Here is a 72,089-nt window from a genome sequence, read left to right as displayed (position 1 = left end):
AAAGTTGGCCTATCTCGCGTTGCAGCTTGGATGCAAGACCATCTGCTGAAGCTCAACGGAGATAAGACCGAGGTTATCATACTAGGCAAGCATAAAGATCTGTGGGGCTCTAGACACTGGCCCTGTGATATGGGTCCTCTGCCTACCCCTGTGCCTTTTGCTCGTAACCTCGGTTTCCTGATTGACGATAAACTTTCGATGAGACAGCAGGTAACCAAGGTCGCTGCAGTCTGTTTTACTGCTAGGCTAGTGGTAATGTTACTAGGTGATGGCGCTATAGAGGAGTGTACACTTTGCCTAGTTGTAGGTACTCTGGTTATGACTTTTCAGTGGTGCTAAAAGGAGAAGAGAACCACTATCCTCTTCTGGTTAGGCAGATGCCACAAGCTGCTTGATTCTCCTTAGCACACACTTTTTATAAGCTAATGCACGTATATACATGTGTTTCCACCATACATTTGACACACAAAACTGATTTTCAGTCCTTTTATTCAGGGTGGTTGAAGTTTATTTCAGGAGACGTCACAGCCTGGTGTGAAGATACGCTTCCTTTTGCGACAGACGTACATCTGGGTCACCACTGCCACCTAAAAATGAGGGCCAACACCGTCCATCGCATGTCATTCACAGAGTGTTTGTGTTGTAAGAAATGGGCAACCAAAGGTGCCGTTAGGTTCTTGTTGTTTATTCGGGACCTGTGTTGTATGATTCTGTTGTATGTGGTGCATCAGAGAATCATCCTAATTTATCCTAAAATTCGACACATCAAACACTGGCCTCAATGAAATGTCTGAACTTTCGAACTTGGGATTATAATCCTCCCCTGTAATATTTCTCACCAGGCTGTTCTGGTGAGGCTTGGTTTGAGCTGTGATGCTGTTGCTGTTGACCCTGGTGCAACTCTGCCTTGCATTAAACTCTAGCCTTTTCTGTGCTGTTGCAAATGTTCTGTTATATTTTTCTTGCTTTTATCACTGTCATTCTCACTCTGCAACCAATGATGGCACCAGAAGGGTGTACTGCTTTGAGCTATCCCAATCATGGCGATTGGTGACACAGTTTGCAGAAGTAGGGGTCCGGCTCTCCCTTTAGGATACTTCTTAAAGGCACATTTTTTCTAATGGTAGTGGGGACTATTATAACATGACCTTTCTAGGACTGGGACATTATGCCATGCAGTGTTCCATGTGTCCAGGCTTTGTGAGCAATTGGGGTTTGATGTTATAAACTGTTCTAGTTCTGTATAAGACGCTTTGCGAGCAATTGGGGTTTGATGTTATAAACTGTTCTAGTTCTGTATAGACGTTTATGTACTATGACACTGTGGGCAACTGTTAACCTTCAATGTACTCACTCTGACTTAGCAGTAACATCACGATGTATGTCTTGCGAGAAATCAGGATTATATGTTCAAAATGTTTAAGCTCCTCCAACACGTTTATGTACTGTGATGTTTTTATACACTGCTGATCATCGAGGCATTCACTTTGATTAAGAAGCAACACCATTATTTTTGCTTCGCGAGTCATTGGGATTGTATCCTTTACATGTTCATGCACTGTAAATATGTTTCTGCATTACGAGGTGATGGTCAAAGTGTCATTCATCGATGCACTATGTCAGTAGTGACATCACGATATGGAAAGGGTTGCTCCTCTCTCTCCCTTGCCGGCGTTATCCAGTACCCTTGAACTGCGAATACCAAGATCCTAGGGAACTAGTCTAAGTCCGTTTTCTATCGCCACGCCCCCGGGCGGTCACTCTTTTCCCTACGAGGGTGTTGTCCACTTGGTGATTCATTTCCCACACACGAACAACTACAGACTCCGCTTATTGAAGGCTTGAGGTTAGTAGCCCCCAGGTAGTCCTGATTCCCTGACGCCACATGGTAAATGCGTCTTAAACATAACCCCGCGGTCTCCGATTCTTTACAGCTGGTTGCGGCAGATTTATTCTCGCCTCGCCGCGTTGAACTTTCCGCGGCTCGGCTGTCTCTACGAGAGCATACTTTCGGTGCAGGTAGGAGAAGCTCTTCCTGTGTGCTTTCCCACACGGACTTGACACACTGCCACTACCGTGCTAAAGCCTGACATACCCTTTATATGTGTTTTGCCTCCCAGCCTTCTTCCATCATAGAAAATGAATATGTGAGTCGCCTTGAATTACACACCTCGCCTAGGGCGTGTCGGATCCTGGCATTTTTGACATCGCATCCAGGTACTTGGCTCACCTTTACCTTTTCCGCTACTGTGCCCTTCTAAGTCCCTTACACCTTAGTATTGACTGCCTTCACCCTTGCCTTTGCAGAAGATTCTCCGGTGGCTTTATCTACTTCTCCCCACGCAGTCGCTGTGTCGGCAGAGAAGGTAAATCATTCTACTTACGGGTAGTAAGCCAGAGAGTACTCTTTTAAAAGCACTATATATACAGTTTCTGACACCACCCCCAATTTTCCTTTTAGGTATACTTTTACCCAGTCCACGTCCTGAGGAGAACCTTGACTCTCTAAGGTTCGAAACGCGTTGACTCCCAGGCTGTGTCAAGAACAAAGGGTGCAGCTAGGGACTAATTCAGACCACTCACGTGGGCCCTTGCTCTCAATTCCAAAAATTTCTACCCACAGGTGTTGTGAGGCAGGCAGGCAAATACATTCCAGATCCGCCTGTCTACTGGTTTTTGAGCGAAGGACTGGCTTTCTTCACTTATAAATTGTTAAAGTTGTATACATCGCAACTATTGTGCTATGTAATTTGGTTTGAAGCATAGTAGTTGGTGTCACCAAAAATCTTTAGTGTTTTCCTTCATTGTATTTTTCCTTAATTGCAGTATTCTTGTATATATTGTATATATTTGTTCATGTTTTTGCACTAACTGTTTTGATGGAAGGCCTCTTCGATGTCATGTGTTTTGATGAAGTAATGCAAATTCATTTCTAGATTTCAATAAATTCGTTTGGAAATATACAACCTCTTGGCTACACAGTACGGTTTGGCTGTGTTGATCTTAAAATTGTTCTCAATAATCCTGATCAGCCATATTGTTTACTAGGCATTCACATGGTTAGAGCATGGGTGTTCCCATGCATCCACCATGTATGTAAGCCTAGGCTTGAGCCAAAAGAGTGTGCCTACCCAACAAAGTCGGAAAGAGGATAAATAATTTTATTTCTCTGCGTTCCTTCTGCTTTCCATGTTGCACAAAGAAAAATAAATCTGTATCTTTGGATTGTTTTTGTGCAGGAAGGTATTCCTTTCTGCACAAAACCAATCCTTCTCGGAACGCACTCTGGTGCAACGGTTCCTGCATTGACTCTAGGAGGCACACAGGGTGTCAGACTAAGGGGAAAGCAAAAATCATGGGCATCCGCAGAAATTTTTCCAGGGGGGGGCAAACCTGGCAAATGAAGGGGCGTGGTTAATGTTAATAGGGGCGGGGCTAAAATGGCAGACAATCAGGATCGGGTAATGGTCAGGCCGAGCTGAGAAAAAAGTGGTGAATTCTGTATTTGAAACTGGACAACAATTAGAGCACACATGAACCCTAAAATTACCCCCCTAGCCCCTTAAAACTCATACATTCCCTAATCCCTAAAATTATCCCCCCGAACACCCCAAAACCATTAACCCATACCCGCCCTGACCGCTAAAATTGTCTCCCTGGCACCCCCATACCCATTCCCGCCCTGAACCCTAAAATGACCCCATTGCACCCCAAAACCCATACCCACCCTGAACCCTAAAATTACCCCCTGGTACCCCAAAACCCATACCCACCATGAACCCTAAAATTATCTCCCAGGCACCCCAAAACCCATACCCACCCTGAACCCTAAAAATACCCCTGCCCCCCAAAACTCATACCCGCCCTGAACACTAAAATTACCCCCTGGCCCCTTAAAACCTATACCCACCCTGAACCCCAAAATTACCCCACTGGTATCCCAAAACCCATTACCAACACTGAACCCTAACATTTCCCATTCGGGCACCAACACTCATACCCGCCTGGAACCCTAAAATTACCCCTCTGATACCCCAAAACCCATACCCACCCGGAACCCTAAAATTACCCCCTAGTACCCCAAAACCCATAACCACCGTGAACTCTAAAATTATTCCCCTGGCACCCCAAAACTCATACCCACCCTAAACAATAAAATTACCCATGTCCCCTCAAAATTCATACGCACCCTGGACCCTAAAATTACTCCCAGGCCCCTTAAAACCCATACCTGCTCTGGACCCTAAAATTACCCCCTGGTACCCCAAAACCCATACTGAACCCTAAAAATACCCCTTGGCACACCAACACCCATACCCGCCTGGAACCCTAAAATGACTCCCTGGCACCCCAAAACCCATACCCACTCAGAACCCTAAAACTACCCCCTGGCACCCCAATCCCTAACCCACCCTGAACCCTAGAATTTCTCCCTTGCACCCTAAAACCCACACCCAACCTGAACCCTAAAGTTACCCCCTGGCACCCCAAAAGCTGAACACTACAAGCTTACACTACATTTGCATATTCGGAGGGGACTGTCCTCCTTGACGTTTCCATGCATGTAAGTCTAGAACACCGTTCACTTAGAGTAATCTAGATACGCAGCCAGTAGGTAATGGTGATGCTGTAGAGTGCATTAAAGTCACTGGCACTTACTTAAGAACTGCTGCCTGCTCTTCTGATACTATTCAGTGGAGTCGGGCTGATCAGCAGCACTATTGTCCTGGTATCCAGCCCCTCCCGAAGGTCTCCCTGTGTAGATAGATGTGGGTCAAATGTCTCCTGGTTTCTCCTTGCCAGGGCCTCCTCTACTTCTTCGCCGGTGCCCTTGGATGCCAAAGGAGGCAGATCCATGGTCCTGTTCACCATTCATCTGGCGAGCAGCGTTGTGGATGTGTATTCCATACAAGTGCACAGAGAGCAGGTGGAAAGGGATGGCAGTGCAGGTGATGCTTTTCCTTTGTAAAGTAATTCCTGCTTGCGTCATAGCCCAGGTTTTGCTGTCTGTGCACTTGTATGGAATACACATTTAGACAAGTGCACAGACAGCACACCGTGGGCTATGATGCCAGCGGAAATTCCTATACAAAAGAAAAGCGTCACCTGCACTGGCCATCCCTTTCCCCCTGCTGTGCACACCTCCCCACTCCCAGGACCGGCTCTAGGCTCATGGTGGCCCTGGGCAAGGAGAATAGGTAGGGGGCCCGGAAGAGGGGGTCCGGGCGGGGCGGAGCGCGCAGGCCAGTAAAGAGGGGAGGGGGTCAGGGTGTTTAGAAGTGGAACAGAGCCGGAGGCCGCCAAATCCCTGCCAGGGGCCACCCCGCAAATATGTATCCATCCTCAAAGGATTAATATATTAAGGATATATATTGGCGTGGTGACCCCTGGGGTTTGGTGGCCCTGTGCAGGTGCACAGCTTGCACATGCCTAGAGCCGGCCCTGCCACTCCCACCCCATGCTCACATTCACAACACATCAAGTGCTTAGGTGAAATCCCTGCCTTCAGGCAAGGATATCACCTCGGTGGTACCAGTCTAAAAGAAAACAAAGGAGGGGGGGGGGGGTCGCTGAAACCGTTCAGAGGCGGGCTGGTTCTGGGCCTCAAAGAAGGGGTCATAAAAATCACATTCTCGGATGCTTAGCATTCAACCATAGCTCGTTCTTAGCACCTGGTGGTGGCTCTGATCAAAGTAGGCTCTTTACAAGCATAATATGCTACACAGAAAAAATACAGAAACACAACATCCGGGAAGTCATTAACACTCTAAGGGAATGAAATATTAAGTAAAACGTCAAACACAAACAGGAACTTAATCGCGGACATGGATTGCCTTTTTACATACATTATTTAGAAATCGATCATTGTTTATGTCAGAATAAAGGACATGAGGTTAGAGCCCGATAAGGACTTGTTGCAACGTCCTCTGTGACCCTGGGGGACCAGGCCCATTTAAAGCCCTGGCTGAGGGATTGCTTCAATGTGAGATGAAGATCGTCAACAAAAGTGTGTCCCACACGCAAAGATTTCTTGAGAAATCCCGGTTGTGGAATGGGGGAGGAGGCTCATGGTTCCTGCGCGGCTTGCAGCGTGTCTTTTCCTACTAGTGGAAGTGCATGCTTCAGTCATGCTTCTGGGCTTCAGTCCTGTCCAGATCTGCACATCTGAGCGTTTCACATTGTAAGTACCATGGATGCGTTGGTGAATGCTTTGCAGACACATTCGGGGAACTCTGTACTTTTGGTGACTTCATGTGTGAACGCAGCGCCCCGAAGTGAACTCACCAGTTAATGTAGGGTGACCAACCGGCATGGCTGCAAATTCAGGACGGTAAGTGTAAAAATTCAGGACAAAGGGTCAAAATTCAGGATGAAAATTCAGGACAGAAGGTCAAAATTCCGGACAAATCGGAACAAAAAGTACGTTTTACAAACACTTCAGAAGAAGTTGTGCGATAGTATAAAAATAAGCAAATAGACAACCACTTAAGTACAAGTCAAAATAAGTTTATATTAGGTTGAGACATTTGTGTACTTCACGGTTTTTCAGTATGCGCACAGCTTTGAACAATTGTGCAGGTCTTTTTGAGGTATTGCATATCCATCCATCATCCATCCACCCTTTCACCAAATCCATCCTTTCACTCAATCATCCAACCATTTACCCTTTCCCCAAACCATCCTTTCACTCATCCATCCACTCTTCCAGCCACTTACCCTTTCACCCATCCAGACACACTTTGACTTATCCATCCATCAATCCATCCATCAACCATCCACCCAATCCATCCTTTCACTCATCCATCCACCCTTTTACCTAATCCATCCTCTCATTCATCCACTCACTCTTCCACTCATGAATTCCATTCACTCATCCATCCAACCATTTACCTTTTTACCCAAGCCACCCTTTCACTCATCCATCCACTCTTCCACCCGTCCATCCATTCAGTCATCTATACATCCATTCATTCACCCTTTCACCTAATTCATCAATCATTTCTCTCATCCATCCACCCATTCTCGCCCATCATCCACCCTTTCACTCACCAATCCATCCTTTTACTGATCTATCTTTCATAATTGGTGGTGTGAAGGGTGGGAACCCCCAGGACAGCGCACACACTACTGTTCTTTCACATCCCCTACTGCTCACCTTTACTGGCACAATCAAATCTTTTCTACTGCTACCTGCGGTCAGTCTGGTATTTTTCTAAATGGCCCTTGTATTTTTATTGGAGCCGTTTGTGTTTATTATTGTATACAGACAGACCTGCACAAACATTTCTCTATCTCTCTTTCATTACAGATAATTAAAACAGATTGGTTTACATTTCTTTAACAGTTTCATAGCCAGATAAAGGTCCTCCTTTCCTTTGCTTTAGAAGTTCCAGGGTGGGAAGTGCTCAAACTGGCCATTGTCATTCTGTATGTGATAATCAACCACAGACAGAATGACAATGGGCGGGAGGGGCAGCGAGGAGGAGTGTGAGGCGCCCCATCAGGGAGTTGAGGCCTCTGACAGGGAACACCTCTGCTCCCTGCAGGGCCCATAATTACGGAGAAAGCTCTAGCTCGTTTCCTTTGAGCACAGAGTACGATAGGTATGTAGACTTATCACCACTTTTCTTCCAAAGCAAGAGACAAATGTTTTAAACATACAACTCTAAACAAAAGTACGTGCGTCCAACGCACATATACCTGTTAGAGAAAAATACACTTTTACGCGTCTTTCAGTTTGAGATAAACTACATTTTTTGAGGAAGGAACTGAAATCTCTGACTGACGGCGACAAAAAGTGTTTTTTAGGTACGAAGTAAGAGAGTGTACACAAACAGAAGGAAAACGAGAGGAAAAAAAGGCCATAGTCTTGCAAAAGTCCCTGAGGAAACCTCCAAATTTCACTTTTTTTACGATGCTGTCTGGACATAAAATAAGACTTTTGGTAAGTGGACAGGAGGTATTGTGGTGAGCTGTGCCCTCCCAGGGAGCGATCCTTTATCCAGCGTAGGCCATTAGCCTGGCTGCATCCATGGGCGTCCGCAGGGGGGCAAGGAGGGGAGCTCCAGGGGCCCCTCCTTGCCCCCCCCCTGCGGACGCCCATGGCAGAAATGCTCCATATCGTTGTAAATATGGAACATTAAAGGCTTTCTCTCTTTCATGCAATGCAGCAAGGTCCCTTGCTGTACTGTGTTGCGGGAAATATGAGTTAATATGCCTCGAATAGTATTTTAAATAAATTAATGCAGACGTAATTCACATTACTGGGTAAGTGATACAGTGAGTAATTGGGGCCCCAAGCTTCCCCGCCCTAACTCAATTTCATGTAAATTAGGAACCTGTTTGAGCAAAAGATAAAATCCCATGCCATTGACAAACTGATCTTCACCACCAGAAAACACAAGTCCCAAACTAAACTTCAGCAGTGTCAATCAAGCAAAAATCTAGATGACAGAGTTTAACTCGCTCCTCTCTTTGTTTCAATTACTGATAAAATGCACACCGACAAACACTTTCTCATGAATACATTAATGAGCTGCATGAGCTACCACAGAACACCAACAATGTATTTCATTTTACTTTGCTTTGTTTATACTGTGCTAGCATGATCAGTTGGTTTCTTCATAGCGCTTTTGCAGAATGAGAGGGAGGGAAACTCATAGGAGAAAGATCTTAAGAAGTCTTACACAGTGGTTAGCCAAGCAGTTGTGTAACAAGGGTGTAATGGGCCCTGGAGCTAGCTAGGAAAATGGCCCCTTTGAGTGCTGTCGGGGTAGGAAAACAAAGCAGATATCAGGCCTCAATAGGCCCCAGTGGCCTGCGGCATCACTGGTTGACAGTGCCACGCCCGTGAAAGCAGCACAATTGCCGAAAGTGATGTGTCTTCAGCCATCTACCGAACGTGTCTGTAGTCTTTTTTGCGAAGTAAACAATCTGGGCAGAGTGGGCCCTTCTCCTTGAACATTTCCTATTATGGTGCAGCCTGTTATAGAAGGCCGACTACTAAGGTTTAACTGGCACTTTGACACGTCACTGTGGAGGGCCGTACAAACAACGCCGAGGGGTTTGAAGGCGGCCCATTGGTTATCCAGAAGCAAGTGGGGGCGTTGGTGCCTGTTTGTAGTGATCTGATTTTCTTAGACTAAGGGTGAGGAGGGCAGAAAGATTTCTACTTTTTTAATCTTATTAATGTTTGTGCACCAACATGACTTCACATGGTACAAAAGAAATTCCTATAGCCGTAGTTGAGCGGACAAAGACAGTGCACGGACCCACATAAGAGTGGTGTAGTGCAAAATGATGGGGCCAATACAATGAGGCACTCCCGAGTTCCTATATCTCAGATATTCATTGGCCTTGGGCTGAATGGGGGACCCGCCTCAAGTACCTGGGGCCTCCTGAGGGGTTGTCACTGTGCAACACAGGAGCGGCATGAGGGGGATCTGCATACACCCCTGCCACACAACATTATCCAATGTGCTTCAACAACTAAATAAAATGCGAATCCCACACCGTAGTCCACCTTGGTACAAGCAAATTCTGTAAACAACGTCTCCACCACACATGGGACAGTGGTAAAGAGTGAAACAACACACACAGAAAAACACCTGCCAAAGAAAGAGAGAAACACAAGGGCACATACACAACAACAAAAACCATGACAGTGGACACACAGCACAGAAACAGGAATCAGCCAGCAGTGGGACAATTTCCAAGGAAATTTGGCATCAATACCTGTACAACACATCCTATGGACAATCCATGAATGATGCACAAGACACAACTGTCTCACCCTCAGGTCATGATACTCATTGCTGACCTGTAAGAGTGGTCCTGCCCCATCACACCCCCCCCACCAAAGTCATGAATTATACACCATTGGTAAGACAAACTTGCACGTTAATGGAGTTAGCAGAAATGCAGCACCACAAGCACAAATCCAACCCAGCGCACAATGAGTACACCCTAATACAGAAGGCCAGAACTCAATAGGGGGGGTGGGGCATCATAATAAAATGCATCATGTCAGTGGATGATATCTGCATCTCATAATTCAAGCACTGCAAAATGGATGCCACTGCAGTGCACACCGAAAAGAACAGCATAGAACATAGACACTGATGGTGGGCAGGAACAACATGAAAGAATGAGGGGTACTTATGGACATAGGTCAACTACAATGTCACAGATGGAGAAGCTGATGCATAGAAAGAGGCAATGTGCAGTGCATATTTGTCATAAGATGGGAAGAGATAGAACGCAACGTGAGTGGACAGAGTCTCTATGCTCCATTGATGCACAAAGGGCTACGGACACAAATATGGGTGATGGCTCCAGTGTGGGAAATGCAACACCAGAATCTATCATTGTTGGAGGCTATCTACAGTGCTATGTATCTTCCCCATGATGGATGAGTGGTTCTAGTGACACATGTTTGTGATTTGTTAGACACATGTTCTGGATGGCGGTGATGAAGCCCCAGTCGATTTCAGTCTTTGAACTATGCTCCTGTCGTCCTTCGAATCTCCCAGTAGGGCTGCTAAGGGCTGTTCAGATGAGAACATCTATTAATGCATATATACACCTGAAGCTTCTAGGCGTCCTAGCCAGTTATCTCCATGGAAGTTAATAGTAGTATGACCAATGCTTGGTTCTTTGCAACATATCCTGGTATGCCTTCCATCACTATGTTGGTTGTAGTGGGTGCGAGTAGATCTGCTCACATATTCGTAGTTTTGATTGTATCACTGAGATGCATGGGAGTTGTAGTGGGCATTTAAAAGAAGACAATATCGAAGTTACTTCTAAGTGGGTATCATAGTCTCTGCATTCCCATAAACACCTGCACTCCCCTAATTTCTGAATATCAGAGTATCCCATAGTCAAGTGCCATAATCCTTAGGTCAGCAGACCCAGGGCATGTATGTTGCGGTGGTTGCTGGACTGCCCATTGCCTGAGTAGACCTGGCAGTGTTTGAGGCAGGGGTTGTCCATGGCATCAAAGATTGGAGTTGTGTTTTTGATTGACATTTTATGGACCAGGAACAGGGGCATAGCTCTTGGGGGTGATGGTTGAGTTACCCCCAAAATTAATGCATTCTTTGCTTTGTAGTTGGGTCTGGCGGCGAAGAGTCAGGAGTGTTATGTCTGTATCAGTTTTTCTCACCCTGAGCCAAGAACAAAAGACAAATCTTTCATGTGAACGGAAGAAACAGATAGACAGAGATACCCAGCAGGTGGCTGAATTTCAAAATGTGAAAGCAAATAACCTGAAATCAATTTAATGTTTCCTGTTTGTCCATATTCTGTGATCATAGGCAAAAAAATGTATTTCACAGAGTCTCCCTTTTAGGTCGAGCATTCAAGACCACTTGTATATACTTTAGTATATACTTATATATTAGTATATACTTATATGTGTATGTACTTTGTGGGCTCTGGGCTCTGCCCTAGGACTTGTCTGCATCCGCTTAGGGACTTTTTTTTCTGTTCAACTGCCTCTATTTAACTGTCTTAATAAAAAAGGACATGTAGAAGTCAGTAAAATACCAGAATCACTTTAGCATTCTCTAGATTCCAGTCAATAGAAATTGTCTTCCACGAGCACCCGTAGACAATAATATTTTTTTTTTAAATCTTGTATTTTCAGTGATATGATCAGCGAAGACCCTGATTTTATATTAAAAACAGAGCATTGGACTATACCATTTCCCGCTGAAAGGCAATATTTCACTCCATGTGTTTCCATACCTGGCATGTCATGCAGTTTGGTGCTTATTTGTACCATGTTAAAGAACATTAGATGTTTCAGCATCCAGGTTAATGTGCTGCATAGCTAAATACATATAAGGTCCCAAAGGCGAGACCGATTGCATAGCAAATTCTTGTTCTTTATCATCACATATGAGCGCACTTTTAAAACTTGAGTTCAGGAACCACGCTGTACAAGCACCTCTTATTTTTGATTTAGTAGACTGGTTTACTAGATGATGCACTACCTGTAATAGGAATCTAGGCTATGTTTAGGGTTTACATGACTACCTTAGTTCACTAATGGCATTGTCGGTAAGCCATGAATGTTTCAAAAAACGATTACTTTTAATAAATGTCTGTCTATGCAGTGATATAACCTGATATACCAAGGTGAAACACTTCCACGTTTTAAATAGGAGCACTTTCTTAAATTTGGAGGAGATTGTATCACATTTTTACATTATGTTTGTTGCACAATATACATAGCAAACACTTTCATGGCCCAAATCGTGCACAGACACTTAGAGCCAGACAGGACCCATGGCTCGAAGCTCGCTCAGCTCGCCCATTGATTTGCCTATGTTCTCTACTCTATTCGCATGGACGCATCAATTACTTGATAAAATGATTTGTAAAAGGTGAGGGACTAGAAACATGGAGCTCTACCCACATGCATAGATTGGCAACTTTACCATCAATACTTCTTTTAGCAGAGCTGAAGAAGAGTGAGTACAGAGAAAATACATTGAATTTTTTTTTTCCCAGGGCAGGGACTCCACGACATTGTGATATATGTGACTGTAGTCATTAGTTTCCAGGTAAAACTCCCAGGTCAATGTGGGACAAGCCAGGTTGTAGCTTCAGCAGAGGTGTTTGAAGTGTAACACCTCTAAAATGCATTCTTGGTTTGGTAGTTGGGTCTTGGAGACCTAAGTCAGGTTTGTTATGTATGTGTTGGTTTTTCTTGCTGTTTTCATTTCACTATGAGGCCTAACTTGATAATTTTTTGGATTATTGTTCATATCAGAATATATATATAGCGACCAATTTATCATAAAAGAAGTAAATCAGCACCCTTAGAAGTTTTCCTTGAATGGGGCAAATATACTAGTCTTTGGAATTCATAAACATTACTTCCAAAGCTTTGTGGGTTTGCTTGATGATCTGCACATCTATTGATAAAAGTTTGTCTAGATTATTCAATTCAACAGTGTTTCTTTGGGGTGCTCCTATGATGTTACATTACCCACCCAACAGGGTATGTCTTTACTAGGACTCAACGGCCTAGACCAATAGTGAACCAAAATACACCCGAGCACACCGATCATTATATCTATAATCCAACAGAGGAGGCAAAAGGATAAAGTGGAGTTTCTTCCACAAGGTACGTTTCAATTATGCCACTGGACAAATGTCCTTTCAATTGAAAATTAAGCTCAGTCTTGAATCAGGTCCTTCCATTAACTTTATTTTCACCTCTCAAAACATGGAGAACAACAGCAGCCGACGCACGTTTCGCCCCCTGGGCTTTTTCAAGGCTCTTATTTGAAAATATCGTTTCCAAGTGTTCGTGACCCAGCTTTGGAAAAGTTAACCTCCGTACTAAATATTTCCGAACAATTGAAGGTTGAAATGTCACCCTAAAAGAGCAGTAAAGTAAACCGCTTTCAAAATAATGAATCCTTTCCATGCACTGCCTTGCATAAATGAGGGCCACTTCGTTCCTTTGTAGCCACAAACATTGGCGGCAGTAGACTGAGAAAACTGCATGTTTCCATGCATACTACTAGCAACCAAGATTCCAAATGGTGATGAAATTAATGCTTGTAAATAGTCTAACCAATGGCAATCACTCAGGGAAGTATTATTAGCCATTATTTTTTCCCCAATGTGCCACTCTAGACAGAGCCCATGTAATGCAAAACAGTACTGACCCTGTTCCTCAATCCATTCCAAACCTTGGTTGTCTCACCCCTCCCCCATGCAGTCCACTGTTGTCACAGTTGGTAAATTTGTGATTCACACCATCTGGATCTCACTGACTAAGCTACACACCTGACCAAGAAGCAAACATGCTGAAGGTTACTGGCTTTCAGGAATGCACATGGCTCCTGCAGATTCCTGCAGTCTTCATGGAGACACACAGTTGTTGTCTGAGTTAGGCCTTGGCAGAGTAGGCAGAGTTCCACTATGCTGAACTCTGTGTAGTGATCAAAAAACACGTCCGTGATATGCGGAGCTGTGCAAGAGTACGTTACTTCATGCTGATCGTATAGATTTTCAGATATTGGTGTTTGTCCCATGCCATAAAATCAGCACAGACTGAGAAACAAATAAGGTTTTGGATCCTACGTCTACCCAGCCCGGATCTCAACAACAGGGTAAACAGAACAAAGTGGCTGGATAGGAAAAATTCATATCGTGAGTAATAGCGACGCAGTCAATGTGTACTACGTAGCCACAGTCATAAGTACCAAAGCAAATTTATTTTCTTTTTATGGTTTTTCAAAATTTCAAAGACACAAGGGCAAACCAAGGACTGTCACGACAGTGATTTCATGAGTACAATATCTACACATATACAAAAGTACAAATATACAATATTTACAATATGAATGAAGCAAAACGAATGAAAGCAAATAAGCAGAAATGACACACAAAAAACAATGAATAAATACAATGTTCACAAATTAATTGCATTCATAAACAGTGAAAAATTCGTGCAAGAAGCAAGGGGACAACCAGTCCGTGGGAATGTGAAACCAAGGGACAGGCGGGGACAGATGGAATGGGACGCCTGCCTGCCTGACAACACTGCGGTACAATATTTATGTTGGGTTGCACAGCTAGGATCTCAAGTGATGGACAATTTCTTTTCCTAGACGCACCCTTGTGAATAACCGCAGGGTGAAGGTGTCGACGCGTTTCGAACCCGGGAAATTAGGGTTCTCTTCAGGACGGGGACTGGGAACAGTGAGTCTGCACGTGGCAAGGAGTATGCCTTGGTGTCGGTAATTTGCAAAGAAATGGAGTTATCTGTGGTTCACCAGGTGTGATTCGTGTTGATGTGTTGCCCACCGCGCGGTGCAAAACTCGGGGGGGGGGAAACAGCTCACATTATCGCTGTGTTTGAAGGCTTCGTAAAAAGGTGTCTGGTCTCATGCGCCAATTTAGAGCCAGCGGGCGGTGTCTCCGAGGCCCGGGACTTGTTCAGCAGGATTGAATCTCTTCTCCGTCGAGTCAACATACAGTCAATTGACGGAGACACAGCGATAATGTGAGCTGTTTCCCCCCCCCTGAGTTTTGCACCGCGCGGTGGGAAACACATCAACACGAATCACACCTGGTGAACCACAGATAACTCCATTTCTTTGCGAATTACCGACACCAAGGCATACTCCTTGCCACGTGCAGACTCACTGTTCCCAGTCCCCGTCCTGAAGAGAACCCTAAATTCCCGGGTTCGAAACGCGTCGACACCTTCACCCTGCGGTTATTCACAAGGGTGCATCTAGGAAAAGAAATTGTCCATCACTTGAGATCCTAGCTGTGCAACCCAACATAAATATTGTATCGCAGTGTTGTCAGGCAGGCAGGTGTCCCATTCCATCTGTCCCCGCCTGTCCCTTGGTTTCACATTCCCACGGACTGGTTGTCCCCTTGCTTCTTGCACGAATTTTTCACTGTTTATGAATGCAATTAATTTGTGAACATTGTATTTATTCATTGTTTTTTGTGTGTCATTTCTGCTTATTTGCTTTCATTCGTTTTGCTTCATTCATATTGTAAATATTGTATATTTGTACTTTTGTATATGTGTAGATATTGTACTCATGAAATCACTGTCGTGACAGTCCTTGGTTTGCCCTTGTGTCTTTGAAATTTTGAAAAACCATAAAAAGAAAATAAATTTGCTTTGGTACTTATGACTGTGGCTACGTAGTACACATTGACTGCGTCGCTATTACTCACGATATGAATTTTTCCTATCCAGCCACTTTGTTCTGTTTACCCCATAAAATCAGCACAAACAGCACCATGCACAGCCCAAGAGGGTGCTGCTTGTTTCTTCCACTCGAGTCGATGTTCTACTTGAGTTGCAGCTTACTCAATGCGAACGGAAGGGTTCTCAGTGCGAGCGGTAGTGACCATCTGTGACCGCCCACATTGAGAAATCTCGCCGGTAGGTGATCTGAAGTAAGGTTTTCCTCCGTCATGCTCGCCAACTTAACATTGGCGAGCGAGGAAAAAACTCTGCTCTGCTGAGTGTTTCAGAACTCCACATGTTACGTGGAGCTCGGAGTGGGAAAAACTCTGCAAGCGGGGCTTAATTTCACGCCCGGGCCTAATTTGAGTGTCCCAATGATGCTCCCAATTGTACAACATGTGTGTGCCGTGTATGCTCTTGATCAATCTGTGATAGGGTGTTTTGACTATGGTTTCAATAAATAGCATCTGTCATCAGTAAGAGGGAAGAAGAGAGCCTTTATTGGTTGGGGTGTATGGAGTATGAAGGGGAACTCCTTTGGCCTCTGACTTAGCGCACGCTTCAGACCCTGCTTGCTCCCTTTAGCGGATCCTACCTGAAGGCTTTCTTTCCTGCTGTGGACGCCGCCTGTGGCCTCACATCTTTCCACCTCCCGCCGCTGCACACCCACGCCATCTGGTGCAGCCGCCGTGAGGAGAGCAGACTACAAATCCGAATATTCCATGCGGCCGGAAGTCGCACACGGGGATATCGCGCCAGGAGGCGCATAAAAACTAGTGTCACCCCCCGCGTCGCGGGAGCGCGCGGGCAGCGCCGGGCTAAGGCAGGGCAAAAGGCGGGCCATCTATGGGCATCCGGGGCTGGCTGCGGCTGGGCTGGGCCACCCCCCTAATATCTCACAGCCCGCACTTAACTGAGATCCATGATTTAAGACTCTGAGCTCTGTTAGTAAGGATATTTAGCTCCACATAGTTTTGTATTTGGCCTTTGTATTGAGTTTACCATTTTTGAGATGTCTAATACCCTGAACTCAGGTTGACAATCTCTAACAGGAGGTTCCGTCTAAGGGACCCTGGATGCTTTTATCACAAGAGCCACCTCAGTATTAGAAAAAGAAATTATGTTAACTGAGCGGCGCATATCCTTAGAATGTCAAAGAAAACGCTCTTCTTTAGGGATTATTCAAGTAGCATAGTCCCCAACGCATGCTACGATATGCTCTGAATTACCTAGTACTATAGGAATACCTTTACAATTACAAGATCTTCCAGCAACCCCCCAGACCCACGGGACTCTTCTAGTCTGGACCTGATACCCCCCTCCGTGTCGGACGATTCGCTACTTTTAATCTCTGGTAATCAAGTCCCAGATAAGCCGACTTGTACTGGGAATTTAGGGCAGGCCAATCCCAGGAAAAGAAAGAGGGGTGGGCGAAAGCATAAAGGAAGCCGAGCAAAAGTCTGCCGGACAGAAGGGACTCCTATTACACCGAAAAGCCCAGAATCAAGCGAATCCACTCAAGGCCATTTAAACACACACATTGTGCAACTGCTAATGAATAACATCAAGCAAATAATCAAATCGCTGCTCTTACCTTTAATTGAGAGGGTTAAACGTATGACTGAGACATTGGGATCAATTTCAGATGTTGGAATTGCCAGCTCAAATCTTTTAAAAGAGATGGCAAATAAAAGTCAAACCCTAAATAAATTAGAGCCGAAGATAGTGCCCAAAGCTCCTAACAATGTGACTATTAGTAAGCCGCTCCCTAACACCCGGGACAACATTTTAACGGGTAAACAAACACCAAAAATTCCCCCTGACCTTACTAATAATAGGGAAATATCAGATAAAAGACAAGCAAACATGAAAGGTCATGAAACTTTGGGTAATACACAGAGGTCCTACCACAAAGATAAGCAGATTATAGGGCCTGTCCAACATATAGACCTTCCACCTGAGGCTGAACCTCTTGTCATCGTTTTAACAGGGGTACCTGAGTTAGCAGCTGGAACATTTGAAAGCTATCAGACCCTTAAGAACAAGGTCATGTTTTGGCTAAGAGTCAAAAGGTCATTACCACCTAACCTAGATGGCGAAATCCTATTCGTCAGAAGGTTGGGCTGGGTCAGTAGAAGACCGAAGGATGTACCTGGGGACGTAATCGTCATAAACTTTAGGGATCGAAGGACCACTAATTACATTCGAGATTGGTTCACGGGGGATCATGAGGGAGGCATATCCATCAAAGATGTAAGTTACTTTGATCCAAAAGCGCTGGTGACTAACCCCCCGAGTAAAGGCAAACAAAGTTTATGTACTGATATACCTCCCATGTTCAACCTTGCCACCTCAAATCGCTACTCCTTACTAATGGGGATGGAGGGGGTAGACTGACGGTCACTTGGTAACAACAAGACACTTGGGGACGAAGACACCCCAGTATCAGGCTCAGCCAGTTTACTGGACATGAATAGTGCGCGTCAGTCCATCGTTCCTTGCACACAGGGTCTTGTTTGTCTCTCAGTGGTAGATAGTGTTACATCACCAGGTGACATAATCCCAATCTCTTTGCCTAGACAAGGGGATTATATGAGAAGCAGACCCACATTAAGGTCAGCAGCTGAGGGGGGTTCCCTAGACTCTGAACTTCCAGGAGTGACCCTTACAGTGGAAGTTGGGGCTTCCACTGCACTTGTAACGCAGCCAGTATCTACAGGGAATAAGGAGTGGAAGGAATTAAGATCCGACGCACTGGAGAACAAGATAGCGATCCTGTCATGGAACATTGCCGGGTTACGATCCAAAAGAGGGGATAGAAACTGGGAGACTTTTCTCTCAGTTCATCACATTATTACCCTGCAGGAAACATGGAAAGGCAGAGAAGGCTACCACTTGGATGGTTACCAATCATTTAGCAAATTTGCAACACCATCTATTATGGGAAGATCCAGGGGGGGGCTTTTGCTGTTATTTAGTCTGAAATTACTGTATAAAGCAGAACTCATAGCGACAAGTTCCCAAAACATTTTAGCAGTAAGATTAGAGGGGGATAATCTGCCTACAATTCTGGTGATTAATTTATAACTCTTTCACCCGGAGTGATGAATTGGACCATTTGAGAGCTCTATCTGGGTTTCTGGACGATTATGAGGAACAGAATGATACGTTTTATCATCTTTAAGTTCTTGGCGACTACAACATACATGTTTGTCACATGCACTGTTTCCAGAATATGGATTTTGATAACGACCCTGTTGGGAATATTCACTTTGAGCATACTAAGAGTGGGCTGTTTTTGGAGAGTCTTATCAGCACAATAACAGTTTGCACCAGACCAAGAGGAATCTCAGCACCCTGTCCCCACGTTTAACGGGCAAGGCAAAAAGTCTATTATAGACTATATTTTAGTGTTATGTCTCATGAGAAACATAACAGGCTCTTTGTCTGTCACACAGAGAGGATTTAGTGATCATAACCCACTCACGTTAGACATTAATATCAGGGCCCTCAAAAGTGAGACTGTTTCTGCCCCTATTTCAAATCTAAGTACAGACTCTAAATGCCAAAGCCGAAGATTAAGGTGGGAGATGATCACTTCTACTGATTTCCTGGAATGTCTGTACAGGAGTAAATCTGAGGACCTGACTATTTGTTTTAGTGCTAGTGCAGACCCAAGGGATATCCTCTGTGCTTTTAACCGTATCACAGAACAGGTAGCAACCAATCTGACTGGGAAAAGTAAAGTTAGGCCTAAGAAATTGGAAAATTGGTTTAACCAAGCCTGTACTGATACCCACAGGGTGCTCCTTGAAGTATTAAAAGAATCAGGTAAGGATCCCCAGAGGATTGCTGAGGCAAGAAGTGCCTACAGGAAAGCTATTAAACGAAGGAAAATTGAGCTAAAAGATATGGCTTGGGAGGAACTTTCCAAAGTGAGTGTTCTGAAAAGCAGCACGCAATTTTGTAAAGTGATTAACAGTCCTTTGTTTAATAAGATAGAAAATACAAACAAGGGTTGTATCATCCCTCCAGAAAAGTGGATGGAGCATTTTGGCGGTCTTTTACGATTCAAGGTGATTCTGAATGGGCAGGAAAAATTAATTTTATTGAGGAAGAAGTTTTGGATGCCATTGAGTCCACGGCCCATGGAAAAGCCCCAGGACCGGACAGGGTGCCGGAAGACCTTTACAGGGCAGATCCGCAATACTGGGCAAAGATTTTAACTTCTGTTTTTAATGCAGCTACTAAAGTGGGCCCTCCAGTGTCCTGGGTCAAAGCGGTTATTGTCCCAATATTCAAGAAGGGTTCTAGAGAGGACCCGGCATGTTACCCACCGATTTCTCTCTTGGACTTGGCTTTCAAAAATAATGGGAAAAGTCATACTAGAGAGGCTGACAAACTGGTTGGAAGAGAATGCCGTCATCTATGATCTGCAGTACGGATTCAGAAAAGGGAGAGGTACTGTAGGTCAATGCCTCAATTCACATCTTGTGATAGGGAAATACACGGTCGGAAAGCAGGGGGACATACATCTAGCTTTTATGGATTTGTCCACTGCTTTCGACCTTGTAAACCGGCAACAACTTTGGACTTCCCTGTTTGACATAGGGTTGGACCCCGTACTGATATCCTTCCTAGCTGATATCCATGAGAACACTACCGCAGCAGTTCGTTATAATGAAAATAGGAGCCTGACGGGCGCCTGGCCAGTAAAGCAACGGGTAAGACAAGGGTGTATCCTGGCTCCCCTGCTTTTTACACTTTATATTAATATGCTGGGTGACACTCTAACTTCAGCATGCAAGGACATCCCGAGAGTTGGCCAAAAAAGATCCCCGCTCTTCTTTATGCAGATGATGCTGTGTTAGTGGCTAGGACAGCAAGAGGATTACAATTGCTTTTAGACTGTTTTAATAATTTTATGGACTCACTGGATCTGAAAACCAATTTTAAAAAGTCACATGCTATGTCGTTAGGCAGCGGACAGGCAAAAGAGGCATAATTTTTTTGTAAAGGACAGGCGCTCATGAAAGTCCCCACCTTCCCATACCTGGGCATTGTCTTCGATGACAGAAGGACATGGGCAATGCAACGCATTTTGAAGAAAAATACACTAGCGAGGGCCACAGGAGCCCTGTTGGGCTTTGCGAAACACTTAGGCTGCAAGCCTCTTCCGGCCCTCATGAAAATGTACAACGCTAAATGTGTGCCCATTGTGTCATATGGGAGCGAGCTATGGGGTTATACCGAAGTAAGGGAGATCCAAACTGTTGAAAATGTCTTTTTTAGAAACATTTTGTCGCTACCTCAATCCGCAGCCATTTTTAATATACATGAAGATCTGGGGGCGGGTTACATTACAGATCAGATCGCTGTGGCACCGATATTAGGGTGGCTAAGAATTTGGGCACAACAACCCCCGAATTTAAACCAACTAATTATCCAAGATTGTCTGTCCCTAGACAAGGCCCTGGCTATAGCCTGGATCCGGTATATTAAAATGCAAATGGATGCAATGGGTAGCCCTGATTTGTTCACAAACCCTAGGGCTTTAAGTAAGATTGCAATTAGGGCAGTAAAATCCCAATTTTCAAGTAGGGCGATGTTACAAAGGGAGGAAGAGGAATTGGTCAAATCCTCGGTTAGAAATTTTGTTATGCTAAGTATAGGGAGAGAGATACAGCCGTACTTAACCTTTGTAAGCAAGCCATTCAATCTGTTTGTCTTACTAAGGTTTAAGCATAACATGCTACCATGGCTGTTGTCCTTTCCCAGAGGGTTTGCTAAAAGTGGGCTTTGGGGCCGTGCCCATGTGATAATAATTCTGAGCAAAATGTGCTCCACATGATCTTTTTCTGTAAGTTTTACGTATCACTACGTAAGAAATTCATTTTGCCACTGTTAAGAGGTTACAATTTTGAGCAGGTCAGACCAGCGTTGGTCTACCTACAAATGCTTGGGACCACTGTGGTATGTTTCGGGGTGTCGTTATATTACCGGGGCGATGAGATGCAGAAAGAAATTATTGATACCTTAAAGCCCCTCTCTCCACCCCATCTGGAATGCTGCCACCAGTATTTTAAAGATTGTTTATGCTGTGACGACGTTTATATGAATTTTAGATTTTTAGTTAACTAACAATCTTCAGTGGTGACAAATTTCTTATCTTGCTCATGTGTCTGCCAAATGTAAAGCACTTTTATTATTATAATGTACTTAGATGTGTCACCGGTGTATGTTAATAGGATCAACTTTGAAATGTAATATTGTGGTGTGCTTTGATGTTTTTAAACTTTTTAACCGAATAAAGCAAATCTTTGACTTTGAATGGGAATGTCCATCATCGAGTATGGCAGTTCATGTGGATGTGTTTTTGCATTATTCTGTACTAAAATGCAGGATGCTATTATCATGTCATGGACATGACCCAGGAAAACTTTTGGTCTATACCATTATATGGAGGGTCATCACATGGTATCAGGATACTGCGTTTTTGACGTTGTCTGCAGCATTCTCACATGACCACATTCAAGCAATTTATATTTTTTGCACCAATGTTACTGTTGTGCATTCTGTTACAGGTAGTATTGTTATATGAATTGTTATCTTTTAATGAGAGTAATTGTTACGAAAATAAATCGGTTGATTCACATCATTCACAATATCTATTGTCCATAAGAGAGAGCTGAAGTGCAAATTCTTTGGGTGTGCCTGCATGCTGCTTCTTTAACCATTTCACTTCTAGTTCCACTAGGTGTGGTGTAACCCACCATTTCGGTAAGTCCAGTATAAACAATGTCTTTTTGAAGTGGTCACTAAGTGAAACCCATTACAATTCGCAGACAATTTTTACATGGCTTGGCAAAAATCTGCTACCAGTGCATTCAGGCACCTGTAATATTAAAAATGTAGTTCATGTTTTCATCACAGTCATTGTGTACAACATCAAAAAAAATCTATTAAAACTTGTTTCTGCTCTTTGCAGATGATGAAATGTCCCTTTTTTATAGTTTGCAGGCCTGCTGCTTCCCGATTAATTTCAGTTTCCTTGCTACCAAAAAGCATAATAAAAAAAAAACGTACTGAATATCACTATTAGAGCAAATGTAGCTTTTCAAGACTTTCCACATTCCTAGTTAGGAAGAAGGTGAAAGCTGTTTCCTTCTGCTGCAGAATCCCTTTTTGGACAAGTCTGTGACGTAGCTGGGGCAGGGGGCGGGGTGATGCTGTGCCCCCTGGGAGGCACAGTTTGGGGGCGGCGGAGGTGAGCAAGTCATGTCTGTAGACTACCACCTTCCCCCTGCCCCCGAGAACAAGTCATCCATCAGCCTCTACCCCGCTCTTACCTGCACTGGATGGCAAACTTAGGGGTTGCCCCCGGGTGCAGTATATCTAGCTATGCCACTGTTTTGAACTTAACTCAACATCAAGTATTGGAGAAGATGACTTCCCAATACACTCCAGGACCAATAGGTTGCTCAGCCGATCTACTAGCTTCTGGAGCCCAGAAGTTCCCAGGCACCTATGTGGGCAGAAAGCTGTGAAAGCCTAAGGAAATCAAAGGACCAGATTCTGCATTGAAACTGCAGGCAAAATTGCCCTCAAAGCATTGCTAAGTACAGGAGTGATGGACATGTCCTGACGATTCCTGACATATGCTGTGGAAGTAAAAATAAATATGGACAAGTTACACGTTATTTGGAGCAAGTGTACCAACAAATGCATATACAGATTACAGGCCATATGTAGATAAAACGGTTTTTGCGATTCTCAAATTGCGATTTTTAGGGAATCGCAATTAGAGAATCGCAAAACGCAATGTAGGTAGGATTTGCAAAATATTTTGCGAATCCTACATATTACTTATTTGTGGATCGCAAATTGAGATTCGCAAATAAGGAATACCTTCCCATTCATTCCTATGGGCTAGAAGGCCCATAGGAATGAATGGGAAGACATTCTCAATTTGCGATTCTCAATTAGAGAATCGCAAATTGAGAATGCAATTTCAAGGTTGCAAGAGTGTCAATAGGACACCCTGTTGCACCCCTGCAATAAGCACATGTGCACATGTGGCGCAAAGGGCTTGTATGTGCGCCACATGGCACCTTGAAAAATGCAAAAAATTGAATTTTTCAAGGAAATCGCAAATTGCCACCAACGTGAAGTTGGTGGTAATTTGCGATTCCTTAAGCCAAAATCGCACAACTTGGGTGCCTCCTACATTGCAATTAAGGAATCGCAATTTGGGATTCCGTAAATTCATTTGCAAATTCTATGAATTTCAGCGTTTGCAATCGCAAATTGGCGTCCTAAATTGAAGTTTATTACCATGTACAACAATATTGACATCAGACAAAAAATATTTTCATCTGTCTCACTAAGTGCATTCAATGATTACTTTACACAAGGAAAGAAACTATAATGGCCTTGTTTCAATGCAAATTCACCATACTGCGCAACTTGAACCTTGTCTAGCCTTGTTTTCAATATAATACATTTTGTTATGATAAGTACACAGTAAAATGTACCATGGCATTTGATATTCACTAAGGTTGGGAGGGGAGGGGCATTGTGACTTACTCGAGGCTTTGTCTCTTGGGAGTCATGGCCAATAGACACTCAACAATGGTAGTAAAAAGCATAGAACACTTGGCAGATCTGCATTTACTATGTCTTACTATCCTTTGGGCCACTTTCTCCCATTAGGTCTTACACTGAGCATGTGCAGTAAAGGTTCATTCACCAAACAGTACAGTGGGGATCTTACAGCTTTGTTATCCAGGCTCAGGGACTCCACCCTCAGAATCCCATCCAGCAGAACTAAGGGTCAGATGTAAAAAAAAGAATAGCTACTCGCAAAACGATTGAAAGTGATTTGCCAATGGAAAAATGGACGTACGCCATGTATGAAAGCCATTTGCAAACCAAAAATAGCGACGAGGCTGGTTTGTGAGTCACTAATTTTTGCAAACTGAGCTATTGAGTCGATAATAAGAAGTCACTAATAGCGATTTGCAAACAGTATGTTCGCTGTAGTCTCAATAAGCGAGTAGTTGCTATTTGGCCCATTTGCACATGCATTTTACCACCAATTCAAACTAGGTGGTAACTGGGTGCAAAGTATAAAAGCTGGCCCAGAATGCACCACAGCTGTCCACAATGGCTGCTCTGTACCTGTAGCACTGAGAAAGTGCATACTGGCTGCTCAGCAGAGGAGGAGGCAGACAAGAGAAGATATTCAGAGTCAATCAGAGGAAGAGATATATGACAAATACAGCTGATGTAGCACATTTTAGAGTTGATTGCTCTCATAAAGCAGTACTCTATTCAGAAATTTAATCCCCATCCATGTCCAGGTGTTTGTGCTCATTACACCTATTAGCCAATGGCAGTTTCCAGAGTGTGGTAGCTGCTTCAGCTGGTATGTCGCAAAGTACACTTTGCTTTCACATTTCTTCCACTCATTCCTCAAGGCCATGCTTCTAACACATATACATGCCCAGGAAAGATGAGGAAATGCATATTACCAAGTTGCAATTTTACAACATTGCATAATATCCCCAGGTCATAGGGTTTATAGATGGAACACATGTGCCTATATGTCCCCCATTCCATCTTGAATACCTTTTTAGTAATGGGAAAAATATGCATTCACTTAATATACAAGTGATTTGCAATGCCCACAATATATTAGCTGACATTGTCTCACAATATCCAGGGAGCACCCATGACTCCTTCATGTTTAGGCATAGTGAAATATACAGAAGACTTATTGGTACTGACAATTAATGTAGATGCTGATATGTAAGTGCCCAATTCTCACAAAATGTATGATGTCTCACATTTATATATGTGTTTTAGGTGACAGCGCGGATGCCCTATGTCCCTGGATGCTCACAACCTAACTTGATCCCACCTTCAAAAATTAAAGTCATTACAACTCTGGACATCGTTGCACCAGGACTGTGATTGAGCAGACATTTGGACTTCTCAAATCTCGTTCTTGCTGCTTCCATAAGAGTGGGGTGCCTTGCAATATATACCAGAAACCGCCTGCAAAATTGTGGCAACGTGTGCCATCGTACACAATATTGGCTGCGGGAGAGGCCTACACATTGCAGTGTCCGAATCTGAATCGGAGAAGATGGATAGTGGTACACCTTTTCACAACCAGCAGAGTAGAGCAGAGCAGTCGAGGGGGGGTTAAGGAGCAAGCACCACATTGCTACATATTACTTCACAATGTAAGACACTCTCATATCCACAATACTATACCAAAATGCCATCACACTTGATCAACTGTTAATAGTAATGCTACCTTTAATGGCAGGTGTTACCAAACAGTTGACAAACACGCTGTCATTCCTAATAATTCTGACACCATGAAAGCAACATATAGGTCAGTTACAGCATCAACAACAAAAGGAAAAACAAATATAGACACTCCCTGGTAGGTGCCACTCAATTATTTGTTGGGATTGCACCCAGTATGTGTGTCATGTTTTTTAGGATAGTCCTTTCATGTATGCCCCCTTTTGTATACATTGTCTCATCCACACAACAATAACGTTCAGAATAGGTGACCTTTTACCTAGCAGTTTGGCTTTAGTAGTTTATCATTATCCCTGTACCTGATACACAGAAACATATCCTCAGGCACTGTATAAATATTCTGTATACGAGTCACTGCTTTTTTCATTCTTGACCAACAGGCCTGCTGTGCATTACCGCATTTGTTTGGAAAAACATTTATGATTGTTTTGAAAACATTTAAGATTGTCCAGGCACTTCATGTCAATGCAGACACTTGCATCTGAAGTAAAAAATGTGCGTAAAGAAATGGCCAGCTTGTCAATGAAAATATCAGATAATTCCATCAAAATACAGGATAATAAGGTCAAAATTGACTTATTTTCTCCTCTTGTGACAAAAATATTTCCTATGTGTTGAACATTACTGGACTTGGAGAATCGTAATAGGCAATATAATCTACGCATTTTTAATTTACCTGAAGATGTTGAAGGAAATAACTGTAGAGTATATCTGGAGAATTTATTGCCGGGTCTTTTACAAATTAAATTTCCAGAAAAGTTTGAAGTTGATAAGGCCCATAGGATTCCTTCACATAGGAACCCTCGCAATTCAAAACAGCGACAAATGATTTTTAAAGTCCTTCGACATCACCATTTGGTTCTCATTAGAAAGGCTGCAAGAGAGATACCTTCGTTGATGGTAAATGGACACAAAATATTTATTCACCAAGACTTCGCCAAAGAAACTGTCTCAATCCGCAAAGAATTCTCTGCTCTACGTCCTCAACTGCGAAGTCTAGGTTACAAATATGGTCACTTTGATCCATCGACGATGCGCATTTGGAAGGATTATTTCTCAAAGTCTTTTCAGCGCCCGGAAGATTTGAGACATTTTTTGGATCAACAGTTACAACACTCACAGGATACACATGAATCGGCTACTTGATTTTTTACCAACTATCTATCTTCTGACGCAGTAATGCATTTCCTTTATAATGGGCTCCAGCGCTTCCGGTCATGCTTGTAAAGTGTCTGTGCATTTCACACTTCACATGTAAATCTTTTGTTTGTCTTTTTTTCTATGTTTTTTCATTCTTCCTTTCCTTCTTCCTTTTCTGGAGCTACCTTTTTCTCATTCTCTTGATCTTTCTTTATTTTCCTCTTCTTGAGCTATTTTGTTATTTTTTCTCCTATGGATAATATACATAATATCAAAGTAGTTTCATTAAATGTCAAAGGGTTACGTCATCCAGATAAGCGTACAAAGATTTTAGATTATTTAGGTGGTTGCAAAGCTGATGACGGTTTTCCACAAGAGACTCATATTGATGATAAAATCTTAGAGTACATGAAGAAGAAATGGGTTGCTTCTATTGCATCTTCTCCTGCTACTGGTAGGAAAAATGGTGTTGCTTTCTTCTTTGCAAAAAAGTTACATTGTCAAATTTTGAGTAAAAATTCTGATAAGGATGGTAGATATATATTAGTTTAAATAAAAGTTCATGACTCAATTCTCTTTTTATTAAATGTATATGGTCCTACGGCTGATGACCCGGTGTTTTGGAATTATCTCACTACTGAGGTTGTAAAGGTCGGTACTGCCCCTTTAATTGTTGGAGGTGACTTTAATGTTATTTTTGACCCTTTATTAGATAGGATGTCTCTTACTAAGTTTCACCCTTCTAAAGTTTATTTTCCTTTCAAATCATTTATTCAAACTACCAAGTTAGTTGATATTTGGAGATTACATTTTCCTACAGAAAAATGTTTTACTTTCTTCTCAAATCCTCATAATTCCCATTCTAGAATTGATTGTTTATTTGTTTGTAGGCAACTAATTAATTTGATAACTACTCCTAACATTGGTAACATTGATATCTCTGATCATGCTATGATCTCCTTGGTCTTGAATGTGGAATCAACTTACACTAACCAATCTGGATGGCGAATGAACACTGGTATAATTTTAATTGACAATAACAAGCATAAACTTTTAGCAGCTATTCAAGAATATTTTATGCTCAATCCTGACGGCTCCACTTCTATGATTAATAGATGGGATGCTTTCAAAGCGTATATTAGAGGAACAACAATATCTATTATAGCTCATGAAAATGCAACTTTACATGCTACTAGTAAAAACATACAGCAACAGATTTATATTACATCCAACAATCCTGAATATAAATTCAAACTACAAAAATTACTCTATGAATTTAATTCAATACTTAATAAAAGAGCAGGGATTCAAATCTCTAAGGCCAAAGCTAGATTTAGTTTTCATGCCAATAGATCCGGAAAAATTAGCTGATTATTTACGCATAAAAAAAGATAAATCTCAAATCACTTCTATTCATGGTTCAAATGGTAAAATTGCTCTATCTCACAATGACATTGTAAAATAATTTTAGAATTTCTACTCCACAATATATAATAAGCCCGAGTTCCAGGGTGTTTCTGTAATCGATTCCTTTTTAAATACCTGTGAATTACCCAAGATTTCACATACAACAAAAATTGGCCTTGATGCACCTATTACTAAAGAGGGAATCTTATCCGCTATAAAATCCCTTAAAAAGAAGAAATCTCCTGGTCCAGATGGCATCCCAGAGGAATTTTACGAAGAATTTCAATCACACCTTTTACCTTTTTTAAACCAACTATTTACATTCTTTAGATCAACAGGTACTACCTCTGGATCTTTTACAGAAGCCTTAATTATAGTTCCCCCGAAACCAGATAAAGACCCCACTCTTGTGTCTAATTAATCAAGACTGTAAGTTATATGCTAAAATACTTGCTACCAGGTTGGGCCCCATTTTACATTCCATTATACATCCTGATCAATCCTGGTTTATGAAGAATAGATACTCTGCTAATAATACAAGAAATTTGTTGCATGTTATTGAGCAAAGTCCTACTTTAATGGTGCCATCTGGAATTTTATCTTTAGATACTGAAAAAGCATTTGATAAAATTAATTGGCAATTTTTATTTCATACATTATCCTCATTTAATTTAGGAGATATTTTCATTCATATGATTTCGGCTCTATATTATGCTCCTACTGCTCGTTTATTTATTAATGGTCAAATTTCTCATCCATTTTCGCTTTTTAGAGGTACTAGACAAGGTTGTCCTCTTTCTCCTCTATTATTTTTAATTGGCATTGAACCCTTTCTTAATTCAATAAGAAAATGTGATAATATTAAAGGAATTAATATTAATGATGTTACTGTCAAAACCCTTGCCTGTGCGGACGATGTGCTTTTATTTATCAGTGATCCTATATTTTTCTTCCCTTCATTAATGGATATTATAGCAAAGTATTCTGCAGTTTCTGGTTATACTTTAAATACCAACAAAACTGAATTTTTTCCCTTAAATGTTTATTGCACTCCTAATATGCTTCCCATAGCAGAAATTATTTGGCAAAACAAGAAGTTAAAATATCTTGGAATTGTATTTGCTTCATCTATAAAATTAGCCATAAATCTTAATTATGATTTTATCCTCAACTATATTAAAGAGAAAACGAATAAATGGTCATCATTACTTCTTTCATGGTGGGGCAGAATGGACTCTATTAAAATGACTATAGCTCCCAAAATCTTTTATACCCTTGTCATGATTCCTACACAATTCCCATTAAAGTTTTATAAACATATTGATAAATGTTTATCTACGTTTTTATGGAACAATAAATCTCCTTGTATTAGTTATAAAACATTAAAAGTGCCTAAACGTAATGCTGGATTCGGCATTCCAGACTTTTTTCTTTATCATAAAACATTTGTTTTATTTATGGACCTGCATGGCAATGTATTGAGAAATCAATTGAGAATCCATTTCCCCTACCTACTCTGGTATCCATGCATAATAATGCCACATTTTTTCAAAAATCAGTTATTGTCAAATCTACTAAAATGTTATTTAATGATCTTGATTTAATTTTTCTTTCTCCCATGAACAATACTGATGAGTTATCATTATGGTACAGTAATGTTATTAAATTAGACAGGAATATTAGTTACTGGTGTTCATGGATTAAGGCTGGTATTTTTTATCTCAAAGATTTTTATTCTAATAATACTTTACTTCTTTTGAAATGTTGCAAGAAAGATTTGGTTTACTTAATTCTGAATTTGTTAAGTATCAATATTTGTGCAATGCCATCTTAGATTCCTTCCCTAATGCTATTCCCTCCAATACTTCTGCTGATTAGTCAATTTATATTTATACAATTTCTTCATCATCGCATGGTGTTTCTATTCTATATAAAAATTATCTGATACTTTAGGTAACAATATAGAGATCATTGCATCGTTTTGGAACAATGAGCTTTCACTTGCATTATCTATGGACACATGGCAAGATATTTGGCTTAGTAGTATATATGGTTGGCTACCTGTTTCAATTTATCAAACCAATTCTTATATCTTATGGACCCCATCACGCTTATTCCATGCTACTCTTCTTCCTTCTGAAACTTGCTGGCATTGTAATCTTCATCCAGGTACATTAAAACATATGCTTTTTGATTGTCCACTAGTTTTCTAATTTTGGTTGGAAGTTTGTGTTATCATACAAAAGATTGTTAACATTCAAATTGACGTTTCTTATCAATTAATAATATGTAAATCAGCCCTTATATCACAAATCCTGCCTAATTTAGAAGGTAAACTTTTCAATTTCCTAGTATCCGCAGCTTTAAAATCTATCACTTTTTTGTTGGAAAGATGTTTCCCTATTATCTGTTAATGCTTGGTGGTCGTGGGTTATTTTTTCCAGAAGAGGTGCTCAACTATCAACGAAAGGGATTAATCATAATTCATTATCTTATCAATCTTTTTGGTTACCTGTTTATATACATTTATCCTCTTAATATTGTATTAAGTTGCTTCAATTTGGATTTTTACTATTTATGTCTATTATTATTATGTAGTATTGTAGTTCTGTATAATCACTATGCATTATAGGTTATATTTGTTCCCTTCCCCCCACCCTCTCTTATGTTTATTTGAACATATAATATCTTATTACCTGTTGTAAATCTTTTTTCTTTTTACAGATATTGCTTATTGTGTAAATTCATCTTTATGTATTTTTGCTCTATAATACTATTTTTTGTATTGTCTGTGTTGATTGTATTCATGCAAAATTCAATAAATTATTTTGAACTAAAAAAAAGAAGAACCCATGGATTGACCACTCTAGTATATAAGACCCTTATTTTCCCCTGAAAATTACAGGAGAATTCCTTCCACGCTGACAAGGGTCCTACATGCTGAATAGTGGACAGCAAACAGAAAGGAGTTTGGAAAGGGGCGACCATTCGGTCCCCCCGAACGTATGGCGGAGTACCACGATCCCCCCGGGAAGCCATCTTGGGCGGGAGGCGCGTCTCGGCTGGTATGCCCGAAGCGGCGTAGCCGGGGCGCGCTCTTTTCCCGCCCTGGAGTGGGCTGGCCTAGACACTGACGCGGCCGGCCACGCCCTTTGGGGCAGGCAGGGGCGGGTTTACGCCCGCCCCGAAGACGGATAAAAGGAGCAACAAGCCAAGAAAGCATCCTCTTGTTCCTGTGCTCTAAAGCTGCACCTCCTCGCTGCACGTGAGCTCGAGACGGAACGAAGAGCCAATTTTGAGCGTGGTAATCTTTCTTTTTGTCTTACAGATACTCTGTCGGAGAATGCCTAAGAAAGTCGGAAAGCGAATGACTACCGACCAGATGCTGCGTTTACTCATGAAAGAAGTGACCGATCTGAAGAAACGGATGGCGGATAGAGACGGGGAGGAGGGACCGAAACGACCCTTGGCAGGAACTGCTCCGGGAGGAAAAGGCAAGAGGCCCAGGAGGGGAGCAGCTGGGGGGGACATCCCGGTTCCCAGTGCCCCACTCGAAGAGCCAACTCCGGTGCCGGCAGAGGGGAATCCGATTCCCGTGGTGATCACCCCCGTGTCCGGGGGGGATATGCCGCCCGAGCTGGCAGCACAATTGGCAGCATGGTTGGGAAAAGAAAGCGAGGGCGCCACGGCTGACGACGCACGGGTGTTGATGAAGCAACTGCGTGAGACGAGGGAGGCGGCGAAGGCATCATCGCCAGTTATCACGCCGGCTGCGGCAGTAGAAAAAGCACCAGGAACAGGTCCAGCCGCAGATACAGCTTCCGGTTCAGGTAAGCGGCCATTGCCGATTGCGAGGGACGAGTCTGCACCTTCACGAAGGGAAAAGTTGGGTCAACATGTCCCTCTGGCTATTAAGGAGAAGATATGGGCAGATGAGTATGTAAACATCTTCTCGTTGCTTACCGATCATTATGAGATGGAGCATGTTAAGAGCCAAAAGGAGCTCATGCATCCGAGTGTTTGGCGCGCAAAGATGGCCGCCTTTAAAGTTGATGAAAACATTGGCACTTGGGGGAAGGCGTGGGGAATTTTTACCTCCATCGTGGGCGAACGTAGACCTGAGTTGCTGTCCGAATTGCCGATATACCAGACACGGATCATGGAATATTCCGTATCATATGGGGGCAATCAGTGGTTCTGTTACGATAATATTTTTAGAAAAGCAAAGGAACACGATAAAAACTTAACTTGGGATTGTTACGATTCTGTTTCATGGTCAAAAATGGAGAGTACTGGTATGTTAAAAGTACCATTAGTAGGGAGTAGCGGGGGTGAATCCTCCCGCCAATATGCCGGGACCCCCTTTCGATCAGGTACAGGCAACGAATACAACTCAAGGCCGAACGGCAACACAGGTAAAAGGGGGATTTGTTGGAACTTCAATAGAGGTAAATGTACGAGGCCCCAGGGGTCATGTAAATTCCGTCACGAATGTGGAGGGTGTGGGCAGCCATCCCATCCGGAGTCCATGTGCAGAGCCAAAACGGGTGATAACGGGGGGAGAGGAGGCGCCAAACAGGTCTAAAATAGTCCGAGGGGCGCCTTTACCTACTCCGGTTGATACCATGGCAATGATTCCTTGGCTCAGCGAATACCCGGATCACTCTTCCGCTGGGGTGTTGAGGAACGGGTTTTCATATGGTTTCCGCATCCCAGTGGGGGAGTTTCGGGGTGTAAGAAAATGTAAAAATCAAATATCGGTCTTGCAACATACGACCGTGGTACAGGAAAAGATTGGGAAAGAGGTTACTCGAGGTCGAGTCGCCGGTCCATTTGATGAGCCACCGTGTGCTAACTTTGTTTGTTCTCCTTTGGGGGTGGTCCCTAAGAAGGACCCGGGTGAGTTCCGACTGTTACATAACTTATCAGCCCCACGTGGTCTGTCCGTAAATGATGCAATAGACCCGGATGTGTGTTCGGTGCGGTACGCATCTTTCGATGAGGCCGTGGCCATGTTGAATCGCCTAGGGCCCGGGGCGCTGATGGCAAAGTCAGATATTGAGTCAGCGTTCCGGTTGCTCCCGGTACACCCAGACGATCAGCGTCTCCTTGGTTTCATGTTTCAGGGTCAGTATTACATGGATAGATGTATGCCAATGGGTTGCTCTATTTCTTGTGCATATTTTGAACAGTTCAGTTGTTTTCTGCAATGGGTCTTCACAAGGAAGACGGGTTTACAGCATGTCATGCATTATCTCGATGATTTTTTATTTCTGGGGGCGGCCGGGGGTCCCGAATGTGGACAGGCTTTGAATGAATTTTGTATTTTAATGAAGCATTTCGGTGTGCCATTGGCACCAGGTAAGACTGTGGGTCCCTCGACTTGCCTCGAGTTCCTGGGGATCGAACTCAACTCTGTGGAAGGTTGTTTTAGATTACCTAAAGAGAAGGTGATAAGATTCAGGGCTGCCCTGGAAGCTTGTATTAGCGAGTCCAAGGTCAGGCTGCATCAGTTGCAACAATTGGTGGGACAGCTGAATTTTGCCCTGAGAGTCATGCCGATGGCCCGTCCCTTTTCCCGCTCGATCGCTCAAGCCATGGTCGTCCTGAAGGAGGGTCATCATCGCACACGGTTATCGGCAGAGGTTCGTCAGGACATGCGCATTTGGTTGGCATTTCTGGCGGATTTCAATGGTCGAATTGTCTGGAACAAACCGGCGGTGTCCTCCGAGGAGCTGGGGCTGTGGACAGATTCGGCAGGGAGCACTGGTTTTGGTGCCATATTCGGCACACTATGGTCGGCCCAAAAATGGCCGTTATGGTGGCATGAGTGTGGACTGACAAGTAACATTGCCTTTTTGGAACTTTTTCCCATTCTTGTGGCCCTGAAAACTTGGCCCGAAGGGTTCAGAGATCACTCTGTGGTGTTTTGGTCTGATAACATGACCGTGGTTGAGTGTATCAACAGCCAGGCAGCACGATGCAAATGGATTCTGAGACTGCTCAAAGAAATTGTGTTATTGTGTATGCAGTTGAATGTACTATTCAAAGCAAGACATGTGCCAGGGGTAATGAATAAAGCGGCTGATGCGCTTTCTCGTTTTCGTATGCAGGCCTTCTGGGGTTTTCTGCCCACAGCGGACCCGGTGGCGGCACCCTTCCCCGAAGCTCTCTGGTCTCTCGGTGCCCCGAATTACAGAACCTCGTGGGAGAGAGTTTAGCACCCAGGACGAGGAAGGCATACCAAGGGGCGTTCCGATCCTACTGGGCCTTTGTGGGGGATGCTAGGAGGGAGCTTTGGGGTCAGGAAGAACTGGTAGTGGATTTTCTGCTGTCCCTACATCAGGCAGGCAAATCAGTGGCTACGGCCCAGAGGCATCGGGCCGCCATTTCCTTTATGGCAAGGGCTCATGGGATCCAGGACCCGACTGCGTCCTTCGTTGTGCAAAAAGCTCTACGTGGGTGGCAACGCCTTGAGGGTCGCAGAGTAGATGAAAGTCGCCCGATAGGTCTGGATAGGTTGGCTTTGTTATTATCTGTACTTCCTGCAACCTGTTCATCCCAGTATGAAGCAGTGTTATTCCGAGCCGCTTTTGTGCTAGCATTCCATGGGGCTATGCGGGTAAGCGAACTAGTGGCAAGGAACAAGCAGGATACCATGGGGGGACTGTGCCGAGAGCACGTCCAAGTCAGGGGGGAGACAATGACTGTCTCATTTGTCAAGTCCAAGACCGATCAGGGTTCGATGGGGGACTGCATAATGATACGAAGGATTCCCGGGTCGTCCATGTGCCCGGTGGGTTGCGTTGAGGAATATTTAGCGCAAAGGGTGGCATCATGGGGGGGGACCTTGTTGAGACACGCTGACGCCACCCCACTGACGAGGTTTCAGTTTCAGCGGGTGCTTGCGATGTCGATTTCTGCCGCGGGCATGAACCCCGGCGAGTTTGGGACCCATTCCTTTCGGATAGGGGCTGCTACCGAGGCTACAGCCAGGGGTCTGAATGTCGATCAAGTAAAACGTGTGGGGCGTTGGTCCTCGAATTGTTATAAAAGGTATGTGCGGTTGCACATGTTGTGAAGCTGTAATGATGTACTCACGCTTCTTGTTTTTGTTTGGTTTCAGTTGCGCGAGCCTACGAGGCGGGGCGGACTGTGCAGTCGACCCAACACCGGGCCAGCGGTCAGACATCACCGGCTGTGAAAAAGGAGGTGTGGGTCGTGGGCCACTCATACGTGAGGCGTGCCGCGGACGTATTCAAAGCAGGTGACATGATTCACGTGGCTGGGGAATACGGGTACAGTGTGTCCTTCTACGGAAAGGGCGGGCTCTGTATTGACCAGTTTCGATCATTTTTCGAGGGTTTGTTAGGGCGGACAAGGTCACCGCCATCTGTAGTCATAATACATCTTGGGGGCAATGATTTGGTGACCACTGGTAGACGACTTCTTCTTGAGGCGATGCTTTCCACGGTAAGTTGGTTAGCGAGAAGAGTTCCAGGGTGCACAATTGCATGGTCCCATATGATCCCACGGAAAGTGTGGCGGGGGGCTCTTTCGGTCTCTGCTCTGAATCATTCAGTAAGGAAAATTAATAATAAAGTGAGTAGACTGTTCCGTTCAAGTACACTGCATTCTATTTCGCATGGTTGTATTAAAGGGGACAGTATGTATTTGGGGGATGGTGTTCATTTGTCTCGAATGGGGAACGAGTTACTCATAGGAGACCTGATAGCTTGGTTGAAAACTTTAATACATGACCTTTAGGCAGGAGTGTTGTGGGGGGTCCGGATAGCCGGTCAACTATCCGGCCTGTGGCGGTAAGGTCATGATCGGTGAGCAGTAATTGGAGGATCCCTATGGGTGGGCGTCACCCATTACGGATGGGAGCGCTCAAGGGAGGTGGCCATTGGCCCCTCAACGGGGAGGCGGTACCTTCTAAGGATGGGCCGCCGAAAGAAAAGGAAAGGCGGTCAAGGCCACTTCCTGGGTAGGAGGGGCTACAGCCCCCTCCTGGTGAATTTCCCGGGGCCAGGACATCTGCGACGGCAGATGTGGTAAGTTGTGTGGGGTTTGGGAGGGGGTCTACGCTACCTTCTAGATACCTCACACGTGTCCTCGGACGACCTTTAAATGGCGTCGAGTTTATTGGGGCCCCCGTCAAGTCAAGGGAAATTGGTAAATGCACTTGAGGTACACCTCTGTGCGGTCGCCCCTCACAAGTGAGGGGGATATGTCTGGTTTAGGGATCCTGACACCGGTTACGACCTTGCCGTTGGCCCTTAAACGTTAGGATGTACAATTTCAACAACCAGGAAAACTTCAGTGGCAGCACCAACCTGGGAAAACAGGTGTTGCCTTTATTTAACATAAGGTCCCTTAGGAATAGAATTCCTCCTGCACTCTATTTCCAACACACTAGTAATATTGAAAAACGTATTGTCATACCTTTAGTGGTTCAAGTTTGTAGCCACAAAAAGTAGGGATTTTTTCTTTGGGAGGCAAAGAAAAAATCCCTACTTTTTGTGGCTACCCTTTCTATTCCTAAGGGACCTTATGTTAAATAAAGGCAACACCTGTTTTCCCAGGTTGGTGCTGCCACTGAAGTTTTCCTGGTTGTGTCCTGAATAAAGGATTCGGTCCAGTTACAGAAACCCACACAGGCCAACCGATCACTAACGTTCAGGTACTTTTAATCCCATTCAAACGGTTCTTCTTTGTTAGAAGAGGCCATTTGGTTGTATTAAAACAGTATTTTTTCACATTCCAACAGAAAAATCACAAGAGCCCTGATGATAGTTTGGAAACCTCACGCCCAAACTTGAAACGCGTCGGCAATCCAGCAAGAGTTAATGATATACATTCATTGTGTATTATGAATTATACCTGCCTCACGCTTTTTCTCTTGTATTGAATTGGCTCTTTATATGTGTTTTGATTAGTCTGAATTCTTGATTTGGCTTTATGAAACTGTTTTGTGATGATGGTTATAATTTAAGTATTGTATTGTCATTGGAATGTCACATTTAAATAATTTTCACAGAGTGTGTTAGTAGTATTGTGTCAATGTAGTTTTGCTTCATTTGTAAATAATTGTGTATGTTGTATTCTCCTGTTGCCATATGAAATAATTTTTGAAAAAATCAGTCATAAAAGGTATAAATAAAGATACCAGACCAGATTTAATGTTTATGAATAGTGGACAGCAGCAGTCCGACATCCCTTGCGGGGTGCCATTCTCGAAGCAGAGACGGGGGCGTTCATACTCTACCATCAGGTTAGGGGGTTGGTTCTTCCCTAGGGAATTCTTGGCTATATACATATATATATATATACATATACATGCTACACCTACATATCTAGGCTAGATATATTTAGGCAAATTACATAGGGCGCGCATTATAGGAGTATACAAATGCTACTGTTTATCTGAACTGTATATGTTCATCCTCTTAGCACTATGGTAGAAATGTATCTACTGTTTACTATATTGGTACTTTCGATTTCTTTCACATGCTTCTGTCTCCTGATTGTCGCAGCAAATATTTTTTACACAAGACTGGCACTGGACCAATAAATACTTATTGAAACGTCCTAACCCCCATCCTGTTTATTTTCTGAGAATAAGTAAGCACGAGTGACTGAGACAAAAGTACTGTACTGTTTCCCACTATCCCTGAGGAATCAAGGTTGCCATATTCTGTGTTTCCTAGAGACTACTGTTGTAACCAGGCAGGTTTTCCCCTCTCCCTTCCTTCCCCTCTCCCCTCCCTCTCCTTGGTATGTCCCACCTGTAGAATGTTGGGGTGAAGCTCACTTTAGAATGTTGGCAAACTCACTCATGAGCAGGCACTGAAGGATCCACACCAATAAACCCAATCTACTACCTGAATGAGTTTGATTCTTTCTTAACAAACTGGCTATGAGTAACTCTGCTGGGGATGGTCCTGGATCCTTTCCCCAGTTTTGCCTGCCTGTTGTTGTGGACTCCATATTCTGCGGAGTTCCTGTAACACCTCCAGTTCTACTTCAGCCACGTATGTCGATCAGCTGCCTACTGCTCGATTGATGATTGACGCTTGCATCCTGATGGACTTCCATTTCAACTGGCGCTTTCTCCAATTGACCAAGTGAGTACTGATTGATTGATTGATTCAGCCAGCGAGGGCTGTAATATTGAGGAGCACCATCCGCCCTGTTTACAAGCCTGGCTGTGCTCCATTCAGCGTGTTCGGCCGGTTGACTGTGTCCGGGATCACCACATCTAGTGCCGTTGGTTCCCGAGCTCTGCCCCGTTCAAAAACCTTTCGCTGCTGTGGGGAATCAGGGCTGTGCTCTTTCCCTCCCTCCACGTTTAGGCGATCCTGTTCCAGTATTGAGGGTGCGGAGCTCCGAAGCATAGACGCTGCGCAATCGCGTCCCCTCACGCTTGGAGTTCCTGCCTCTCCCTGACTCGGGCTCCCACCCCATGCTCTCAGATGAATAATCCGGCAATCCTGTTCCAGCATTGAGGGTGCGGAGCTCTGAGGCATAGACGCTGAGCAATCGTGTCTCCTCAGGCTCGGAGTTCCTGCCTATTTCCTCACTCAGGTCCCCCGCCCGTGCTCTTCAGCTGAGTGATCTTCCACCAGTGCTGGCCTCAAGTTCACCCCAAAGCGTCTTCCTCCCACATCAGTTGACCTCACATTTCATGCCCATTGGCCTGCCAGCATTTTCTCGCTGACAGGCACAGCTCTTCACATTTCTAATCGGCGTGACTATTGAAGCAAGTATTAGTCCACATGCTAAGCAGCTGACCTCACATTTCTCTACCATCGGCCTGCCAGCCTTTTCTCGCTGACAGGCACAGCTCTTCACATTTGTTATTGGCGTGACGGTTTAAACAATAATTATTGAACAATTAAGGCAGCTTACCTCACATTGCAGTGAACAAAAAGAGTTGGAGGGTCTGTAAGCTAGGTCGCTGAGTCTAATAGGTCCTTATTCAAGCATCCCTTTTGGATTGCACTAAATCAGACCTAGTGGTCACATGACACGGGTATATAGTAATTTGGCCAAATCCACAGTACAGCAAAGCATCACAGTGATTTTTTCAACACTGTTCTACACTTCTTTTTAACCTGACGTCCTGGTGAATATCTTCAATAAAATTATTTTTCTTTGCCTTGACCGTCATTTTAGCTTCACTCTTTCTCACTCCCTGTTTTGCACTGCAATTTTTCAGCACCACTCTGTGGCATGGACACTGTAAAAACATAACCAGTAGTGTGTGATATCTGGCCGATTCACCTGGGCCTAGATTTACCACCCTGGTCAGACGTCCTACATGACGAGGCTCCGCCAAATGGGTGGGCTGATAGGATATCTACTATATACCCGTGTCATGTGACCACTAGGTCTGATTTAGTGCAATCCAAAAGGGATGCTTGAATAAGGACCTATTAGACTCAGCGACCTAGCTTACAGACCCTCCAACTCTTTTTGTTCACTGCAGTTTGATTAGGGGTATTGAGTTTGGATGGTCTATAAATATAGTCCCCTTGACCCTCCCCAATTTTGTGTTTTTCAGCTTACCTCACATGTCACGCCCATAGGCCTGCCAGCATTTTCTCGGTGACAGGCACAGCTCTTCGCAATTGATTTCGTTGTGACTGTTTAAACAATTGCTGTTCATCACTTAAGGTCAAATTTCTTATAGGTTAATCCTTTAATTTTCCCATCTACACTGCTTGCCAATTTTCGCTGACTAGCTCTGCAATTTATTACATTTCATACTCCTCTTAGCCCTTTTTACTGCATTTGGTGCATTGGCGAACATTATTGCTGGTAGGACAGTACATTTTGGTGACAAATATACTTCCAGTGGAACTTTTCCTTCAGTGTTGTGATACAGCATCACCCTTATTTCCTCTGTGACAACCTTATCCTTGTGCCCTTACTGGTATTTCTTGTGCTCCTTTATTTCGTCCTTTTTGTTTTTGGCTCATTCCTCTCCTTGGTCATTTGCCTTACTCCTTCTTCCCCTTCATTCTCCTTCTTCGCTCTTTCCTTCTTCTTCCTTTCTTCTTTCCTCTGCTCCTGTTCACCATGTCTGCCTTTGCGATGCCCCAACCTCCTCCATTTCTTGATGAAGCTGGAGATCCCCTCATTCCATGGAAGAAATGGATAAACCTGTTTGAATCGTATTTAATTGCCATAGGTGGTGACAGGTTTTCTGCTGTACGCAAGCAACACATTCTCCTACACAATTTGGGGAAACATGGTAGAGAAATATTTGATGATCTCCCTGATTCCATAGTCGAAAATGTAAATCCTAATGCAGATGGGGAAGGAGATGTTCAACATGATGTGTATCAAATAACTATGCAAAAACTGGAAGCACAATTTGGGGAAAAACTGTATTTTGTTCTAGAGCGTCATAAATTCTTTTTACGTGCTCAAGGAAAAAATGAAAAGGTAAAAAATGATATTGCCGTATTAAGGAGATTAGCCTCAACTTGTGAGTTTGGAACTTTGAGTCTCTTAGTAGGGATCAGCTTGTCAGGTGCACCAGTGACAAGATAATACAAGAAAGACTTTTAGCGGACGTTCCAGACTTAAAACGTGCTATTGACATTGCAAAAAGTATAGAACATACAGCTTATTGCATGAATGAGATGAAAGAAGCAGTTGAGGTCAAACAGGTTTCAGACAATGGAGTAAACAAAATCACTAATAGGGACACTAAACTAAAAACTCCACCTACAGATTCTCAAAAACAGAGGGGCATATTACCAAGCAATAGTGATAATTATCGCTATTGCTTGGTTAGAGACAATAAATTACCGCTGAGCTGCAGCGATTTTTATCGCAGATAAAACTTGGTATTACCAAGGTTTATCGCAAATGCGATAAAAATCGGCCGCAATGCATGAACATAGCTGAAAAGTCAGCGATATTCGTGCATTACCGAGCTAATGCTCTTAGCCATGTTATCCACCTTCCATTGGATAACATGGCTAAGAACTGCTCAGGGCAGGTGTTAGCTTTTGGAGATATTCACGCTTAGCGCAAATATTTCCATAAGTTGGTAATAAGAGATAGCGATGTAAGCGACTGTTTCCAGTCGCTAATATCTTGGCACGCCCACTTTGCATGTCATTAGTGATAAATATCACTGACATGCATAGTGGGGCCCAAGATGGTCGCTATCTCCTACTAGCTGTCGCTAACTGGTGTTAGCGACAGCTAGATAATAGGGAGATAATTTTATCTCCGCTTTACTGCCTTTTAAAGCCATAAAAGCGGAGATAAACCCCCTTGATAATATGCCCCTGTGTGCTTTGGGGAGCAAGTTGAGATGCTACAGGTGTGGGAATCCCAACCATTTAGCAAATATTATGAAGTGTCCGGCGAGGAGTGTTACGTGTAGAAATGCAAAAAAAGTGGACATTTCTCCAAAGTGTGCCATGAATTAAAAAAAAGTGTCACCCACATGCTAGTAAGTGATCCTGTTTCACAACATCCCAGTGATGACATTATTTTCCAAGTGTCCAACTTTACTGAGTGTAGTACCAATACATATCCTAAATGCGAGATATCACTAGACATTGTAGTGTATGAAGTGTTCACAGACTCTTGCTCCCCATCTCTCCTCATCAATGAAGCCACTTTCAAAGGGAACTCAGGACATAAAGAGTACAACCTAATGCCTCCAGACATCAAACCAGGAGGATACAATCAGGACCCAATACCTCTGGTGGGAATGCTACTAATGCATATTGACTTTAAAGATAGATCTACGTTAGGGAAGGTATACATCACAAAAAATGGTTCAAATTTACTTGGGTGGAAACATTATAAAGACCTAGGAAACAAACTGGATCCTAATGCACCCAAACCAGTTTACCTAATAGATAGATTGAACATTGGAAAAGAAGCATGCAAGAGGTTTCCTGAGGTGTTTACAGACAATCTAGGGCTATTAAATGGATTGCTTCGAAAGATCAAGCTTAAAGGGAATTACAAACCAGTTGTACACAATGCCAGGTCTATTCCACTGCTTGTAAGGGAACCACTCAAAAGGGAACATGATAGGCTGGAAGCTAACAAAGTCATCGAAAGGATTGAAATCTCCGAGTGGTTGGCCCCCATTGTGGTAGTGGCTAAGTGAGGGTGGAAGGGCATCCATTTATGTGTAGACCTTAGAGACTTAAATGCCAACATATGGGGGGACAGGCACCCCCTCCACAACATTAATGAAATGCTCGCCATCATACAAGGAGCGACATTCTTTACGGTTTTAGACCTTTTCTCAGCCTACCATCAGGTTGCCCTCCACTCTGAATCAAAACACCTCACTTCTTTCATAACTCCGTTTGGGTTTTATCAGTTCTCAATGTTGCCGTTCAGGCTGGCCTCTGCAGCGGAGGTTTTCCAACGCATAATGCAGCATATATTACAAGGATTAGACAAGGTACTATACTTACAGGATTTGATATTTTTTTATATTTATGGGTATTTGTAAAGCGCGAACTTTCGCTCTGGAAGGAGCATCTTGGCGCTGAGCATGCGTGTAAGTGATACGTGGTGAGAATCTAGATAGCTGCCAGTACAGAGGTGTCTGATTGTTGATACACCCATGTCTTCAGGAGTTTCCTGAAGAGACTCTCCTTTTCGATTAGTCTGAGGTTAACGGGCAAGTTGTTCCACGCCCTTGCTGCCAGGACGGTGAAAGTTTTCCCACCCCTAGTTTTATACTTGAACTTCTGGATCGTGATGAGATTGGTCCCTGAGGATCTCAGACATCGTGTGGGGTTTTAATGCGTGAAACGATTAGCAAGGTAATAAGGCCTAGTATTTTTCGTAGATTTGAACACAGTGAGTAGAAGTTTGAAAAGGATTCTTTTTATGAAGTGGCAGCCAGTGGAGGAAGTTTAGAGCTGCTGAGGCTGATGACCTTCTAGGGAGTTCAGTACCAATCTGGCAGCCGCGTGTTGTATACTTTGTAACTTCCTAAGAGTGGACTTCTTTACTCCAGCCATTAAACCATTGCAGTAGTCGAGTCGGGAGAGTATTAGAGCTACCGCGACCGATTTTCTAGCTGCAATGGGGAGGAAGTCGAAGAATTTCTTTAAGGATTTAATAAGTCCGAAGCAGCGCCCAGCAGTGATCCTGACGTGGTCGTCAAAAGAGAGGGATGAATCAAATTGCACACCTAGGTTCCGCGCGGAAGACACTGCACTGGGTGGGGCCTCTGATCCTATGGGCCACCATTCTTTCGGGCAGAAAGATAGGTCTTTACCCAGCTGTATGATTTCGGTCTTCGCACTGTTGCACCTCAAGTGGTTTTTGTTCAGCCACTGGAATACATCAGTGAGACAGTTCCGAAATCGCGAGTCTGCGTCCGTACACTTTTTATCGATGGTGACGACAAGTTGGGTGTCGTCGGCGTATGACGTGACGAGGATCCCATGAGACTCTATCACAGCGAGGAGGGGAGCCATATAGATGTTAAAGAAAAGTGGGCTTAATATGGACCCCTGGGGTACTCCTGATGTGATGGGTTTTTCGCTGGATAGGTAGGGACCCAATGACACAGTTCGGGACCTGTTAAACAGGAAAGATTTTACCCAAGGCCAACACTGTGTCTGTCTCGCCAATCTCTCGCATTCTATTAATCAGAATGACATGAGAGATAGTGTCGAACGCTGCTATTAGGTCAAGCAGGATGAGGACGGCTTGCCTTCCCTCATCCTGCAGGAACTTGATGGAGTCGGATAGTTCTATCAAGGCTGTTTCGGTGGAATGGCCGGAGCGAAACCCTGACTGTTGAGGATGCAGGATGTTGTGAGTCTCTACAAATGTTTTTTTTACATCCTCATATATGGAGTATCAGAGGTGAAACACAATAAAGTCCTAGAGGGTGTTTTAACAAGACTAAGTAAAGCAGGATTCACTATCCGAAGAGATAAGTGCTGCAAAATTGGAGTGGAATCCGTAGTCTACTTTGGCCACACGATATCAAGTGGAGGAATTAAACCTAAATCTAGTCTGGTTGACGCTGTCAAACTGGCCCCAGCTCCTACAAATAGAGATGAGCTTATATCCTTTCTGGGCCTGGTAGAGTATATGTCCAAATTCGTCAAGAACTTTGCTGAACATGTCCAACCCCTCAGGGAGTTACTCAAAATGGGGTCACAGTTTGAGTGGAACCACCAGTGCCAGCACGCCTTCACGCACATAAAGGAAGCTATAATTGAAGCACCCATACTAAGCACTTTTGACCCTAGTGCTAAGACTACCTTAGCTATGTGTGCCAGCATGAAGGGGTTAGGCGCTTCACTTACACAACGACCCAATGGGCAAGAAAAGGTGATAGCATTTGCTTCAAGATCCTTAGAAGATGCTGAATTCAACTACTCTACGATAGAAAAAGAAGCCCTAGCCTGCTATTGGGCTATAAACCACTTCAAGTACTTCCTGTGGGGGATTCCATTTTCCTTGAAGACAGACCACAAAACATTACTCCCTCTTTTTGCTACCAAACGCTTAGAAAACACCACTCCTCGCATCTCTGTGTGGGTACTGGGACTACAAGGTTTTAACTACTCCATGATCTACGTCCTGGGATCAGAAAATCGCGTAGCCGATTGTCTCTCAAGACTTCCAGTAACCCCACTTTGAACCCTCCTGATGAAACCATCCTCTCTATTGACATTTCTGCCATCAACAAAAATGAATAGGAGAAATCCTTGAAGGAAGACCATGTCCTCATTGAGTTGAAGAACATTATTTGCAAAGGATGGCCAAAAACCATAAAAGACTTACCAGAAGATCTCAGTAAATTCTGGGTTGTGAGAGATGAATTATCTATCGTAAAGGACCTCGTCTGCAGGGGAAACAAGATCGGTCTTCCAATAAATATGCATGAACGCATTATTCAAATTGCACATAAAGGTCACCCTGGCAGGAACATGACAAAAAGCAAAATCAGGCAAGACTATTGGTTTCCCAATATGGACTCCATGGTGGAGGAACAAGTACAAAATTGTCTGGTATGTGGAACCAGTGACAAAATCATCCACAAAGCTCCACTCTCGCCTGTATCCATCCCTACCAAATCTTAGGACAAATTAGAGTTAGACATAATTGGACCATTAAACCAACTTAGTCATTCCCAAACATTCATGTTCGTTCTCATTGATTACCATTCTCACTGGATTGTTACAAAAGTGATCACTTCCATCACCACTTCATCGTTAATTGAATTTTTGAAGGATACCTTCTCCAAAGCAGGCATTCCAAGCGAAATAATACCAGATAATGAAGTACAATTCACCTCGGATGAAATGAGACGATTTATGACCACCCTGTCCATAAACCTCGTCAAGTCTCCACTCTACTGCCCCAAAGCCAATGGTCTAATAGAAAAGGCCAATAGGATGATAAAAGACACCATTCAACTAGCTTTGGCATCACATGAACCAGTGGAAGAAACCATAAGGAAAATGCTGTGGTCATATCATACAACACCCAATGCTGTCTCTGGGGTCTCTCCATTTACCTCCCTTAACCCCTTTGATGCTGATGACGAGCTGGGCTCGTCATGGCGTAGCCTCCTCGCACGCTGATGACGAGCCCAGCTCGTCACGTAACATGCGAATTACGAAAACTCAGCGCAGGAGCGGAATTCCGCTAGCGCGCATGGAGTTAAAGGGAGAAATCCAGGTTCAAAACTCACACCTAACTGGCTCAATGGAGGGTCTCCTGTTTGGGTGGACAGGAATTCGATCTTAAGAAAAGTGGAAAAGCACCAACTAGATTATAAGTACAGTTATGATACAAATGGGGTACCTCTGATAAATGTTGGGAAGAATGTCAATAGGTGATTGTCAAAAAACCTACAGTGTCCAAATCTAAGATCTCCTCGTTTTTAAAACCCTTGAGAATAAAACGCGTTTACAATAATTCTGTTGAGGTGGGAGATTGAAGCACTTGGAGCATGGACAACATATCTTGCTGCCCCCATCTCTTACCGCGTGGATAACCAAAACAATCCAACCACCATCCAACTTGACCCCAAGATGTCCAGTCTACGCAGACGGCCTGCTTGGCAAGCCGACTATAAAATGTAATCTCCTGGGTTCTATGCCGTATGCTATAAAACTTTAGCTGAGGTGTATAGATTCCATTTACTCTCCTCCTCAGCCACACAAAGAAACCTCATTGTAATTTTGCTGTATGTTGTACTGTTCTGATGTTTTACCATTATTGTCCTCCTCATTCATAGGGAGGTGTGTTGTAACTAAGCAGGTTTTCCCCTCTCCCTTCCTTCATCTCTCTCCTCCCTCTCCTTGGTATGTCCCACCTGTAGAATGTTGGGGTGAAGCTCGCTTTAGAATGTTAGCGAACTGACTCATGAGCAGGCACTGAAGGATCCACAGCAATAAACCCAAAATCTCACCTGAATGAGTTTGATTCTTTCCTAACAACTACCTACCCCACTATAAGATACAGGGGGGTGGTAGTTGCACTGTAGAGCTAGCTGGTCTAACGGATGACATGTCCTGTGGGGGTGTACCTACGCTGTTTGGACACCAAGCCATCAGTTTAGGTCATCCAAAACGCTCAGGTCATGGGGATTCCTAGGAACTACACAACATGTGAAGGGCCCCCATGTGGAGTTGCAGGAGTGCGGCTGCTTCTGCATCATAGCACACGTATATCTGTGGCAGCGATGCTGCTTACACTGCACAGCTCACTGTGAGGAGCCTATGCAATAACATCACTTGCAATTTGTGAAGTTTGCATTGCCTCCACTGCAGCAGTTATATGGCCACGGCCCTTGTGACATCCCCACTGAAGTGGCCCATCTCCACCTGTAGCGTCACAGTACCCTTTGAAAGTGGTTTGGTGGACCTGCTCATGGCCTCCATGCGTACAGCACTGCTCCTCTCCCTGTACCTTGAGTGCTCCTGTCCTCTGACATCTCAGTGCAGAGTTATTCAAAGTCACTTGTAAGTTTACCCGTTTTTTGTGTCTGTCAACTGATTGGCCACTGTGCTGAGCCCCACTGTCATGGACAGTTGCATTGACTGCAGTCTTCTTTTGACCATTTTCATCTGTTTGTGCTGCTGGCACTGAACCTGCAGCTTCGACGCCTTAAGCCCACCATATACCGCCTGTTGTTCGGCAGTCGCCTGAGACCCTGAAGCCTCTGATATGTGATGGCATCTACGGGCATGCACAGTGGAGCAATGCTGTCAGGACCTGACGACTGGCCTGCTGGGTTGGAGAGGGCAGCTTTATGGCATCCTCACCCACTACTGATGGTGGCTGTGGGGAACAGACCACACTGCTGAAGTGGCCATGAGGTGTAGTGGGCAGACACTTCAGCACTTCTGCTTCATCTTCCACCTTCTGTGCCTTCTCTTCAAACTCATCTATTGGGCCTTCAGTGTCTTCCCCAGGTGCATCTAATTGGATTATGAAGATGCCATTAAAATGGTACAGGTGGAACACATTCTCATTGGTTGTACAAATTTACTCTACAAATGTCTGATACTGACTACGCTACTTTTGTCTATGAGTACAGGTCCCATAATGCACCATGTAGTCTATTTAGGACATGGAATAATCCCATACTGATATGTATGTTTAAGTTTATTTTACATGCATCTGGACACCAGGTCCAAGCTCAGAAATGTTGCCATATTTAAAGTTATGCACTTACTTTGCGATGGTACAGGCGCAGACATGTCATGGTTGGCAAAACTAATGACAGCCCCTGGCTCCAAGCTGGACTCCAACATTACCTGCAGTGTTGTGAATGAAGGTGCAATTAATGGTCCTCCTCCTGAGGAACGGAGCAGGCTTAGGCAAGTTGCAACCGTTTCCTTTGTGCATGAATGGCGGTCTTACCGCCTGTTGTGAATCTCTTCGATATAGAGCTGTGCCACACCCACAGCATTTATCTTCTGCTGAATCCCCTCCATATCTTGCACTTCTGTGTCTCTGGTACAGTCATAGACGCCCAGCCAAACAAGAGGTTGTGGTTGTTGGAACACACCTCAGTGAGAATTGTAAGTTCCTGCCCTGAGACCTTCAATTTTATCTTCTCCCCACCTCTTTCCACTGCTCTTGGCTGTCCAATATTAGTGTTGGGTGACTGATGTTTGGGGTCCTCAGATCACTGCCTGGGCTCTGCAGTTCCACAGTCTCTCTCTGCCTCCCTTCCTGGCTGCTGGAATCCTGCAATACCTGTTTCAGGGGCCATCTCCCTGAACAAGGAAAAAGAATCGCAATGTTTTCATTGTGTTCGCTATATGCGACCCCATTCCCAATTTGCAACCGAATTGGTGATGGCATATAGCAATTTCCTACATTTGCGAAGCGACTTGTTTCTGAGGTAAAATTTGCACCAGGCCACCTACCATACATGCCATATTGCGATTTCCTAATTGCGATTCACTAAAAATTTAAATTAGGAAATTGCAAAACTGATATTTCGTACATCTGGCCCCTAATCACTTAAAAGTGGTGCATATAGGGTCTAGCCACACAGACAGGTCATCAGTAATGTGTGTGAGTATTTGTGCAGACTTTGAGTAAATGTCACATGTCGTTTTGCAGAGCTGGACCAAATGGCCAAGCCAGCCAGCTCTGTGCCCTGTGAACATATGCCTCCCGGCTTACTCAAATAAATTGCTCGGACCAACAATGAGGGCACTCTGACACTATAATGCTTGAGAGTTACAATAGAAATGTAGCGCACTATGAGTGAATCAAATAAATGTGTGCATATTTAAGTTTGAAGCAGAGATCATTCACCTAGTGACTTTGGAACATATTTGGTGATTTGTAGTCAAGTTACAGAGTGCTTCATGGGAGATGTATGCATGAATGCTGTGCACAATGCATATTGCAATATCCTGCATATTTGGGATAGAGAGCCTTTATATTTGGGGGTCGGATAATATATCAACTCCCCCTGATCATGTCACACTGAGTATATTGTTATCTATTAATACCTCATTCATAGGAGGAGCGAGAAGAAGCAAGTAAAAGATGAAAGAGGCAGTAGGATTACAAAATGGAAAGAAGACTACAGATGAGAATGTTTTCTAAGTAATGAAAGAAAGTAACATGAAATAGACTACTTTGCTAGACCATTAATCTTACGTTGTTTCAAAAGCTTGCGTAAAAGGCTGAATCACACAGATGTCTCAATGGGAGCAATCCCTATGAGCTAGAGTTTAAAGGGAACTCCACTTAGGGCCTAAATAACAGTGTTGAAAACTTGGACGTCTTTTGGGGTAGTCAGAGGTAAACATCTTAATTTTGGGAAATGGACACCACTATTTGGGTGTCACTAACATATGATATCAAACTCAGACCATGACCTCCTACTATCTTGGCTAATGGAGGCATACATATGTTAAATAAAATAGGGCTGAGTGATGATCCAGGCTACACCCAAAACCAGATGAAAAAGAGGAGTGACTCGTAAAGGGGACATGCCGGACATTAAACTTTATTTTCAAGAAATTATTTAAGCCAATCCAGAGCTGTTTCTGCAGTTCCAAAATCCTGTGATTAGCAAGCAGTATGGCATGGGAAACAGTGTTGAAAGCCAGAGAGATGTCTACCAGGACCAGGGTAGCAGCTCCACCTTGGTCTAGGATCTCCCTGACCTCTCACATTTGACGTCAGAAGCCTGGTGGTATAGTACACTGTCTTCATGGACTATTACAGTTCGTTGACAGGTTTCTACCGAGGAACGTTAGTGCAGGTATGAAAAGGAATCACTGCTTATAATGATAACAAGAGCACACATTTAAAACTGGGAAAAATAAAATGGAGTTCAATATTGCACCGACAGAGTTCACCCGGGTCACATTTGGATAAGAAAATAGATTCATTAAAATAATATCCGCCTCAGAAAAAGAATAGAAATCGCATAATTAAAGTTGTCGCTGGAGAGGTGGGCTCCTTTCGTGGTGTTAGTCTAATTAAAACATACACGTTGGAATCAAGAATATGCAGCCTTGATATTCAGCACCCTCAAATTCAATAGTGCGGGCAGTGACGGCTGGTATTTAGTGGTAGTGAGTCGTGAGGGAGATAAAAATCAAAAGGAAACTCTTAACTGTGTGCTGCTGGCGCAGCTGCCTCTAGATCCTCTTTGCCCACTCACATGACGCCAGGGCAGGAAGCAGAAAGCACAGGCTCCCCATAGCAATCACAAAGCTGCAAAGCAGCGTTGTCATTTGTCTGAGCAATGTGGTTCGGCGCTTATCCGGGGAATGCAGCCTGGGTGGAGAACATGCAAATAGCGCATGATGGTTTGGTTGGATCGAAATGGCCGGCCAAAGCCGCATGCGCTCTTGGAGTGTGCAAACCACTCCTCCCCTGCCCTGCTCTGTGAGCAGAGCAGCCCTGCCCCAACCCAGCTGAGTAAGGATGGAAAAATAAAATGGTAATAACAATGAGTTATCAATTTATTGTTTCATTTTTGACCTGTTCAGTGGGGCGACGCTCCTCCTCCATAGCGTAAATAGAAGATGCTTTGCTATATGCAATGTGACCATTGGAAGGAGCATGCAACTGGGGAAGTTGATCCACAGTGTTTACCACTGCTCATTCATGGCGGAACGTATTTTGATCTTACATCTTTTTCAAGTATCACTTGCTTTACAATCTGTGTGATGCATTTACTTGCTTTTAATATCACAGATGTATGTTACTGCCTTCCATTCCTTGATTGAATGTTCACAGATTAAATAGCTACATTATGGTAGTGTCTGGCTCCTCTTTCTTGTCATGGAATGGGAGAGAGGTGTGAGATGCATGGTGTTCCTCACCGCAGTGTGAAGTTAGCAATTGGTAATTTGTGAGCGCACTACAACGGGCACTTTGGTGAAAATGCAAAGGAAGCTGGCTCTGGTGTTTTAGTGGACTAATGTATCCACCGCAGGGGCCTATGTTCAACCTCATGCTCACAGGTTCAAATCCCAGCTGGTCCACTCAGCTTCTCATCCTTTCTGAGGTTGATAAAATGAGTACCATTGAGTCGGGTAACAACAAACATCTGTTATTTAGCGCCAAAATGCCCAGTTGAGGGTGAACATGCACTTTACAAATACAAGTTATGTTTAAGTATTCAATGCTTTATATGCCCTAATAAACCCCCCCCCTTTATGCATGTGCATGTCATATGGGTGTTGAAAGTGACAAAATGGGAGCCTTCTGACAACAGCAGGCCTGGTCCCTCCACCTATGTGGCTCATTTGAGCTGATATGGACCCATACTTTTTTATATCAGACCACACCCATACATTTTCAGAAATGTTTATATTACACTTTTAGGGCCCGATTCACAAAGGTAAAGTTTTCACTACTTTTCAGTACTCACAAAGGGACTTGTGAGTAGTATATTTACGCCTGTGGAGGTTCCAAACTCAGGGCAGAGGTTCTGCACTTGGAGCAAAGGTTCCACACTCGGGTCGGAATTCCTGCACTCGGGACAGAAGATCCGCACCTAGGGCGGGAAAGAGTAATTACATACACCCGCAGGCAACTAATACCACCTGCAACCAATGCACGACAAACCACATAAAAGCAGCACTCATCCAAGGCTCTGTTTTTTCCAAACAAATTCTTGACCTAGCTACTCTACAACTTGCCTTATCGTGCCCATCAGCCAAGAGTCAGTATATTGAATCTGAAGAAGAAGACAAACGTTACATAGGTGGAGACCATAATGATAGTCAAATTTGCAGTGAAGAACTAAAAAAACACCACGGTCTACCAGTGCAACACAGAAGGCAGCACTATGGCAGCAGTTAGCTAATGCAGTCAGTGCGTTGGGGGAGGATGTCCGGACCATCAGGAACGTCAAAAGTAAGTGGCGGGATGAGAGGAGCTGGGAGAAGGAGAAGTTCACCAGGATAGAAGTGTTCGGAGCTCTCCCTGGTGCACAAACTTTAACCTTTCTCCTTTTCATACCACTTGGGAAGGACGTCTTCTCCATCTTGCACCCCCACCTGCTGCATGGGCTGCCTATGACTGATTACCTTATTGGGGTGTCCGGTAAGATGTGATGGTTTAAGACTGGGCCCAATTCCCAAGGAGCCTCTGCACTCATAGCAGAATCTCCACAATGAAAAAAATGAACTGCAAAGATTTCACCATGACTGAGGTGGCTGTTTGTGAATCAGGCCCAATTATTTTACTCAAAAAAAATTAATTTGAGGTGCAAATGTTACCATGGAAGTCACTTCATGTTTGTGTAAATGTTCATGGTGAATTCTCTCATATGCTTTATTTTGTTGATCACACCTCAAGTCCCAGAATCCTATGCACTGAAAATGTTAACTTCCAATTTTTTCTTCAGAAACAGTTGACCAATTAAGTTTTGTAACTGGCACAATAAATTGTGCATGAATTGGTAAACATCGTAGTTGCATTTTAAAGCATGAGATTGGTGCATTTTGCAGTAAGGCAACATCATGAGGCAGATCAACCACTACCACTGGCACAAAGTGATATGTAAATATGGACAGAAGTGGGTCCCCTTTACTACAGTATTTTCAGACAACCTATAAATATTTTTCTTAGATGCCATCATTTGTTTCACTCATGCGATCTTAACTAGTAGATGTTGGTTTTAACATCTTTTAATTAGAATGATAATACAATTATACTCATATCCTTTTAGACCCTGTGACATTGGCCAGGACAACACATACTACAATGACCTCTGATCCACATACAGGTGTGACAAATGGTCAGGCACCACACACTGGGCAGATGGTAGAACCTGGTAAGGTCACTTACATATAACGCTCTTTGGGCCAGATGTACGACCCATTTTTGCATGCGCAAACAGGTTAGTGACCCGTTTGCATATGCAAAAAAGAATGGGGCCATGTACAAACCTTATTTAGCGAGTCGAAATTGATTTGTGACTCGCTAAATAGGATTTGCGACTCGCAGTTAGGGGCATTCCAAGGGCATCCCTTCCTAAATGTGACTCACTACCCTATTTCAGAATGTTTTGTGACTGCAATTGCAGTCGCAAAACACTCGCAATTAACTGACTGCTTCAAGAGGGTGGTAATGCACTCGCAAAGGTTTTTTTTTAAATGCATCCCATTTTCCTCAAAGGAAAACGGGCTACATAAAAAAAACTGTTTTATTGAAAAGCAGTCCCAGACATGGAGGTCTGCTGAACCAAGCAGGCCACCATACTCGGGAGGGCCAGCCATTCCTAATGGTGTCGCAAATGGCAGCTGCCTCATGAATATTGATGAGGCATGCAATTTGCTACCCCATTGGGAATCACAAACAGTGTCTCTGACACTGTTGTACATGGCATTTAGCGACTCACAAATTGCGACTCGCAATTGAATGCAATTTGCGAATCTCTAAATGCTCCGGTCGTACATATGGCTCTTAGTCTAATATATTGGATGACATGTTATCAGTATGTGGTGTGAGTCAAATATCCTGGTTGTCACCCATCTCCATACACTCAATCAATCAGTAATCTTATAAAGTGTGACTACTCTGCAGTAGTAGGTCTTGAGGTCGTTCCTGTATTGTGGCACCTATGGTGATTGCCCGAGGTGCAGAGGCAGGGCGTTCCAGTTGTTCACAGCAATGTAGGAGAAGGATCTTCCTCCAGTCATGGTCTTGCGGATCCGTGGGATGGTGGCAAGGGCCGGTAGGGTGGAGCAATACTGTCTGGTAGGAGTGTAGAAGGAGAGGCTGAGGTATACAGGTATAGAGTTGTGGAGAGCTTTGTAGCTGTGCGTGAAAGACTTGAATGTGATTCTTTTATTGACAGGTAGCCAGTGGAGGTCTCTCAGGTGGCTGGTGATGTGGTTGCAGCGTGGGATGTTCCAGATGAGTCTGGACGGTCTGCAGTTTTTTTAGGTCCTGGGTGGTGCCGAATTAGAGTGTTTTGCAGTAGTCGAGTCTGCTGATGATGAGGGCATAGGTGACCATTTTCCTGGACTCAGTGGGGATCAACTTAAAGATATTTAGACGGAGGTGGAGCGTGTGGAAGCAGGTGGAGGAAACGGTGTTGTTTTGGCAGTTTGTGAGTGTGGAGGGATTCCAAGTTCTGCGGGCCTTGTTGGCTTATGGAAGTATGACTCTGCAGTGAAATAAAAATAAAAATGTACGTAACTTATTGCCTCATCTAAAGAGGAGTAGCTCTACCTGTGTTGAAAGTGTATTCTAATGTCACATACATGAAACATAATACACATCATCCTTTGCATTGTAATATGGATATGTTTGTTTCATTACAGATGCTATTAGGAGTACCTCAGCCATTGATCTGGGAGACCTTCTGGTCTCAAAGAAGAATTGTTCAAACTGTTGCGTAGTAGTACATAATATACTATGCCAAATACTTTATATGTTGCAACCTCTGTCTTTCCAGGGCCGAGGACAATGAGTCATTTGAAGAAGCTGAATCATCCACCAGTGAAAGGTGGCAGGCAATCTGAGGATAGAACCTGATCCTCATTGAAGCAGCAATGTCCGCGGGCAGCACTGATCAACAAGATGAGAAGGAAGAAGATGAGCAGGTGCTGGTTGTGGAGGAGGACGTGCATGAGGGGAGTGCATTGTTGGCGCACTGCATCCCAGGCCTACTCTCAGGGATCTGAAGGACATATGTCCCCTGGTGTGGAGAAGGTATCCCCTAAGTATGAATCCCCCCGGCCCCTCAGCCTCCCACGAGCCCCCCTTCCTGGTGCTAGTAGACCTAACAATCACATCAGAAGGAGTGCCATGTGGAGGGGGATGGCAGATGCTCCTGTTGGCCAGTGGGAGGAAGATTTTTTCCAACTACGGTCTGAGACGAAGCAGGATATTCATGAAATTGGGACTACTTTTTATCACATTTCCGGATCACTACAGGAAATCCCTCAGATTTATTTAATTTTTTTATTTTTGCAAATTTATAAAGAGCAGACATGACCCGAAAGCATCAGAGCACTTTACAACAAGCTGGATACATGGGTTATGGTGGGTAACAGTAACAGTAATGGAACTCAGACGTTTACATCAGTGGATGTGGGCTGGAGTTACCACATGAGACAGTTACAGAGGTGGGCAGAGGACATTAGTTAAAGCATCGATTTAGATGGTGAGGTCATATAACAAAGGTAGTTCAGATCGCAGTGGAGAGAGTTCTAAAATCTGGTCCAGGGTGATTAACCAAGATGTCTGTCAAATAGGAGGAGCTTGAGGTACTTTTTGAAGGTGATTAGGCAGGCAGTTAGATGGAAGAAAGAAGACAGAGTTCCGGATTCTAGTGCAATTACCAGAGAAAGGCTGGTTTATGTATAGTTCTAGACTGAAAGTGCGCGGGTTCCAAGAGCAGGGATTGGGCATTTCTGAAACACCTATTTTCTCTGGCGATTTACAGTTTCTTGTTTAGATAGGAGGGTGATGATGGAGACCAGTCCCCCTTGGGTAATGCAAGCAATTTTAAATTGGGCCCTCGCTTCAATGAGGAGCCATCGGAGGATTAGCAGGGAAGGGGAATTGTGGTTACATTTCTTGAGACCTAAAAAATAGCATGCAGCAGCATGTAGTGTTGCTCTCAGTGGGCCTAGGTGAACTTTGGGAATGCCTTAGGGGAGGCTAATTCAATAGTCTAGCCTTGAGAGAACAAGAGACTCTTTTAAGGTCTTGTTCTGGAATCAATTGACGGATGCCCCAAAGTTGCCTCAGTTGGTGTTGTGGCTGTTGGTCATGCCTGTGAAGATTGAGATGATTATTAAGAGTGGTGCCGAGTTATTATACCCTCTGGAAATGGCGGGGCAGCCATCCAGTAAAGGAAGGTCCACCATCCATTCTTGTACTAGGGTTTATCAGAATCACACATAGTTGTTCTAGGTAGAGGTTAAAGAAGGTTGGGGGAAGAAGCAAGCCTTGAGGGATTTCTGAGTAAACGCTGACTGGTCTACAGTACTTAATTTGTAGAAAAATAAGTGCCAGGGCCCTCATCAGGAGGTCACTGCAGCTTGCACCACACATTTCTCCTGCCATGCTGCCAATCATAGTACCAACACAACTTCTAACCATCCCCCTCTTACAAGTATGACAGTTCGGACTATTTTAGGCCCCAAAAGCTATAAGGATAGCTTAGGTGGCAGGTAATAGTTCTTTTAAATGTATAATTAATAAATAATTAACTGTTATTATGGTCATTTCTAAATTTGCCCGAGAGTGCCACCTTGTGGCAGACTGTCACAAGCCGGTTTTGACAAGTAAGTGCTGGTGCCAAGCACTGGAAACTACCGGCTCAAATTAAACACTGCCAGTCTAGAGAACGAGTTGCCCATTTTCACAATTTGGGAACGGTTGGATAGGAATGAGGAGAGTCAATAAAAAACCCTCATTCACGTACTCAAATCGTGAAGCGGTATATCTTGGTTCTCCGCCTTGTATTAAAAACGTGACAGCATCATCATTGGGTTTTACTTTTGTTATATGCTTCCTCCATCCAGAGGAGAACCACTGGTTATTGCAGTAGTGATCAACGAGAAGGTAAGTAGTGAACAGTGCTTTGGTGAAGGTGAAGTTAGGTGGTGATGATAAAAAATCGTGTTTGAATAGGTTAAAAATTATTTAATAGTCTAGGTTCAAGATTTGTCTAAAAACAGTTTTGTGCTTGTGTGGACGTGTTATCAGTCTTACACACTATAATGTCCATAAAAAGGTTGACATGTTTCAGCCTTTGGTCGGGTCAGGGGGGCTTTCTTCAGGACCTATGTAGAGGGTGGGGTCAGTATATTGCTATAGTTTTGCTGAAAAATTGGTTGAACTTTACCCGTTTTAGAGGTCAATAAGTACAAAGAAAAAGGGGGGAGGGAAAATATATAGGGATATTATGCTTTCTACCTGTTAAATACATGATGTCTTTAAATGTTTAATTCACATTGTGTTCAAGGGCCTGAGTAGTGCCTCAACAAAGGAGTTGGAGAAAAAGGTAAGAAACTATAAAAATGGCAAATCTTTATATTGAGTTAAACTACAAAATGGTAGTCTTTCAATGGCAGTTCTCTAGATTCAAGTGAACAATGAAATGGCAAATCTTTGAATTGGCAAATTTTCATGGTGGTAACATCAATGCTTTCTCTAAATACGTTGTAGCTGGATGATAAGTGTAGGAATGACAAGGTATTATCTACCTCCTTCCTGGAAAGCGTATGGACAGAGCACGCTAAGTGTTGGTGTAATTAGCTATTATGTTCGCACAGCGGTCAAGCAGAATTCCCGCGTATGCTGTGTCTTTTTTAGGAGTTTGCATGTTACTTTAAGTCTGGTAATGGTCATCGTTTTATAGCAGGCTTAGTGGTGCGCTACGCGGGGAAATGCATGTCTTAAAGGCATGTTCCTCAAAATAATGCGGGTACTGCAGGTATACCTACTTTAATTTCTATTGAGCGTGCGCCTTGCTTTGGTTATATATATCTTGTGTACCCAGTTGTTGGCAGATATTGTAGATTGCAGCCCTTACTTAAAGTAACCTTAAAAAACACAAGCGCTATATTGCACGATGTTGTCCCTACTCAAACAAGGCTGTTATCGCCGGTAGCTGCGCTAATTGAAGTAAAAAAAAAAATGAAAATAAATGTAAAGAACACAGGCGCTATGTAGTGCAATGGTGTGATTCCTCCTAATCGTCTAGTGGCATGTGATAGGAAGCATTTGGCCGAACGCTCGTGGTGGCAGAAGACGCTAAGCCGTCAATTAATCTACACTGTGGTATTTTTTAATAAAGGGCTACCTGAAAGTCCTTGTTTCTGGACTTCCGCAGATTGCCAGTGAGCATGCTTGATTGCTAAATGGGGAGATTAACAAAGCACAATTAGGACACGGGTGGAGGTAATACGTTACGTGTCGATGCTTTCTTCGGGTCTCGTAGTCCTCGTGCATTACCTTCAGCAGGGTGCAGAGCGGCTTCTTCTGGCTCTTCCCTTGGTAACCTGGATATGGTTGGCCTAAGGAACTTGGGTGATTATGTATCAGAAATAGAAAGGGGAGAAAGACTGGATATTCCTCGTCATGTGTAAATAAGTGAAAGTTGCCAATAGGTTATTTATCATGTCTAAAAAAATTAATAATGTTTTACAATCATATTTAAACTAGTTGTTAATGGTGATTATTTATGACGATAACATTCTTGTTGGTACTTGATGATTTTTCATAGAGTCGTTTTTGAGGTTAATGCTGCATAGCAATCCATGTTTGGTGGTTATTTCAGTTCCCCAAACTCAGCCACGGAATATTATCATTGAGGCCTTGTGTGTTGGTTTTAACCCCTTCGATGCGGCCGCTTTTTTTCCCGTGTGCGGCCGCCGGCCGAACACGGGCGGGCCATGACGAACCCCAGCCATCATCAGCACACGAGCACCGTAGTGCATGGCGGCTGGGGTTCGTCACCAGCATGGAAGGGGTTAAGGTGGTGAACCCACCTCTGTTCCTTTTCAAAGAGTATCTTTTCTGTGTTGTAACTCTTGTTTTGTAGATTCTCCAGGAGTATCCATTTGAGGTCATTGATTGAGTGTTGAAACTCTATAAAGTGGTTACTCATCTTAGTTGTGTTCTTTTTGCACTTTATATTACTCCTGTGCTCGCAAATCCTCTATTTTGTTTTCCGACATTTCATCCCTATGTAGCCTAGGATACACAGAGAGGTGATCATATAGACTGCATGTGTGGAGTTGCAGTTTGTATGGTGTTTCATAGTCCAGATTAGATTAGGTAGCAGTTGGACAGTTTTAGTGGCAGTTGTTAGGTTGCACACCGAGCAGGAACCACATGGATAGTGTCCCACAATTGGGAGTAGATCCCAGAGTTTAGGGATGGGTTTATTTCTCGTCTGCTGTGGCGGTCTAGTGTGGACCAAGATGTCTTTTAAGTTCCTTGTTTTATTTGCGAATCTTGGTTTTGGCCAGTTCAGTGATCCCAATGTTAAAATCCTCCAGTTTTTGTTTACAATTTTTTTAACTTTGTTTGATGCTATGTTATACGTGCTAACAAAGGTTACTAGATCTTTGGGTGGTTCTTTCCATGTAATTTCGAAAAGGCTCTGTCTTGGTTGATTTCTTGCCCACTTTTGACATCTCTTTATTGTCTTTTCTGGGTAGTTCCTTGCTCTAGGTTTGTCACTCAGATCCCTTGCTTGATTTTTGTAATCGTCTAGTTCACTGCAATTGTGTCTCAGACGCAGGAACTGACTATATGGAAGGTTGTCTCTGAGTGGTCGAGGATGGAAACTAATGTAAGAGAGCAGACTGTTTTTCGAAGTTGGTTTGAAAAAGGTCTTGGTTTTGACCATGTCATTCTCAATGTAGATGGTAATGTCCAAAAAATCAAGTTTTTTGTTGTCTGCAGTGTAGGTAAACCCTCATGTTTATCCATCTGTGGAAGTCAGTTAGAGTTTTTCTGTAACCTTCCCAGATCAGGAGGATGTCGTCTATGTTGGGTAAATGTATATTGCTTTTCCTACACTGCAGCTGCTTAAAGGGCCAGAAGATTTGCCTTCAGTGACCCTGTGTGCCTGTAACTTTGCCACCGTGCCAAAATGCGCTGAGGTCCCTTGAGTGAGCTGTCCATCATAGTTGGGAAAGGGCGGGAAGATGTTTGGTAACGCGAGTGTGTGGTGCGGGGCCGAACGGGCGGGGCTGCTATGTGTGTTCACATGCCTCTTGTGTATAAAGGGTCAGAGAGCGAGCAGGGCAGCAGGTGAGGAGAAAGCAGCCTCCTGGCCACAGGAACTACACGGGGATCACGCTCGAGAAACTCATGGATGCAAAGACCTCCCTCGAGTATTACAGCTCATTTTCGACTGCAGATATGGGGTTAAAGCAGCCTTGCCCAGCCTCAACAGTGCTAATGTTTTGGGCTGATTAAAACTTTACTGACTTTGAGCTTCAACTCGGGCACCTGCTTTATTTGTAAGTGCTTCCTGCTGAGGTTTAATTTTTGGGACAGGAGCCTCGTGCCAGAATGAATCCTGACCTATCCACGAAGATGCCAATATGATGGACGAAGCTGTCCGTCATAGTGGGAAAAGGGCGGGAAGACGTTTGGTACCGCGAGCCAGGTCTTGAGGTGCTTCCTGAAGGTGAGATGGTCCCGGTCAGTCGTAGATGTGTGGGGAGGGAGTTCCATGTCTTGGCGGGCAGGTAGGATAATGATCTTTCTCTGGTTGTGGTTCTGCGAATCCGTGGGACGATGGCGAGGGCGAGGTTGGCAGAGCGGAGCTGGTGGGTGGTAGTGTAGAATGACAGGCGGTTGTTGAGGTATTCGGGGCCCATGTCGTTGAACGCTTTGTGTGCGTGGGTGAGGAGCCTGAACGTGATCCTCTTCCTGACGGGGAGCCAGTGCAGGTTTCTCAGGTGAGGAGTCATGTGGCTGTGGCGAGGGATGTCGAGGATGAGTCGTGCGGAGGCGTTCTGTATGCGCTGAAGTCGTTTCTAAAGTTTGGCTGTGGTTCCTGCGTATAGGGCGTACCCATAGTCCAGTCGGCTGGTGACGAGGGCCTGGGTAACCGTCTTTCTGGTTTCGGTGGGGATCCACCTGAAGATCTTTCTGAGCATGCGTAGGGTGTTGAAACATGAAGGTGAGATGGCGTTGACTTGTTTGATCATGGTGAGGGAGGAGTCCAGGATGAATCCCAGGTTGCGTGTGTGGTCCTTGGGTGTCGGTGCGGTGCCCAGCGCTGTGGGCCACCAGGAGTCGTCCCAGGAAGATGGCGATTGTCCGAGGATGAGGACCTCCATCTTGTCTGAGTTGAGCTTCATCCATTCTGCGACGTCTCTCATTCCTTCCTGGAGGTTGGTTTTGGCGGTGGCTGGGTCTTTGGTGAGGGAAAGTATCAGCTGGGTGTCGTCGGCATAGGAGATGATGTTGAGGTTGTGTTTGCGTGCGATGGCGGCAAGGGGGCTCTTATATATTGAAGAGGGTTGGGCTGAGCGAGCAGCCTTGGGGTACACCGCAGATGATCTTGCTGGCGGTGGAGCGGAAGGGAGGGAGGGAGGGAGGGTGGCGGACTCTCTGTGTTCGGTCGGAGAGGAACGAGGTGATCCAGTCCAGGGCTTGTCCTTGATTTCCAATGTTGTGGAGGCGGGTCATTAGGGTGCGGTGGCAGACGGTATTGAATGCAGCCGAGAGGTCAAGGAGTATGAGAGCAGTTGTTTCCCCGTTGTCCATCAGGGTTCTGATGTCGTCGGTGACTGCGATGAGGGCGGTCTTGGTGCTGTGGTTGGCTCAAAATCCGGATTGGGATGGGTCGAGTGCGTTGTTTGCTTCGAGGAATGCCGTCAGTTGGTTGTTGACAGTCTTCTCGATGACTTTAGCCGGGAAGGGAAGGAGAGAGAGATGGGGCGGAAGTTCTTGAGGTCTTTAGGGTCGGCTTTGTTGAAGATGTGGTGAGGGCATGGGTCCGAGGGAGAGCCAGAGTGGATGGAGTTCATGACGTGGGTGGTGTCTTCAGTGCGGACGGGGGTCAAGGTGCAGAGGGTGGTGGGTGTGATTGTTGGTTCGGTGGCTGGAGGTGGGGTCTGGGTGCTGAAGCTGTTGTGTATGTCTGCGATCTTGCGGTAGAAGAATGTGGCGAGGGAGTTTCAGAGGTCTTGCAAAGGGGCAATGTTGTTGTTGCTGGCGCTGGGGTTGGAGAGCTCTTTTACGATGTTGAAGAGTTCCTTGCTATTGTGGGTGTTGTTGTTCAGCCGCTCTTTGAACAATGTCCTTTTGGTGGTGCGGATCAGCTGGTGGTGTTCCGGGTGGCGTTCTTGAGGGCTGTCATGTTTTCTGTCGTCCGTTCGTGGCGCCATGCTTTTTCGAGAGTTCGGCAGGTTTTCTTTGAGTTTTTGAGAGCGTCGGTGAACCATGTGGTTTTCCTGTTGTTGGTATTGCTTGGAGGGTTCTTGAAAGGAGCGAGGTCGTCGGCGCAGTTGGTGATCCACTGTCCGAGGTTCTGGGCTGCGTTGTTGGTGTCAGGGGTGTCGACTGGTGGGTTCTGGGTCAGCGATGTGTTTAGCTGGTATGTGGTGACGTTGCTCCAGCATTTAGTGGAATCTGTTGTGTGTGATGGTGGGATGTAGTCTTTTTGAAGGTGAAATGGAAGCAGCTGTGGTCTGTCCAGTGTAGTCCGGTGGAGTGGTTGAAGGAGACGTGGTCGCTGGCGGAGAAGAAGGGGTCGAGCATGTGTCCGGTGTAGTGGGTGGGGGTGTTCACCAGTTGCTTGAGTCCGAGGTTGGCGAGATTGTCGAGCAGGGTGGTGGTGTTGCTGTCTTTGTTGTTCTCCAGGTGGAAGTTCAGGTCCCCTAGGAGGATGTATTCAAGTGAGGCTAGGGCGTGCATGCTGATGAAGTTGGCAATGGTTTCGCTGAATTGAGTGCGCAGGCCCGGGGTTCTGTAGATGAGGATTCCTCTGAGTGTGGTTTTGGGGTCGGTGTGGATCTGGAAGTGTAGGTGTTCGGCAGAGGAGAGTGTGTCTTCGGCGTTGGTCGTGACGTTTATGGTGTTCCTGTAGATGAAGGCGATTCCTCCTCCAGTTTGTTTGGTACGGTCCTTCCGGGTTGTCTTATAGCCGTCCGGGATGGCTATGGCGAAGTCGGAAGCCGAGGAGGCCACCATCCAGGCCACCATCCAGGTTTCCATGAGGAAGGCGACGTCTGGTGCTGTTGTGTCGAGGAGGTCCCAGAGTTCGATGGCGTGTTTGTAGACGGAGAGGTGTTGAAGAGGATGCACTTGAGGTTTTTGTTGTTGTTGTTGTTGCTGTGTTTGGTGGGTGGGGTGCAGGTTCAAAGGCAGGTGAATTTACAGGTTTGGCAGGTGAAGGGTCCGTGGGTCCGCTTCGGGGTGGCTCGGTAGCAGGCGGGTGTTCGTCCGGTGTTGAGTGCGTTGAGGGTGGTGGTGTCGTATCTCAGTCGTGTGTCCTGGCTCCTGCGGGGGCCAGGGGTTTTGGTGCTGGGCGAGGTCCAGGCGCGGACGGGCGCAGACAGGCTTGCTTTTGGTGCGCCAGTGGTGCGCCTGCTGCGCGGCCTCCATATGAGGGGCTGAGGAAGGGAGGAGCAGCTGGGAGGCGGGAGCGGGGCAGCGAATGGGAACAGCGGGCGAGGGGCTGCAGCGGCGGGAAAGGTGCTACAGAAGGAAAAAAACGGGAGAAATGGACACAGGGTAGTACAGGGGAAAGGGGGCACAGAAGGAAAAAAGAGGAATGGGGGTACAAAGGCCACAGCGGAAGTCACAAGAGATTACAAAAATGCAATAAAAACAGAATGCAGAAGGCAGCATGTAAACGAGGGACCAGACCAAAGGGTAGAGGGGACTCACGTAACAAGGGGGCACAAGGGCACAGCAGAAGTCACAAGGGAATACAAAAATGCAATAATACAGAATGCAGAAGGCTGCAAGTAAACGAGGGATAAGACCGAGGGTGGAGGGGGCTGACGCAACAACAGTCAGCGGTGGGAGCAAGGCACCAGCACAAGGCGGGGGCAGCGGCACAGGAGGACCATGTGGCAGCTGGGGGGGGCGACCTACCTGAGGACAGGGTCAGAGGTCGCTCCCTTCACCACTGCGCGGCCTCGATATGAGGGGCTGAAGGAGGAAGGAGCAGCTGGGAGGCGGGAGCGGGGCAGCGAATGGGAACAGCGGGGGGCGGGCCGCAGGGGCGCAGCGGCGGGAAAGGTGCTCCCTCGAGTATTACAGCTCATTTTTGACGGCAGATATGGGGTTAAAGCACACTTGCCTAGCCTCAACCGTGCTAATGTTTTGGGCTGATTAAAACGTTACTGACTTTAAGTTTCAACTCGGGCACCTGATTTATTTGTATCTGTAAGTGCTTCCTGCTGAGGTTTCATTTTTGGGACAGGAGCCGCGTGCCAGAATGAATCCTGCCCTGCATAGTTATCCACGAAGATAGGTATTGGTCGGCAAATTGTGAGAGTGGTTCTAGGACAGAACCAATCCCAGAAACAATGGGGCGTCCCAGCGGAGGTCTTTGTTCTTTGTGGTGATATCGTTGTCAGGAAGTCCGCCTCATTCTTTGAGATTCAGTTGTTTAGCTCAGCCTTACTGACCATTATTTCAAATGTTCTCTGTAAGAGTTTGGTGGGGTCTGTGGTAATCTTTTTGTAGAATTTTTAACCCGATAGTAATTCCAGACACTGTTGTCCAGAAATGAGGACTTTCAGGTATGCCTTTATTAAATAATACCACAGCGTAGAATATTGATGGCTTAGCGCCTTCCGCCACCACCAGCGTTCGGCCAAATGCATCCTATTGCGTGCCACTAGACGATTAGGAGGAATCACACCATTGTGCAACATAACGCCTTTGTTCTTTATATTTACTTTCATTTTTACTTTAATTAGCGCAGCTACCAACGGTACCAGCCTCGTTGGGATAGGGACTACATCGCGCAATGTAGAGCTTGTGATTGTTAATGTCACTTTAAGTAAGCACGGCAATCTACGATATCTGCCAACAACTGAGGACACACAAGATACATATAACCAAGGCAAGGCGCACGCTCAATAGAAATTAAGGTAAGTATACCTGCAGTACTCGCAGTATTTTGAGGAACATGTCTTTTAAACATGCATTCCCCGCATAGAGCACCACTAAGCCTGCTATAAAGTGATGACCATTACCAGACTTAAAATAACATGTAAACTCCTAAAAAAGACACGGCATACACAGGAATTCTGCTTGACCGCTGTGAGAACATAATAGCTAATTACACCAACACTTAGCGTGCTCTATCCATACGCTTTCTAAGAAGGGGGTAGATAATACCTTGTCATTCCTACACTTATCATCCAGCTACAACGTATTTAGAGAAAGCATTGATGTTGTCACCATGAACATTTGCCAATTCAAAGATTTGCCATTTCATAGTTCACTTGAAACTTTTCTCCAACTCCTTCGTTGAAGCACCACTCAGGCCCTTGGACACAATCTGAATTAAACATTAAGAGACAGCATGCATTTAACAGGAAGAAAGCATAATATCCCTACATGTTTTCCCTTCCCTCTTTTTCTTTGTGCAGGTACTTATTGACCTCTAAAAACAGGTAAAGTTCACCAAGTTTTTCAGCAAAACTGTAGCAATATACAGACCCCACCCTCTACAAAGGGCCTGAAGAAAGCCCCCCGACCCTCCTGGGCAGATTAAAGGCTGAAACAACCTTTTTATGGGCATTATAGTGCGTAAGACTGATGACACATCCACACACGCACAAAACTGTTTTTAGATAAATCTTGAACCTAGACCATTAAATAATTTTCAACCTAGGCAAACAAGATTTTTTATCATCACCACCTAACTTCACCTTCACCAAAGCACTGTTCACTACTTACCTTCTCGTTGATCACTACTGCAATAACCAGTGGTTCTCCTCTGGATGGAGGAAGCATATAACAAAAAAAAACCCGATGATGATGCTGTCACTTTCTTAACACAAGGCGGAGAACCAAGATATACCGTCTCACGATTTGAGTACGTGAATGAGGATTTTTTATTGACTACCCGGACGAATATTGCAGACCCTTATTACTCAGGTCAAGTGATCCATTCCTGAATATTATGCAAGGAAGCTGAATGGATCACAATCCCTTCCTCCTCCTCCCTCTTGATTTACAAAACCTTAGCAGTGCATAGCTGTGGGAGTACCCTCAAAATAGAATCAAATAAGAAACATACACAGTAGTACTCTTTCACAAACGCTTAACTCGGGAGCAGCCAAACAGAAGATGGCTGAGAACTTGGGCCTTAGTTACTCCACCGAAGAAATAAATGCAATTCTTTCCTTACCATCAGCAGTACAAGATCATGACCTCACCCAAACTTTAGCTCAAACAAACGATTGGGATAAACTCTCTGAAATAAAAAAAGAACAAGTAAGAACTGCCATTCATGACATCATTATGACAGAATACCTTCGCGCCAATGCGGCACCCAAAAGACTTTGGGTGAACAACACCCCACAAATTTTCCTTCAAGACCTAGCCTTCGGACAGATTGGTCAGCAATCTCCTGGAAATGCACTAGAGACCACCTGGTACTCATAATAAATACTGCCACAAGACTGACAGAGGCACTGACTATTAAAATTCAAGTTAGCGAAGCAAAACTAAAGAATATGGTTCACATCACAGTGTACAAGAAACAACTCGAAGAAATTAACCCCGAAATGAATGAAACTAAGGAGTACATCACACAAAACAAGATACAAAAACTGGGAAAGGACTTGAAAGGATTCTCAATGGAGAAAATGTATCCGTACAATACGGAAGACTACAAAGCCCCAGACAACATATCTGATAACAACTCCACTGGTGGGACTTCATCAGAAGGCTCAGACTGGAGCGGTGAAGATACACCTGCACCAAGAAGGAAAAGAGGACAATACAGATGCCAAAATCACCCTGCTAAAGATAATCCATGAGGACTCCGAGACCCGAAGAAAGCATCGACACGTAACGTATTACCCTCGCCGATGGCCTAATTGTGCTTTGTCAATCTCCCCATTTAGCAGTCAAGCATGCTCACTGGCAATCTGCAGAAGTCCATAAATTAGGACTTTCAGGTATGCCTTTATTAAACAATACCACAGCATAGATTAATTGACGGCTTAGCGTCTTCCGCCACCACGACCGTTCTGCCAAATGCTTCCTATCGCATGCCACTTTGTACTTTTAACCGGCGCTTTGCTGAAAATAGCGCTGAGGTGCGTTTTTAATCACGAAGATTCCTTGGCGGGCTCTCAGCGGCTGGGGGCGCCATCTTGGGTTGGGTTGCTCAGGCGAGTGACATCATCGCCACACCCCCCGAGTTCCGCCCCTACTTAGGAGTGTCCACCCCACCTCTCGGCGTTTGCAGGCTGGCGACCCGGTGGCAGGGGGTCCATGCCTGTTGCTGAAGTAGCAGTGGAATTTATCTGGAAGTGACTTTGACTTTGTACTTTTGACCGGCGCTTTGCTGAAATTAGCGCTGAGGCGCGTTTTTAATCACGAAGATTCCTCCATGCCCTGACCTTCTTCCTGGATCCTAAAGCACTACAGGACACTCACCTGCTTACTCCTCTAGAGAGCACCGGCAGCCGGCTGGGTGCTGATCGCCTCGGCGGGCTCTCAGCGGCCGGGGGCGCCATCTTGGGTTGGGTTGCTCAGGCGAGTGACATCATCGCCACACCCCCGAGTTCCGCCCCTACTTAAACGGTCCCTCCTGTGTCGGCGCAGCGGACGAGTGCAGCGGGTGCGACGAAGGCGTGCCGGAGTTGCGCCTGAGTTAAGCCCATCTGCGCCCGTCCGCGGCCGGCCGGGGCAAGGGGCCTGCCACTCTGCCTCTCTTCTTACATATTCTCGTTCCTCTCTTATTATGTGTCACGATGCTGCACTCCCTCCCCCTGAGTCCTCCCCTAGGCTCGCCTCACTAGGCCTGCTTATGGTCAGGAAATCCTTTCCAGAGATTGCTCTCTCCCCGGCCACTGCCAGATCTCCAGCCTCGGGCCCTAGGTCCTGTATTCCTCCATTGGTAAGAGCCCTGAAGTCTACTCTATCAGTAATGTATCTCAACACTCGGTCCCTGGTCAGCCACCAGTTAGATATTTTTCATCTCCTGGGGTCGGAACAGCCGGACATCCTGTTTCTGACCGAGACTTGGCTCACGGACGACTCATCCCCCGACATCCTGGCGGCTATTCCCCCGGGTTATTATATACTGCAAGTAAACCGCCCCTCTGGTAAAGCTGGTGTCGGCGTTGCAGCCATCATTAGGCATCCAATTCGCTTCTCCCCAGTGCCCACCTCCACTATTCATATGACTGACTGCCTGGTACTCAGATTGGAGCAGCCAGGGTCGTCTCTCATATGTGCCCTGGTCTACCGCCCCCCTCAATCTATGCCCTGCTTCTCAGCCCAGTTTGGGGACCTTATCTCCCAGCTCACCATTAATAACACTAATGTTCTGGTTCTGGGAGACTTCAATTATTGGCCATCGGATGCCCATGAAACTCCCTGCTCTCTGGCCTTTTCAGCTCTCATGCTAGGTTTAAATTGTACTCAACACATACACTCACCCACTCACGTCAAGGGCCACATTCTAGACCTCGAAGAAATTAACCCCGAAATGAATGAAACTAAGAAGTACATCACACAAAACAAGATACAAAAACTGGGAAAGGACCTGAAAGGATTCTCTATGGAGAAAATGCATCCATACAGTACGGAAAACTACAAAGCCCCAGACAACATATCTGATAACAACTCCACTGGTGGGACTTCATCAGAAGGCTCAGACTGGAGCGGCGAAGACACACCTGCACCAAGAAGGAAAAGAGGACAATACAGATGCCAAAATCGCCGGAGACCAAATACTTGGCACACACCCTACTATGGAAACCAGCAACAACCAGGAGCATTCCAACTCTTGAACCAAAACTACAACGGATGGATGAACCTATACTTCCATGGCCCCCCACTAATGGGACTGCCCATGGGGCCTCAGATGGGCCAAAATTACACCCATAGACTGCCTTTTTTATGGAAAGGCCAAGCCAGTCAAAGAACCAGGCGAAAAGGAGTAACATGGACGGACCAGGAACGACAGGTCCACACAAGGAGCATGACCAGCACAAAACCAGGGACAAGCACAATGGGCTTATAATCAACCTAACAGACACTGTACTAACAACTGAACAGGAAAATCTACTAAACAAGGGCCTTTGATATGTACCTACACCTCATTTGGACACATTCAAACTGTAATGCAAAATGGCAGGCTTTTGTAGGACATTAAAGCTAAAAGCCTTCTTTAATAACCAGGAAGAACAAGTCACAGAAGGAGACACAAAACTACGCCGAAAATCCACGTTCTACCCCGTGAACCACCAAGTTCCCATTGAAATACAAACCTTTTAACACGCAGTAATGAAGGAAATAGAGAACCTGAAAGACCACAGTAAGAAGCCATTCATGAACAGCTCAAGATCAGAACAACAGGCGCTAAATGAACTACGCCAAAATGGTGAATTTGTGATCAAGCCAACAGATAAAGGGGGCGGAATTGTCCTAATCAAAAAAGAAGGATGTAAACAACAGTGTCTGGAATTATTATCGGATGAGAAATTCTACAAAAAGATTACCACAAACCCCACAAAACGCTTGCAGAGAACAATTGAAATAATGGTCAGTGAGGCTGAGCTAAATAGCTGGATCTCAAAGAATGAGGCGGACTTCCTGACAACGATAACACCAAGGGTCCCATACTTCTACTCATTACCAAAGATCCAGTAAGAACGAAGACCTCCGCTGGAACGCCCCATAGTTTGCGTAATTGGGTCTGTCCTAGAACCACTCTCACAATTTGCCGACCAATACCTAAGACCCTTAGTACAAAGGACACCTACATATCTTAAAGATAAAAGAGACCTACTAAATCTCCTGAATCAACAAACCTACTTAGAAGAAAGAATGCTACTAGTCGGACTCGATGTAGAGAGTCTTTAAACTAGTCTACCTCAACAAAAAGCACTCAAAACGCTGGAAGACCTACTATTCAGTAAAGAATGGGATATCAGAACACCGAGATACTTTGTCCTGGAGTGCTGCAGACTAGCCCTGAAAGAGAACTATTTTGAATACGACAACACAATGTATCAACAATGTCACAGCACTTCAATGGGCAGCTCTTTTGCCCCAAGTGTAGCCGGATTGTATGTGAGCACTTTTGAAGACAAATACATAACAAACATCACCAACCCCTTCCTACCGAGGATACATTTTCAGAAACTCTACATAGACAACATCCTCCTGATCTGGAAAGGTAACAGAGAAACTCTAACTGACTGACTAGATGGATAATCACGAGGGATGAGTTCCTCAAGTTTATCTACACTGCAGACAACAAAAAACTAGATTTTTTGGACATTACCATCTACATTGAGAATGACATGGTCAAAACCAAGACTTTTTTCAAACCAACTTCGAAAAACAGTCTGCACTCTCACAATAGTTTCCACCCTGGACCACTCAGAGACAACCTTCCATACAGTCAGTTCCTGCATCTGAGATGCAATTGCAGTGAATTAGACGATTACAAAAATCAAGCAAGAGATCTGAGTGACAAACTTAGACCAAGGAACTACCCAGAAAAGACAATAAAAAGATGTCAAAAGAGGGCAAGAAATCAACCAAGAGAGAGCCATTCTCGAAATCACACCAAAATAACCACCCAAAGATCTAGTAACCTATGTTAGCACGTATTACATAGCGTCGAACAAAGTTAAAAAAATTGTAAACAAAAACTGGAGGATTTTAACATCCGGATCACTGAACTGGCCAAAACCAAGATTCGCAAATAAAAGAACAAGGAACTTAAAAGACATCTTGGTCCACACTAGACCACCACAGCAGACGATAAATGAACCCATCCCTAGACTCTGGGATCTACCCCCAATTGTGGGACACTAGCCATGTGGTTCCTGGTCGGTATACAACCTAACAACTGCCACTAAAACTGTCCAATTGCTACCTAATCTAAACTGGACTATGAAACATCATACAAACTGCAACTCCACACATGCAATCTATATGATCACCTGTCCGTGTACCCTACGCTACATAGGAATGACATGTCGGAAAACAAACAGAGGATTTGCGAGCACAGGATTAATATAAAGTGCAAAAAGAACACAACTAAGATGAGTAACCACTTTATAGAGTGTCAACACTCAATCAATGACCTCAAATGGATAATCCTGGAGACTCTACAAAACAAGAATTACAACACAGAAAAGATACTCTTTGAAAAGGAACAGAGGTGGGTTCACCCCCTTAAAGTCATCCCTCGGGGTCCGGGCTGAGTATTCAGCGGCGGCCATTTTGGGTAGGGAACTCCTCTCCTGGCGCTCTAGTCGCCACTATAAAAACATACGGCCATGGCTCCGCGCAGCAGACGCGTTCAGTGGGCGCGCCGTGTTCGCGCCGGAGTCAAGCCAGAGTCCAGCCCGTCTGCGCCCGTCCGCGACTGAACGGGGCTTGGGGCTGGGCCCCCTAGTCCATCTGCACCTCTCGGCACAACGGGAACCCACAGGTATAGCCCACACTATACTAGTAAGATTTATTATCTCTGTGTACGAAACTTGAAGCCAGCTGCTACCACACTTTACAGGCTGACTTACTACCCCTTTCCTGTGAGACCTGTAACTACACTTCTCAACTTTTGAAGAGGGTTAAGCGGGAAACATCTAAGCTAAACATGTCGCTATTAAACTACAGATCTATGAAAAAACATAAAACAGAGATATTTGATCTGTTAATGAAGAGCTGCCTGGATGTGTTGTTTCTTACCGAGACGTGGTTAGACGAAGCATCGTCACCTGAAGCTCTCGAAGACATTCCTCCTGGGTACTGCCTACTTAGACTAGATAGACAG

The sequence above is a fragment of the Lissotriton vulgaris genome, chromosome 3_2 (assembly GCF_964263255.1).
Source record: "Lissotriton vulgaris chromosome 3_2, aLisVul1.2, whole genome shotgun sequence".
Classification (NCBI taxonomy): domain Eukaryota; kingdom Metazoa; phylum Chordata; class Amphibia; order Caudata; family Salamandridae; genus Lissotriton; species Lissotriton vulgaris.
This window is presented reverse-complemented; position numbering follows the sequence as displayed.